The sequence below is a fragment of the Somniosus microcephalus genome, unplaced genomic scaffold (assembly GCF_052327205.1).
Source record: "Somniosus microcephalus isolate GS21.2 unplaced genomic scaffold, FLI_Smic_1.0 unresolved_chr4, whole genome shotgun sequence".
NCBI lineage: Eukaryota > Metazoa > Chordata > Chondrichthyes > Squaliformes > Somniosidae > Somniosus > Somniosus microcephalus.
This window is the reverse complement of record NW_028225182.1, coordinates 16,554,068-16,624,474: the sequence shown is the minus strand read 5'-3', so window position 1 is coordinate 16,624,474 and position 70,407 is coordinate 16,554,068. Positions and strand designations below refer to the sequence as shown.

Below are 70,407 nucleotides of genomic sequence, written 5' to 3'. Positions count from 1 at the left end.
TCTTTTGTTCTTAGTTGTTATTTCCTCACACAGGAGAGCAATCTCGCCCCTGGACAAGAAGAAGGAGCAAGTTCCAACAAAATGATTCCGCAAACGTGATAACTGCTACACTGTGGAACCGTCTCCACTTTCAGTACCAGGTCAGATGGAAATGTTAAAATTTTTTGAGGATGTAACTGGTAGAATAGATAAGGGAGAACCAGTGGATGTGGTGTATTTGGACGTTCAGAAGGCTTTCGATGAGGTCCCACATAAGAGATTGACGTGCAAAGTTAAAGCTCATGCGATCGGGTGTAAGGTACTGACTTGGATAGAGAACTGGTTGGCAGACAGGAAGCAAAGAGTATGTCGAAACGGGTCTTTTTCCAAGTGGCAGGCAGTTACTAGTGCGGTAGGGCAGGGATAAGTGCTAGGACCCCAGCTACTCACAATATATATTAATGATCTAGAAGGTTGAACTAGATGAAATAACTCTAAGTTTGCAGACGACACAAAGCTGGATGGGCATGTGTGCTGTGAGGAGGATGCAGAGAAACTCCAGTATGATATGGACAGGTTAGGTGATTTAGCAGAAGCATTGCAGATGCAGTATAATGTGGATAAATGTGAGGTTATCAACTTTGGTGGCAAAAACAGGAAGACAGCTTATTATCAGAATGTCAATAGATTGGGAAAAGGGGAACTGCAATGAGACCTGGGTGTCCGTGTGCACCAATCGCTGAAGGTAAGCATGCAGGTGCAGCAGGTGGTTAAGAATGCAAATGTTGGCCTTTATAGTGAGAGGATTCGAGTACAGGAGCAAGGATGTCTTGCTGCAGTTGTACAAGGCCTTGGTGAGACCATACCTTGAGTATTGTGTGCAGCTTTGGTCATGTTGTCTGAGGAAGGATGTTCTTGCCATGGAGGGAGTGCAGCGAAGATGCACCAGACTGATACATGGGATGGCAGGAATGACGTATGAAGACAGATTGAGATGATTAGGCTTATATTCGCTAGAGTTTAGAAGAATGAGAGGGGAGCTCATTGAAACTTACAAAATTCTAACAGGACTAGACACACTAGATGCAGGAAGAATGATCCCGATGGTGCGGGAATCCAGAACCAGCGGTCACAGTCTAAGGATAAGGGGTAAGCCACTTAGGGCTGAGGAGAGGAGGAATTACTTCACCCAGAGAGTGGTGAACCTGTTGAATTCTGTACCACAGACGGCAGTTGAGGCCAATTCATTAAAAATATTCAAGAAGGAGTTAGATATATTTCTTAAGGCTAAAGAAATAAAGGGATATGGGGAGAAAGCAGGGACAGGGTACTGAATGTGGATGATCAGCCATGATCTCATTAAATGGCGGAGCAGGCTCGAGGGGCCGAATGGCCTATTCCTGCTCCTATCTTTTATGTTTCTATGTGAATGGAGCAGGTGAACTGCTGAATCCCACTTTTGAGGGATGTCCCAAAGTGCTTGGCAGTGGTGTGAAAATAAATGAGTTCCGCTTGGTAATTAAAAGTGAAGACTGTCAGAAGTGGGATTAGAACCCACGCCTCCAGAGGAGACTGCGACCTGAACGCAGCGCCTTAGACCGCTCGGCCATCCTGACTTGTTCCATTAATTTCTGCATCTCATCTCTTCCGCATGAAGAACGTTTCCGTCCGGGTGCTTGTTCAATGCTGTTGAAGGCTCAGTGACCGGGATATCATCTCCCCCGGGGTTTTCCTCAGCTTGTGCTCGGTGTATGGGGAGGTTTGTCCCGGGTCCCTGGTATTTTGCAGCTCCAGGGATGGGCAGTAACAATCTGAGCTCTGGAGCTGGGGAGAAGCGAATAATTAATGGATTTGTTTACTGGCCTGAAATGCGGTTTAGATCTGCTGGTATTAACCGAGGCCGGGGCTGCGAGATATTTCAGTTAGTTCACGTTTAATCAGAGGAATATCCGCAGTCAGGAGCTGAAAAGGACAAAGAGCTGAAAAAACACCAGAAAAAGGATAGGAAATATCAGCAATTGTGATCAACTCTTTAACGTGTGTTCTGGTAGTTTAGTGGTTTAATTGTTTAAACAATATTCATTAACCGAAAGCATTGTTTTGCAGAATGAAAGAAATGCTCACAGTAAGGGACAGTCGAAAGTTGAGTAATTTAACTTTAATAATTTGTGAAAGTTTATTCATTGACGTAGATTTATACCCAATCAGAATTTACACACTGTCTATTTTAGGAGTCTGCTTTAAATTGTTCGTTGCTTCTGACACAAGAAACCTGTTAAATTTATTTCACAGAAAAATAACATTTCCGCCCAGGCTCTAACCGGGGATTTTTCGCTTGTGCAGCGAACGTGATAACCGCTGCACTATGGAGATCTCTGCTTAATTGCGCATCGAGAAAGCACTATTCAGACAGAAGGGACACTACAGAATCGCTTTTACTGCAATGATTTCCTTTGACTGGCATTTCTCTGACCGAACTGCACAAGTCAAAAATGTCCCTTTCAAACTCATTAAACTGCCGAATTTCCTTCCCTTTAAATCTGATGCCTCTAGTTTTGCCCACTCAACCAATGTCCCTTTGCAATTTTCTGCTCCCTTCCGCACTACTTAATCTGCCACTAACTTAGTGTCGTTCAACTTGGTAATATATGCCTATCGAAGACTTTGGGATTACCTTTTATGTTAGCTGCCATTCTATTCTCAGACCCTCTCTTTGCCCCTCTTATTTCCCTTTTCACTTCTCATCTGAACTCTCTATAGTCAGATATATTAGGATAGTTGAAGCCCCCATTATCACTAATCTATACTTCATAGTCATAGAGTCATAACGGCACAGAAGGAGGCCATTCGGCCCATCGATTCTGTTCCAGGTCCCTGTGGAGCAATCCATTCAGTCCCATTCCCCCGCTCTATCCCCATAGCCCTGCAAGTTTATTTCCCTCAAGTTTCTATCCAGTCTCCACTTGAAAACATTGAGTGTCTCTGCTTCTACGACTTCCGTCGGCAGCGAGTCCCAAGTCCTCACCACTCGCTGCATAAAAACGTTTTCCTCACATCCCTCCTGTATCTCTTGCCCAAAACCTTAAATCTGTGTCCACCAGTCCTTGTACCATGAACTAGTGGGAACAGCCTTTTCCCGTCTGGTGTATCCAAACCCGTCATAATCTTGTACACGTCTATCAAATCACCCCTCAACCTCCTTTGTCTTAAAATCATCCTGTCCAGCGCCTTGGGACGTTTTACTACGTTGAAGGTGCTATATAAATAGAGGTTGTTGTTGTTGTTGTTGTGGTAATGAAAACAAATCCAGCTTCTCCAACCTGTCCTTTTAGCTAAGATGCCCCATCCCCAGAACCATTCTGGTAAATCTCCTCTGCACCCTCGCAAGGGCCTTCACATCCTTCCTAAAGTGTGGTGACCAGAACTGGACGCAATTCTCCAGTCGTGGCCTAACCAGCACTTTATAAAGGTTCAGCATAACTTCTCTACTTTTGTACACAATACCTCTATTTATGAAGCCCAAGATCCCATATGCTTTGCTAACCATTCTCTCAATATTTCCTGCCACCTTCAGGGACCTATGTACATTAACTCACAGGTCCCTCTGTCCCTGCACACTCATTAAAACTATGCCATTAAGTATATATTGCCTCACCCTGTTCCTTCTACTAAAATTCATCACTTCACACTTCTCTGTATTAAATTCCATCTGCCATTTGTCTGCCCCATTCTGCAAGACTTTCTATGTCCTGCTGTATTTGACTGGTATCATCCTGACTGTTTGCCACACCCCAAAGTTTGTTGTCATCGGCAAATTTAGAAATTCTACTCTGTATTCCAATATCCAGGTCAATTACATATATATCATAAAAAGCAGTGGCCCCAGCACTGACCCTTGGGGAACACCACTGTCTACCATCCTCCAGTCTGAAAAAACACACATTTACCACAACTCGCTGTTTTCTATCCTTAAGCCAATTCCTTCTGCAAGCTGCCACTGACCCACCTATTCCATGAGCCTCAATTTGGTTATCCAGCCTTCTACGTGATACCTTATCAAACGCCTTCCTAAAATCCATGCAGACAACATCCATTGCATTCTCTTGATCAATGTTCCCTGTTACTTCATCAAAAAATTCAATTATATTAGTCAAACACGATCTGCCTTTTACAAATCCATGTTGGCTCTCCTTAATTAGCTTAAACCTCTCCAACTGGCCGTTGATATTTTCCTTGATTATTGTTTCTAGAACTTTACCCACCATTGATGTTAAACTGACCAGCCTGTAGTTACTGGAATTATCCTTACAGCCTTTCTTGAATAGTTCTTACATCTCTCTGTAATTTCTCTGCAAATTTGCTTCTCCATATTTTCTCACTAGTTGGTGGCCTATAGAATACATCTAGTAGTGTAACGGCCCCTCTATTATATCTTAACTCTAGCCATATAAATTCAGTCCTTGTCCCCCCAGGACATCCTCTCTCCCCAGCACTGTAACATTCTGCTTAACCAATAATGTCGCACCACCTCCTGTCATTCCTTCCCTATCCTTCCTGAACACCATCTATCCAAGATTATTTAATACCCAATCCTACCCTTTTTTGAGCCAGGTTTCAGTTATTTTCACAACATCCTATTCCCATGTGACTATTTGCGCCTTCAGCTCACCAACCTTGTTTACTATGCTTCGTGCATTCACATACATGCACTGTAACCCTATCTTAGAACATCCTGTGTTCTCTCTAAGTCTGACCCCACCTAATACCTTACTATTTTTTACTTTAGCGTTACCCCTCTCTCCAAATCTGGTGTACACCATTTTCTTCTTTCTATTGGTACATCCTGGTGCCCATATCCCTGCCAACTTAATTTAAATCCTCCCCAACAACACTAGCAAACCTCCCCATGATGATATTTCTACCGGCTCTGTTGATTTGCAACCCGTCCGGCCTGTACCGGACCCACCTCCTCCAGAACTGGCCACAATGCCCCAGGAATCTCATCCCTCTTTCTACCACGACCTCTGGCTGTTCTCCTCCACCTCAGAATATTCTGCAGCCGCTCAGTGACATCCTTGACCCTGGCACCAAGGAGGCAACATTACCATCCTGGAGTCATGTCTGTTCTCCTCGTCTGTCTAACGATCACCCATTCCCTCTCTGCCTGTACACTCCTTAGCTGCGGGGTGACCACCTCCTGAAACGTGCTGTCCACGTAGCTCTCAGCCTCGCGGATGCACTGCAGTGACGCCAGCTGCTGATCAAGCTCCGAAACCGCGAGCTCCTCCAGCTGACGACACGACCTGCACAAGTGGTTGTCCAGGACATGGGATACATCCTGGATTTCCCACATGGCACAGGATGCACATTCCGTGGGACTGAGCTGCCCTGCCTTTATTTATTCGACTATTAACTAACTTTACAGAGTATTAAGACTAAGATGTACCTAATTAAAGTTATTAATGCAATATATTATTAACAGTTACTAATTTAACGTAGAATTAAATTTTTGCTAACAGTCGCTTGTGTGAAATCTTCTCAAATGCCTGCTAGAAATCATCATATTAAATCTAGAAAATCCCTCCATAGTGTCCTATGTACATCAACTCCCAGATCCCTCTGTCCCTGCAAACTCGTTAAGACTGTGCCATTAATGTATATTGCCTCTCCCTGTTCCTTCTGCCAAAATGCATCACCTCACACTTCTCTGTATTAAATTCCATCTGCCCATTCTGCTAGACTTTCTATTTCCTGTTGCCGTCGATTGGTATCAACCTCAATGTTTGCCACACCCCCAAGTTTGGTTTGATATTTAAGGGGGAACTGATAGGGTAGGTAGAGAGAAACTATTTCCCCCAGTTGGGGAGTCTAGGGTTAGGGAACATAGCTTACAAATTAGATCCAGGCCTTTCAGGAGTGTAGTTAGGAAACATTTCTACACACAAAGGGTGGTAGAAGTTTGGAACTCTCTTCCACAAACAGCAACTGATGCTGGGTCCATTGTTAATATTAAATCTGCGATTGATCGATAATTGTTAACCAAAGGTAATATGGGGTATGTGTAGTGTCCGTGTGTAGATAAAGACATTGAAGACAGGAGTTGGTTCATAGGTATTTACTAAGCAAGTCTGGGGTGGGGGGGTTCTAAAGGATATACACAATACACAGGCTTGTATAGCCCAAGTGGCAATTACCGGCAATACGCACACCTGGGGCTCTTAAAGGCACATACACCACAATTGCTCTTAAAGGCACATACACCACAATTCCTCCCCTTCTAGCTAACTAGTACGTCATATTTTAAGTAATTATTAATTACATGTTATATGCAAAATAATATACGTTGCTCTATTAATTAATTATAGGTTAGTCTCTCAGGAGGCTTCCTGACTCTGTCCGGATAATGCCTCGGGGGTGTAGTAGTTTCTGGTGGTGTAGTAGGTTCTTCTGGCAAGGCTGATTCGCCTTGAAGGCCAGTGTCGGGTTCATCGGGTTCCAGTATCACCGGATCGGAGGTAGATATGGGTATCCCTATTTCATCGTTAGATGTATAGCGTGGTGGGGTAGGTTGTCCCTTTTCGGATGACTTGATGATTTGGTCAGCATGGCGCCTTATTATGCTTTCTCCGATGTCCATGGTATACATCAGTGGTCCTAGTCGTGTGCAGATAGTTCCAGGCTGCCATTTATCGGTATGGTAGTCCCGGGCCAAAACCGGTTGGCCTATCTGGAAGGCCCGAGTTGGCCTTTCATTCATGCCCTGAAACTGCCGGTTCTCCACGTCCCTTCGGATGTTGGGCTTGACCAAATCCAGCCGGCATCTTAGGTTTCTATTGTAGAACATCATGGCGGGAGTTTGGTTTGTAACCATATGTGTTGCATTCCTATATGCAAATAAGAAGTTATCCACCTTGTGCTGAAGTTTTATGTCTTCATTACCCATGGCCTTTATGGCCTTCTTAATGGTCTGGACAAACCTTTCAGCCAATCCATTGGTGGCGGGATGGTATGGGGCGGACGTGTAGTGCTTTACCCCATTGTTCTTTAAGAACTTTCTGAATTCTTCGGACACAAATTGCGGTCCCTTATCAGAACATATCTGTTCCGGCAGCCCATTCCTGGCAAATATGGTCCTTAATACTGTGATGGTTTTTTCCGTGGTGGTGGAGGACATCTTTATTACCTCCGGCCACTTGGAGTGTGCATCAACTGCGATTAAGAACATTGAGTCCATAAATGGACCAGCAAAGTCGATGTGCACCCTTTGCCAGGGAGATGAGGGCCACTCCCATGGATGTAGAGGGGCCTGTGGTGGAGCATTTTGGACCTTCTGGCATCCGAGGCAGCTCTTGGTCATGTCTTCGATGTCTCCATCGATACCTGGCCACCATACAGACGCCCTAGCTAGGTTCTTCATTTTCACTCCATCCAGATGCCCCTCGTGAAGCTCCTTTAGCACTTTATCCTGGAGTTTGGGTGGAATCACCACCCTGGATCCACACATCAAGGTTCCTCGGCACACTGACAGCTGTTCTCTTCTTTGCGAGAATGCTGGCAACAGTGGTTCGCCATGTGCTGGCCATCCCTTCATTGTTAAATCGTAGACCCGTGAGAGAGTAGGGTCATTTCTTGTCTCCCTTTCAATGGCAGAATTTGTCACCGGTAGACATTCCACTATGGTAGAGTGGAATATCTCTGCTGGGTCTACTGTAGGTGCCTCTTCTATCGTTGGCAATGGCAGGCGCGATAAACCGTCAGCATTCCCATGCTGTTTCGACCCTTTGTATTCAATGTTGTATTGGTGTGCCCCTAGAAAAAGGGACCACCTCTGTAGTCTTTGTGCCGTCATAATGGGGACACCTTTCTTAGGATTGAATATGGAGATGAGGGGTTGATGGTCAGTCAGCAAGGTAAATTTTTGTCCGTGTAGGTAATGGTTGAATTTCTTCACTCCCCATACCAGGCTGAGTGCTTCCCTGTCTATCTGGGAATAGTTACGCTCAGCTGAGTTCAATGAGCGTGACGCAAAAGCTATCGGCCGTTCCGAGCCATCAGGGAAGCTATGGGGCAATACCGCTCCTATGCCGTAAGGGGATGCATCGCACGCCAGTCTGATTGGTAGTGATGGGTTGTAATGAGCCAAAACTTTCTCGGATGTGATTAAGTCTTTACATTTATGGAAGGCACGTTTACAGTCTTCGTTCCATTTCCAAATCACTCCTGTGTGTAGAAGATCATTAAGACGGTGTAGAATAGTTGATAAGTTCGGTAAAAATTTATGATAGTAATTTGTTAATCCCAGGAATGACCTCAATTGTGAAACATTTTCAGGTGCTGGGGCTTTTATAACTGCTTCAATTTTTTCAGGTGACTTATGCAACCCTTCCTTATTAATTATGTGGCCACAATATGATATCTGATTTTAGAAAAATTCGCACTTGGGGCGATTTGCTCGTAGGCCCCGTTCTTTCAGCCTAGTGAGCACCTGCTCCAAATTGGCAAGGTGCTCGTTGTCGTTTTCTCCTGTTATAAGGATGTCATCTAGGTAGCACTGAGTCCCCGGAATCCCTTGCAGGATTTGCTCCATAGCTCTTTGCCAGATAGCTGGAGCTGATGCTACTCCAAAAACCAGTCGATTGTACTGGTACAGGCCTTTGTGTGTGTTTATTGTGAGATACTTTTTAGAGGTCTCCTCAACCTCCATCTGTAGATATGCCTGTGCCAAGTCAATTTTTGTGAAACGTTTTCCTCCGGATAGTGAGGCGAAAATATCTTCTATCCTCGGAAGAGGATACTGTACCGTGTGAAGGACCGGGTTTACAGTCACCTTAAAGTCTCCACAGATGCGAATTATTATCTGTTCCTCAGAGTTATTTTTCAATGTTTTTTTCATGACTGGAACGATGGGTGTTGCCCATTCGCTCCAATCTATTTTGGATAATACGCCTGCCTTTTCCAAATTCTCCAGCTCTGCCTCGACTGCTGGACGTATTGCGTATGGCACCGGTCTTGCCTTAAAACATTTTGGAATTGCTGCATCTTCCACTTTTATTGAGGCGGTGATGCCTTTCAAGGTTCCTAGTTTCTCTTGAAACACTTCTTTGGAGTTGGCCAAGATGTCTTTTAATCGTTCAGGTATGATGTCATCATTGTTTTTTTCCTTACTGGTCACCGTCAGTGCCTGAATGGAGTGCCAGTCTAAACGTATCTTCCTTATCCATTCACGTCCCAACAACGGTGGACCACCATCTTGTAGAATGTATAAATACAACTTTTGTATTTCTTTGCCGTTGTATACCACAGGCACCTTTATTTTTCCTTTGGGGTATACTTTCTGCCCCGTATATGTTTTTAAGATAATGGATGTGTCTTTTAGAGGTATATGTGAAAATCGCCTCTCGTAATCTCATCGATTTATTACGGTTAGAGCTGATCCTGTATCTAGCTCCATTTTAACTGGGGACCCTGCTATTATGAGGGTAACCCAAATGGTCTGGTAATCTTCATTGGCAATTACATTATGTAATTTGAGAGAGCTTAGTCTCTTGTTCCCGGAGTGGCTATCGCTCTTCTGGTCTTTGGAGCTAATGTCCGTCATCATTTGTACCTTTCTGTGCTTTTCCTTATTGATTCTTTTCCTGTTAGTGGATTTTTTATTTTCAGATCGGCATACACGTGGAATGTGTCCCATCTTTCCGCATCACCTGCATGCTTTTTCTTTGAACCAGCAATCCCTCTGGTCATGGTTGGATCTGTCGCAGCAATAACATCTCTTGAAACCCCGTGTCATTTCATGGGTGCCGAAGTCCTGTGGCCTTTGCTGTATATTTGCCGCTCCTATTGCACTGAAAGCCTTGTCCAGTGTTAGATCTTTTCCAGAAGATACCTTTTTTTTGTGTTTCTACACTTAGGGGATCGCAGATGAATTTGTCTTGCAGAGAATCTGCCAGTCCTGCCTCGAATTGGTAGTGTAGGGTATCAACAATCTCCTCAAAATTCTTGTCCATCGGTTTGGCTGGAGTGATTAAGTTGTGTAACAGCTTGTATGTTTCTGCGCCCATTAGATCCAGAAGCACTGAAGCTTTTTTTTCATCTTCTATTCCATTTGCGGTGCAAAACACCTCCACTCTTTCTAAATATGTTGTCCAATCCTCTATCTTGTTATCAAAAACATCAATATTGCCAAAGTTAGGCTCGGTTTCGTTATCAAAAGCATCAATATTGCCAGACTTAGGCATTTCAAAAAAAGATATGGCGCTTCCCGCGCTTTTTTTTTCTTCTCTGGAGCAACGATATTGCACTTCATGCGCTTTGCCGCCGCTGCTACCGATAACAACGCTGTTTTACTGTGGTTTCCGTTTATTCACTGTTGGAGACTCGTTCCCGACGGAGGTCTAAACGCTGACCTGCTTGCCGCGCCGGCCGTCTCCCGAGTGCATCGTCCCAGTCCGTTATTGCTTGCCTCCGATTTCGCTGCCTGTCTCAGCTGTAGAGCCCACCGCTGGAGCCCCAGCCTGATGCCCAGGAAGGATTTGCGCAGTACCTGCCACCAGCTTGGCCAGCTGGTGAAACCACAGTTTCTCTTACTTCCTTGAGTCTTCTCAACGCTGGAGGAATCGATGTCCTTGAGGTGCTGCCGAATTGCAGGTAAGTCCGTTTCCACTTCGTCGCCACTGTAGTGTCCGTGTGTAGAAAAAGACACTGAAGACAGGAGTTGGTTCATAGATATTTACTAAGCAAATCTGGGGGGGGTTCTAAAGGATATACACAATACACAGGCTTATATAGCCCAAGTGGCAATTACCGGCATTATGCACACCTGGGGCTCTTAAAGGTACATACATCACAATTGCTCTTAAAGGCACATACACCACAGTATGGGCAAAGGCAGACAGATGGAGTTAGATCACAGATCAGCCATAATCTCATTGAATGGCGGAACAGGCTCGAGAGGCTGAATAGCCTCCTCCTGTTCCTATGTTCCATGGGGATTGACAGGGTAGACACTGAGAGGTTGTTTCCCCTGGCTGGAGTGTCTAGAACTAGGCATAGTCTCAGGAAGCGGGGTCGGCCATTTAAGACTGAGATGAGGAGGAATTTCTTCACTCAGAGGGTGGTGAATCTTTGGAATTCTCTGCCCCAGAGGGCTGTGGATGCTGAGTCTTTGTGTATAGTCAAGGCTGAGATTGATATAATTTTTGGACTGTAGGGGAATCAAGGGACATGGTGATCGGGCGGGAAAGTGGAGTTGAGCTCGATGATCAGCCATGATCTCATTGAATGGTGGAGCAGGCTCGAGGGGCCGTATGGCTGACTCCTGCTCCTAATTCTTAGGTTATTCTGTTCTAAGGGGGCTTTCTGGTTGATGTTGGGTGTCAGCCTTGGCTCAGTTGTTCACGCGCTCGCGTGAGTCGTAGGTGCAAGCTCCACTTGACTGAAGCACAAATTCCTGTGAAATAGTCCTGAGGGAGCGCAGCACTGTCGGAGGTGTCGTCTTTCGGATGTGATGTTAAACCGAGGCTCTGTTTTCCCTCTCAGGTGGACGTAAAAGATCCCACAGTTGTATTTGGAAGTACACCGGGGTGTTCTCCTGGACAAATCTTTATCCTTCAACCAACACCTCCAAGTCTGCAGATGACACAAAGCTGGGTGGGTGTGTGTGCTGTGAGGAGGATACCGAGAAACTCCAGGATGATTTGGACAGGTTGGCTGATTGGGCAGATGCATGGCATATGCAGTATAATGTGAATAAATTTGAGGTTATCCACTTTGCTGGCAAAAACAGGAAGGCAGATTATTATTTAAAAATCAATAGATTGGGAGAAGGGTAAGTGCAACGAGACCTGAGTGTCCTTGTGCACCAGTCGCTGAAGGTAAGCATGCAGGTGCAGCAGGCGGTTAAGAAAGCAAATGGTATGTTGGCCTTCGTATCGAGAGGGTTTGAGTACAGGAACAAGGATGTCTTGCTGCAGTTGTACAGGGCCTTGGTGAGACCACACCTTGAGTTTTGTGTGCAGTTTTGGTCGCCTTATCTGAGGGAGGATGTTCTTGCCATGGAGGGAGTGCAGCGAAGGTTCACCAGACTGATACCTGGGATGGCAGGAATGACGTATGAGTTCAATTGGACTTATACTCGCTGGAGTTCAGAAGAATGAGAGGTGATCTCATTGAAACTTATAAAATTCTAACAGAACTAGACAGACTAGATGCAGGAAGGCTGTTCCCGATGGCGGGGCAGTCCAGACCCAGGGGCCACAGTCTAACGATAAGGGGTAAGCCATTTAGGACTGAGATGAGGAGGAATTTCTTCACCCAGAGAATGGTGAACCTATGGAATTCTCTACCACAGAAGGCAGTTGAGGCCAATTCATTAAATATATTCAAGAAGGAGTTAGCTATATTTCTTAAGGCTAAAGGGATCAAGGGATATGGGGAGAGGGCAGGGACAGGGTACTGTGTTTGGATGATCAGCCATGATCTCATTGAATGGCAGAGTAGGCTCGAGGGGGCGAATGGCCTACTCCTGCTCCTATCTTCTATGTTTCTATGTTTATTTTTCCCTGTGTACACAGAGGTCATTGACAGGCTGGTGGAATGGGCGAGCACATGGCAGACGAAATTCAATGGGTTTGAATGTAAGAGTGAGGAAAGTGTCGCTGCGATTGTAGAGGGGCTTGCTGAGACCACACCTGGAGTACTGTGCAGAGTTTTGGTCTCCTTTCCTAAGGCAGGATATACTTGCCTTAGAGGGAGTGCAATGAAGGTTCAGCAGACTGATTCCTGGGGTGAGAGGGCTGTCCTATGTGGAGAGATTGAGTAGATTGGGCATTTGCGCTCTGGGGTTTGGAAGAATGAGAGGTGATCTCATTGAAACGTATAAAATTCTTAAGGGGCTTGGCAGGGTAGATGCTGAGAAGCTGTTTCCCCTGGCTGGAGAGTCTAGAAGGAGGGGGCGACTGAGATGAGGAGATATTTCTTCACTGAGGGTGGTGAATCTTTGGAATTCTCTACCCCAGAGGGCTGTGAATGCTGAATCGTTGAGTATATTCAAGGCTGAGATCGATAGCTTTTTAGACTCTAGGGGAATCAAGGGATATGGGGATCAGGTGGGAAAGTGGATTTGAGGTCGAAGATCAGCCATGATCTTATTAAATGGCGGAGCTGGCTTGAGTGACCATATGGCTGACTCCTGCTACTATTTCTCATGTTCTTGAGAGCCGAAAATAATGGGCGGGGTCAGTGGGAAGGTAACGATACAGGGGATGCAATGGGAATGAGGGGTGGGAGGCGTGAGTGTTTGGGGATGGGTCGGGAGGGAATTCCGGCAAAGTCCCACCCACAAATTGCTGCCAGAAGACATTGGCGGCTGTTTATTGTGCACCACAACGCAATGCAAACCAGCAGCTCCCATGTGAAAGGAAAAAAGAAAAGGGTAGGGTGAAAAAAGCACAAAAAGAGAAGTGAACATAGGAACTGAGGATTGAAGAGAAGAGAAATAGGGAGAAAGAAGCAAAGGAGGAGACAGAGATAAATAGCACACACAGCGAAGAGGAACCTTGCCATGTGCAGTACCTTAGGATACTGACTATGTTTATATCTTTCAATAGCATTCTATTATTATCAGTTAATCTCCATTAGTGCCACACACGGGGCACTGTGACTAGGGGGGAAAAATTCAGTATCGCCCCGTTTGGGGCGCCATTATCGGCCATGCGCAGAATTTAGTGCCTGGCGCACTAATTATCACCTCCGACGGCAAACTTGGCTTTTATTGCCCCTGGAGGTGATTGGAGCGCTAAATCAGGTGCTTCACACCAGTCTTAAGGCAAAAAGTCCGAGGAGTGATGCGATACCTCAGAGCGCTGGTGAAGCAAGGAAGTGCAAACCAAAATAAACCTACAAAATGCTGCTCTGTACCCAAAGCTCCTTCACACAGCATTGAATCTCTCCAGAAGTCTCTCTCGCTCTCTCTCTCAGAATGCGTGGTGAAAAAATTTCACCAACAAAAAAAGGCAGGAAGCTCCCCCAGTCCCTTTCTGACTGCATAACGCTCTCCTCAAACTGTTGTTGCTAGCGGCAGGCGGTAAGGCAGGGGGCGCCACTAAATATCTGTTCTGGGGCGCTACCGGGGTATTGTGCACTTGACTGACGTCATGATCTGCCAGCCCAAGAGATTGTGGCGGTAGTGTTTAGCGCCGCCGCAAAAGTCTAGTTAATTTCGCGATCGGCGCAAGCATCGCCGTGCCCATTCACTAGTTGCTTTACGCCCATTTAGTGCCCTCTTAAGGCACTAACGGGAGGCGCAAACAACTGAATTTTCCCCCTAGGTGTGGTATTAAGGCGAAACACTCTATATCAATGAGTTAGATGAAGGGAGCGAGTGTAATGTGCCCAAGTTTGCTGACGATACAAAGATAGGTGGGACAGTAAGCTGTGAGGAGGACACACAGAACCTGCAAAGGGATATAGACAGATTAAGTGATTGTGCAATAAGTTGGCAGATGGAGTATACTGTGGGGAAATGTAAGGTTATTCACTTTGGTAGGAAGAATCAGAAAACAGAATATTATTTTAAATGGCGAGGAACTGTTAAATGTTGGTGCTCAGAGGGCTTTGTCTGCCTTGTACACAAAACACAGAGAGGTAACATTGTAGGGGTTCGCAAAATCCCCTCAGCCCCCAAAGATCGGGAAATATTAACCCACATCGTGGACGAAGACTTTGCGTGATTTAAATTGTCTCTGGGTTGGACATTGTTTTAAAACATACCCAGAACCGCAAGAAGGCTGCGTTAAGCTAGGCAGCACTTGGACAACACCGGATTCAAAGAACTTTGTAAAGAAATCGCACACCTTAAGACAGTACAATTTTATTAAAAAAAAGGTACTCTTGAGTTTGGTAAATTGCCCAGGGATAAAATGGCTGTCAAAATGCGTGGCCAAGGACAAAGGGCATGGAAGCAGCTTTCTGTGTCTGTGAAGCAACGGCAGTCAAATTCTGTCAATCAGAAGGGGAGTTTCCCCTCCCTGCAGAGACAATCGATGTTTGTTTACAGAAACTGCTACAAGGTTATTTGCACAAGGGATTAAACCAATTGACTGCGGTTTCAGTGACTACAAGATAATGGGTTTCTGTTTATATAGTAATACAACTCCATTCAAAACCCATCAGGTTGAATGGAGATGGTTCGAAGGCTCAGCACAGACATTTGAAAAGAAACACTTAAACTGAGGAAGGGAACAGTTTAAAATGAATGGGTTTGAACCACCCATTTCTGGAAAATGGGGACAGTTGGATCCCTTTTGTTTTAGCCCAGAAACCTCCGGATCTGGGCCAGCACATTTCGGCACCAAAACTGGTGTATAAGTGATAGCTTCTCAGAGGCATCTCTCTCTCTCTCTGGCTTGCCTCCGTGTGCCCTCTACAGCATGGGAGTCTGTCTGAAGAAGTAAGAACACCAGCAGTTTACTTTTAAAACACTGGGGTGTTTCTTTACTTCAGGACAGTGAAGATCTCGTGGGACATGGAGCTGGCACTGCAGTGGTGAGCATATATTTTTCTGGCCTTCCACAAGGCAACTTATGATAGGAGTAAAGTGGGGATTTCGTTAGAATTGTATTTTAGTCGATTTCCCTCGTTGTGTCCGTTTTTTACCTCCCCTATTTAAGCAATTTTACCGTGATTACAAGATCGTGTGGTGTAGTTTCTTAGTTTTAATAAAGTTTGACTTTCTTGCATCCACACAATTTGTCCATTTTAATATATCATTAATTATAAGTTCCTCCAGCCAGAACTGGAAGGAGGGGTTTAGTGATTTGAAACCGCTGTGCAGTGCAAAAAGTGCAGTGGCAAAAACGCTGCCTGACCAGGTAAATTACCGTAAACCAGGTAAAGGAAGGTAAATTACCGTAAACATGTAAAGAATGCCCCCTTCAAATTTGCGACCGTGGCAGGACTGGAGGCAGTTGTTGATATGATAAGTGGTCTGGATCTGGAGAAAGCACCAGCTGTTGCTTTTCTTGCTTTTAGTCTGCGGGTAGCCCTGCAGAAGTTAGCGGCAGTGTGTAAGCTCACCGTTTATGGTATAGGTGGCTGGGTTAAGAAGGGTGAGATGAGGGTGCGGGAGGAGGTTAAAGAGGCCAAGAATAGGGAGTCAGAGTTTGAAAAATGCCAGGCGGAGGTAGAATGCCTCATAAGAGAGGTGAATAAGGCCAGAGATAGTGGGATGAGGGTGCGGGAAGAAAATGCACGCCTTACACTAGAGGTCATGAAATGCCGGGCAGAGATAGAGCGCCTTGTGCAGGAAGCCACAGTGGCTAGGGACAGTGAGATGAAGCTACAGGAGGAAAACGCACACCTCACCCAAGAAACTAGTGATGGCAAAAGCCACGCGAGGCACAAGATAGAGTTCCTAAAGTGCCAAATTACAGAAGCAAGGAGGAACGAGATGAGACTGCGGGAAGAGAATACCCACCTCACCTCAGAAGTAACAGAGCAGGAGGAAAAGGTTAAGGAGGTAAAGGCAGCTTATAAGCTGGCCTGCGACCAAAGGTTTAGTGGAGCAGATCATACCCCATGCAACAGAAAGATAGAGAGTTTGGGTATGGAGTTATTAAGGACTGAAGGGATGGAATGTCTCATAAGTCCGAAGGGAAGTCCACCGGACAGTACCAGCAGCCCAAATAAAACCGCCCCACAGGCAGCACCCAGAACAGAGCTTGCTAGGGAATTAGAGATCCCAAGACAGCAGCCCACGGCACTGAGTTTTGAGGAGCTCTGGCAGCAAGAAGGGGTGGACAATGGGGTGGTAGGAGAACGCCAGCAGGTCCCGCTAGGCAGGCGGGGATCAGGACCAGTGTACCCCCTCCCACAACGGAGGTACGGGCCGCCCGTGAACGATAAAGACCCAGGGACTGCTCAGCATACCTATCTGGTGCCCTATGATACCCCACAGCTCAGAGGCCTGGTGAAACATATTCCCCTGCTCTCCGAAAAGAGAGACCCCTCAGTGCACTTGCAAGGGATAGAACAGGCAGCCTGTGTTAATGGCTGTGATGACGAAGAGAAAGCCAAAATGTTGCTTTTCCCTGTAGATACTAAGCTCTATCAGACGCTTTCAGATGAGGCTAAGAGAGGGCAGAAGGGTTTTGAGGACCTAAAGGAGGAAATACTGGAAGCCATGGGTGCGAACGACAGCAGTCCGTTCGGTCGCAAAGGAAAAACACCGCAGAAGGAAGAGGAGACCCCACAGACATTTGCAGACAGGCGGTAGCCAGTCTGCAACAGCGCATGTCCAGGGGGACAAAATAGGGCACGCCTGAACCCGCAGCAGCGGACCCAATGGCTTTGTTGCCTGGTGTCCAATTGTCTGCCCCAGATAAAAGCAAAGGCTGATACTTGGTTTGACCACCGAGACCCCCTAGCAACCGAAGAGACTGTAATCCGGCAGCTCACAGTAGCATATAGGAACAGTAGGAATAGTGGGAGCCCTAGCAAAAGGGTAAGGTCCACAAGGTTAAACCTGGGACTCAATTCAAGAAAGAGCGTCGCCAGGAGGGGAGCCGACCCTCCAAGAACAAGGTCACTTGTTACAGGAGCGGGGAGGATGGCCACTGGCGCAGGGATTGTAAAAAGCCTGGAGAGACGATAAAGCCAGCACCCCCGCAGCCCCAACTCAGAAGGCAGAGACAGAAACTCCTCCTGATACAGTCGAGTCCATCATGGAGTCGATAAAATCGTTCCTCAGGGCCAATCACGGAAAGGTAGCAGCCATCAGTGGTGCTGCAAACCCCTTGCCCACCTTTGCCTCCCCACAATGACTGGAGCACGCGCAGCCTGTCCGTCTGTGTAATCTCCGGTAAGATGAATGGAAGAGACCGCTCGTACAGATGGAGACAGAGAAGGTTACAAGGACTTATCTATTGGATACGGGGGCATCATGCATCGTGATCCATATGGATAATCCCACCACCACACCTCTGTTTGATGGGGTTCCATACATGCTATCGGAATTTACCAGTCAGTAGCAGGCGGGGTTATACTCCAGATCCCTCTCCGTCCGTCTGGGCACGCTCCAAACTAAGTGGACGTGCATCCTGGCAAAGTGGAATAAGGAGGAAGGAAACGGGATCCAAGGAGCCGACTTCCTGGTGGGCCACGGGATCCTCGTGGGTCTCCACAACCATTGCCTTTGGGGGGCTAGCACAGACAGGGAAGAAGGTGTAGTGGTCATCCCGGCCAAGGAGGGTAAGGGGACCTTGTGTACTGTGAAGCCCAAAGAAGGCTCATGGTAAATGATGTCCCGGAGGCACTGCAGGCAGTCGTGCAGGCAAACCTCACAGCCTTTGCCACCCATAAACACGTCTACGGAAGGATCACAGGGTTTGAGTTTAAAATAGATGGGGAACCCATGACCCGACCACAGAAGCAGTACAATTTCCCCAAGGAGGCAGAACCCGACATGGAGGCAGCCATCACCTCCTTAGTTAAACAGGGAGTGTTGAGGCCCATAGCCACTCATGTTAATTCTCCACTTTGGCCGGTTAGGAAACCGGACAATTCATGGAGAGCCATGGTGGACTATCGGGTGCTTAACAGCAATATCCCCATGTGTGCCCCCACAGTAGAAGCAGTGGCTAATATTATTAGCAATATTCCAGCATCCGCGAACACATTCACGCTGCTGGAAATTTCGAATGGGTTCCGGTCCATCCCTTTAAAATGGGAGGAGCAATATAAGTTTGCCTTCACCTTTAAGGGAGAGCAGTATACCTGGACCTGTCTGCCACAGGGTTTCTACAACAGCCCCGGCATCTTCCACCAATGCATGAAGGATAGTTTAAAGGAATTCAGTCAAACCACACAATTACTGCAGTATGTGGATGATCTGCTCTTATTTACCGACTCGGTCGGGGAGCATGGCCCACTGCTGGCTGAGCTGCTGCAGAGAAAGTGGTTTAAAGTCAACCCCAAGAAGGCGCAGATGGGTCAGCAAGAAGTTTAATTCCTGGGTCTGACTGTCCGCACAGGAGAGAGGTCGATAGATAAGGCAAGGAGGGAAGCGGTCCAGGAGTTACCGATTCCCAAATCAGTAAGAGGGCTGAGGTCGTTCCTGGGATTGACGGGGTACTGCAGGGAATTTATAGAGGACTATGCAGCCACAGCGGCCCCTCTGCTCCGTCTCCTACACAAGGGAGTGGAGTGGTCCTGGGTTGAGGGATGCCAGGCAGCATTTGTTAAGTTAATGGGAGACCTGCAGACCGCAGCAGCCCTAGGAGCGATAGATGGGAAAAGGGATTTTTTTCTGCAGGCAGCAGACAGCATGAGGAAGCAGCATTGGAATAACCGGCTGCTGCTGGAGCCTAGCAGGAGCCACCAGTGGGAGATAGGAGACCTAGTGATGGTAAGATACAATGCCCAGGTGGGAAGTTTAGAGCCACTCTACATGGGACTATACTATTATAGTTGATAGGGACAGCCCCATGGTCAATGCAGTAAAACTACCCCGGTGCACAAAGTAGTTCCACGCCAACCAATGTAAATTGTAACAAGTTCAAGTTCACAGGCTGTAAAGACAGGCACTGTGGCTTGTTCCAAGGGAAAAGTTGTCCGGCCCACCAACTGGGACACTTCCCCGCCCCAGTGGGACCTAAGTTTTGGCCTAAGTTTAAATTTGAACCAGTTATCTAGTTCAGAAACAGAGAAACAGCCGCCTGAGAGTAAAAATCTGCAGGGTGCTGCGAGTTCATTCCCAGAAGAGACTGCCCGCACATGTGTAGTCGCTGGTCTGGAGGCAGGAATTCCCCAGTCTTTTGAACAGGAGGTTCACGGGGAGAGGTTTCCCAACACCAGGTTCGCACAGGTGCAGTTCCCCAGCCTGTGACCCCAGCGGCTCCTCTTCAGTTTTCCCGCGCAGGTGCTGTCGCCTGATTGAATACAGAGATTTCACAGCCTCTGCCGGGGGACTCAGGGGAGGAGGTTCGTGCAGGCGCAGTTGCCTGTTTCAAGGGACAAACTTCCCAGCCCGCTTCTACAGTGGTTCCCCCTATGGTGTGGGACTCTAGGGAGGAAAGGATTGAAATTCCTCTTGTGGGGGACATATGGAAGGAGCCGGTACCAGGTTTTGGACCTGGAGAGGAAGATTTTCAGTCACCAGCAGCGGGTGGTGAGGAGATGCCGGCCCCCAGTACAGGAGTGGGTAGGGAAAAGGAGACAAACCCGGATTACTGGCAGGCTGCCAGGTATATTAAACAGTGCGGTCTGTTTGCATCAGGGGGAGAAAGTTCCTAGCCAGCTAGGGCTGTGACCCAGGCTCAGGGTCTGTCAGCCAAAGTTTCCCCGCAGAGACGACCCTCAGAAAGTCTCAGCGGGTCCACAAGCCTAATATAAGATGGTCACCAGGGTACCTGTCACAAAGAGCAATCTTCCGAGCCGGGAGGAAACAGATCACAGAGGTCCCCAACTAGCAGCCATAAGCTGCCAGGGACCAGAAGCAGGAGGCAGTCCAGCTTCACTGCAGGCAGCAGTAATCTGCGACAGTGACACCAGAGATTAGCCTGGCCGTCCGGAGACGGGCGGCATTTGTATTATAGCTTTGTGTTAAGTTACCAATGTTTATAGCTTGCTTTTAAGGTGTTTAAATTTTAAGTTTAGAATGTAACTAGTAGTTTAAAGTTTAAGCTTGTAAGTGTGCCAAATATTTGTATTTTGGTCCGAGGTCAAGGGACTCGACCATGTCTCCACCTAAGGCAGCAGGTCAGTGAGAGACTTGGCTGCATGTCCTTTTAAGTTCTTTTGCAGGAGAGTGGACAAAGGAGCAGACCTGTTCGCCCAGCCCGAGCTGGGCACCGAATGAAGATATGGTTATACAGAATGCTGGAGATCACCTCGCCATTGGACAAATCCAGAAGGAGGCCCCACAGTGACCTTCGGGAGAAACTGGACAGAGTCCGGAGGAACCTGCCTACTCAAGGGGGGCACGGTGGCATAGTGGTTAGCACTGTTGCCTCACAGCGCTAGGGACCCGAGTTCAAATCTGGCCTCGGGCGACTGTCTGTGTGGAGTTTGTACATTCTCCCTGTGTCTGCGTGGGTTTCCTCTGGGTGCTCCGATTTTCTCCCACAGTCCAAAGATGTGCAGGTTAGGTTGATCTGGCTGTGATAAATTGACCCTTTGTGTTAGGGGATTAAATGCATGGGGTTACGGGGATAGGGTGGGATATGTGTCGGTGCAGGCTCGATGGGCTGAAATGGCCTCTATCTGCGCTGTAGATTCTGTGTGTGACTCATCCTACGTGGTAGTGATGGCCCCAGCTAGGTGGGGCACAGCCGCAACCCAGCACTATCCTGACCGAATTTCACTTGCTGGAGACCTCGCCATTGAGGAGTCATGGTGGGGAAGCACAGGCGCCTTGTCAGATAGAGACGCGTTCCCCGGGGACTGGGTGGTGATGGCCCGGGAAAGATTGTAAAGGGGAGGGGGAGACTCAAGAGTCGCATGGGTGCATTCGGGGAAGGGAGGAACTCACCCGGGGCCCACAGGCAAAGTTGGAGTCTAACTGTGGCTGGGAAGGATGAGTGAGTGGCCGGATCTGGGATCCAAGATTTGAGTGTGGGGCCAGTGAGAGACGCCACACAGGCACCCATCATTTTCTGCAGCCAGTCAAGGGAAGATGGGAGGGGGAGGGATTGGGAGTTGCGATCCCATACTCCCCGGTCTCGGTCTGTGAAACATGAGGGGTACCCCGCCTCCACAAAGGGAGAAGGGAATGGCTTGGGGCTGGCGGAGCAGACTGTTCTTTAAAATCCATTCTCTATGTTTTAAAAGTTTAAGACCATTAAAAGGGGGGGTGGAAGGAACATTTACTGCCCGGGTGGGAGGAGCAATACTCACTCGAATTTCGTGGCCCTTCATTGGCACGTGATGGTCGGGGTTTATTTCAGCATTTTGTTTCAAATGTTTAATGGAGATTTTTGTATTTTGTTTTACAGTTCCAAGTGCTGCAGAGGCGTAGGACACTCTACGTGCTTGAAATCATTCTGATTACATTGTATAACCAAGATTGCAACATTTTGTAATATGTTATAATGTAACAAGTGATGCAGGGGTATGAGACCCTTCTTGTAACATTTTGTAATTGATGTATCTGTAGATGCCTACTGTACCACGGTTTTCTCGGATTTGAGGGGAATAGACAGGTTGGGGAATCAGTGATAGGTAGCTATAGGTAAATACAGGGGATGGTTGTTTGTCGGGTGTCAGAAATCTTTGCTCACTTCTTCAAGAGGATACTACAAGCAAGTTGGAAGTATCCAAGGTGCGAATGTAGGGGTTTGCAAAATCCCCTCAGCCCCCGAAAATCGGGAAATATTAACCCACATCGTGGACGAAGAGTTTGCGTGATTTAAATTGTCTCTGGGTTGGATTTTTTTTATAACATATCCAGAACCGCAAGAAGTCTGCGTTAAGCTAGGCAGCACTTGGACAACACCGGAATCAAAGAACTTTGTAAAAAAATCGCACACCTTAAGACAGCACATTTTTATTAAAAAAAGGTACTCTTGAGTTTGGTAAATTGCCCAGGGATAAAATGGCCGTCAGACTGCGTGGCCAAGGACAAAGGGCCTGGAAGCAGCTTTCTGTGTCTGTGAAGCAACGGCAGTCAAATTCTGTCAATCAGAAGGGGAGGTTCCCTCCCTGCAGAGACAATCGATGTTTGTTTACAGAAACTGCAAAAGGCTATTTGCACAAGGGATTAAACCAATTGACTGCGGTTGCAGTGACCACAAGATAATGGGTTTCTGTTTACATAGTAATACAACTCCATTCAAAACCCATCAGGGTGAATGGAGATGGTTCGAAGGCTCAGCACAGACATTTGAAAAGAAACACTTAAACTGAGGAAGGGAACAGTTTAAAATGAATGGGTTTGAAGCACCCATTTCTGGACAATGGGGACAGTTGGATCCCTTTTGCTTTAGCCCAGAAACTTCCGGATCTGGGCGGGAACATTTCGGCCCCAAAACTGGGGTGTAAGAGATAGCTTCTCAGAGGCATCTCTCTCTCTCTGGCTTGCCTCCATGTGCTCTCTACAGTGTGGCAGTCTGTCTGAAGAAGTAACACCAGCAGTTTGCTTTTAAAACACTGGGGTGTTTCTTTACTTCAGGACAGTGAAGATCTCGTGGGACACGCAGCTGGCACTGCAGTGGTGAGCATATATTTTTCTGGTCTTCCACAAGGCAACTTAGGATAGGCTTAGGGGTGGGAGTAAAGTGGGGATTTCATTAGAATTGTATTTTAGTCGATTTCCCTCGTTGTGTCCGTTTTTTTCCTCCCCTCTTTGAGCAATTTTAGCGTGATTACAAGATCGTGTGGTGTAGTTTCTTAGTTTTAATAAAGTTTGACTTTCTTGCATCCAGACCATTTGTCCGTTTTAATATATCATTAATTATAAGTTCCTCCCGTCAGAACTCGAAGGAGGGCTATAGCGATTCGAGACCGCTGTTTGGAGCTGGTCAAAGTGCAGTGGCAAAAAGGCTGTCTGACCAGGTAAAGTACCGTAAACCAGGTAAAGGAAGGTAAATTGCCATAAAGCAGGTAAAGAATGCCTGCCTACAATATGAAGGTACACCAAAAAATTAGGAAGGTGGATGCATTTTGGCCTTTATTGCAAGGGGTTTGGAATATAAAAGTGAGGAGTAAGTCTCTCATCCCTGCAATTGTCAATGCTTTTGGGCCCTGAGGGAATCAGGAAATATGGGGATCGGGTGGGAAAGTGTAGTTGAGGTCGAAGATCAGCCATGATCTAATTGAATGGCGGAGCAGGCTTGAGGGGCTGAAAGGCCTAATCCTGCTCCTGATTCTTATGTTTCTTACATGACAGGGTTAGGGAGTTGGGGTTAATTGGAGTAGGGCTTCCAGACTTCATTGGTTCTCCATTTTAAAGTCCCCACATTGTGGTTTGCAACAAAGCTTAGAGTAATATGCAAGGTAGCTACAGTGGGTTGAACCAGAGACGAGTGCACACTGAGAAGCTGGGCTGGTAAATCTGTGCTGCTGCAGCGGCACCAAGTGGTGACATAGAGAGTTGCCATTATTCTTATGGACAGAGCAATTTATTGCAGAAAAGTTGGCACAGAAGTGTGACAAAAAAGTGATAGGAAGTTTTGTAGAAAGGACTCTGTCTTTAAGGGGCCCACATTCTCCTTCGCCTCCCTCTTTATCATACTATACCAGTAAAAACTTTTCACAGGTTTATTCTTGCATTCCCTTTCTACAGTGCTTTTGCACCCCTTTGCTGTCCAAAGAGACTCGAGGTTCCATGTACATAGATCAATAAAATCTCATGAACAGGTATGGAAAATAATCAAAAAGGCAAATGGAATGCTGGCCTTAATATCTAGAAAGCTAGAATACAACGGGGCAGAAGTTATGCTGCAGCTATACAAAGCCCTGTTTAGGCCTCAGTTGGAGTATTGTATTCAGTTCTGGGCAGAGTTGTTAGATGGCTGTGATCCTAGGATGGATTAACTATTATATCCTGTAAGTTACGGTTGCCCCATGATCTCATGCCGTTATGCCCAGTGTTCTGTGTTTTGCTGGTCTTGAAACAACTATTAAGTAAATATTAAATTGATTTATATATACACACATATATATGACACAAATCCACTTTGAATTGACTTCTGACGAGAGGCAGGACTAATTACATTTGATTTCCTTTACATGTTGGGGAACGATAACCTGCTTGAATTAGTTCTCGTACCCGGGCACAATGTCCATAATATGCAAGAATGATTATATCCAAATACTCTCAATATCCCCGCGTGCATTTTATATATGTTCAAATGTATCAAATTACTGTATCACTCATTCCATATATGTATCGGTTCAATAAAATGTAACAAAAACATTTCATCTGCGCCAGTTCCTTATTACAAAACCTCCTGTCCCTATTTTGTCACACTTCTGTGCCAACTTTTCTGTAATAAATTGCTCTGTCAATAATAATAATGATAAAGGCAACTCTCTATGTCACCAGTTGGTGGCACTGCAGCCGTCCAGATTTACGTGCCCCAGCTTCTCATTGTCCACCATTCTCTGGTTCAACCCACTGTAGCTGCCTGGCATATTACTCTAAGCTTTGTTGTAAACCACAATGTGGGGACTTTAAAATGGGGACCCAATGATGTCTGGAAGCCCTACACCAATTATCCCCAACTCCGTAACTTGTTACATAAGTTACATAAGAATCAGGAGCTTCGTTTGACTGCACAGCAGATTGCTCAACATTTTCTTTGCAAGCTGCATTCGGCTGGCATACTTGTTGAAATTGAAAGCAGTGCTTCTTGAAACGTAGGCATTGCACTTCGTATTCTCGAAAAAAGTTAACAATTGCTTATCTTTCGTGCAGCAGTGCCTTGCAAAGATTATACACATTTTACCTGGCAGTGCTGCAATGCAAGCTGCCATGAGCAGTGTGAAAAAGAAGCTGAGATTTGTGAACCGATAGCCATCAAGGCAGCTGCGTGATTTGCACAGAACCGAGGCTTAGCAGAGGGGCAAGTGGGCAAGCTGAAGTTAAGGATGAGACCAGACCAAGACAAATTATAATGGTGGAGACGGTAATGTTGTTGATTTTAAGAAAAGATTCTAATGAATTCTTCAGCGACGGTTGCATGATGTAATGGTGTCCACTCTGGACTTTGAGTCCAGCGATCCAAGTTCAAATCTTGGTGGAACCTGAATTCTTGTTGTCCCAGCTGCTGGAAATTTGGGACATACAAGCTTGGCATCCGCATACCAACCACGGTTACGGGACCGTTTGCTGCCTGAATCAATGACGGTTGATTTATTGTTCTCGACATCAGATGATAGGCTCAACATCTCATTCCCAGTTCCAAATAAGAGGGGGAGAAAGATGTGTGTTATCCAGTGCTTCGTTTGACTGCACAGCAGAATGCTCAACATTTTCTTTGCAAGCTGCATTCGGCTGGCATACTTGCTGAAGTTGAAAGCAGTGCTTCTTGAAACGTAGGCATTGCACTTCGTATTCTTTGAAAAAAGTTAACAATTGCTTATCTTTCGTGCAGCTGTGCCTTGCAAAGATTATACTCATTTTACCTGGCAGGACTGCAATACAAGATGCCATGAGCAGTGTGAAAAAAACCCAGAGATTTGTGAACCGATAGCCATCAAGGCAGCTGTGTGATTTACTCAGGACCGAGGCTAAGCAGAGGGGCAAGTGGGCAAGCTGAAGTTAAGGATGAGACCTGGCCGAGACAAAGTATAATGGTGGAGATGGTAATGTTGTTGATTTTGAGAAAAGAATCTAAGGAACTGTTCAGCAAAGGTTCCATGGTGTAATGGTAAGCACTCTGGACTCTGACTCCAGCGATCCGAGGTCAAATCTCGGTGGAACCTGAATTCTTGTTGTCCCAGCTGCTGGAAATTTGGGACATGCAAGTTTGGCATCTTCATAACAACCACGGTTATGGGACCGTTTCCTGCCTGGATCAATGGCGGTTGATTTATTGTTCTCGACATCAGATGATAGGCTCAACCTCTTATTCCCAGTTCCAAATAAGAGGGGGAGAAAGATGTGCGTTGTCCAGTGCTTGGTTTGACTGCACAGCAGATTGCTCAACATTTTCTTTGCAAGCTGCATTCGGCTGGCATACTTGCTGAAATTGAAAGCAGTGCTTCTTGAAACGTAGGCATTGCACTTCGTATTCTTTGAAAAAAGTTAACAATTGCTTGTCTTTCGTGCAGCTGTGCCTTGCAAAGATTATACTCATTTTACCTGGCAGGACTGCAATACAAGATGCTATGAGCAGTGTGAAAAAGAAACAGAGATTTGTGAACCGATAGCCATCAAGGCAGCTGTGTGATTTGCTCAGAACCGAAGCTTAGCAGAGGGGCAAGTGGGCAAGCTGAAGTTAAGGATGAGACCTGGCCGAGACAAAGTATAATCGTGGCGATGGTAATGTTGTTGATTTTGAGAAAAGAATCTAAGAAACTGTTCAGCAAAGGTTCCATGGTGTAATGGTAAGCATTCTGGACTTTGAATCCAGCGATCCCAGTTCAAATCTCGGTGGAACCTGAATTCTTGTTGTCCCAGCTGCTGGAAATTTGGGACATACAAGCTTGGCATCTTCATAACAACCACGGTTACGGGACCGTTTGCTGCCTGGATCAATGACGGTTGATTTATTGTTCTCGACATCAGATGATCGGCTCAACCTCTTATTCCCAGTTCCAAATAAGACGGGGAGAAAGATGTGTGTTGTCCAGTGCTTCGTTTGACTGCAAAGCAGAATGCTCAACATTTCCTTTGCAAGCTGCATTCGGCTGGCATCCTTGCTGAAATTGAAAGCAGTGCTTCTTGAAACGTTGGAATTGCACTTCGTATTCTCGAAAAAAGTTAACAAATGCTTATCTTTCGTGCAGAATTGCCTTGCAAAGATTATACTCATTTTACGTGGCAGGACTGCAATGCAATCTGCCATGAGCAGTGTGAAAAAGAAGCTGAGATTTGTGAACCGATAGCCATCAAGGCAGCTGTGTGATTTGCTCAGAACCGAAGCTTAGCAGAGGGGCAAGTGGGCAAGCTGACGTTAAGGATGAGACCAGGCCGAGACAAAGTATAATGGTGGAGATGGTAATGTTGTTGATTTTGAGAAAAGAATCTAGGGACTGTTCAGCGAAGGTTCCATGGTGTAATGGTAAGCACTCTGGGCTCTGAATCCAGCGATCCGAGTTGAAATCGCGGTGGAACCTGAATTATTGTTGTCCCAGCTGCTGAAATTTGGGACATACAAGCTTGGTATCTGCATACCAACCAAGGTTACGGGACCGTTTGCTGCCTGGATCAATGACGGTTGATTTATTGTTCTCGACATCAGATGATAGGCTCAACCTCTCATTCCCAGTTCCAAATAAGAGGGGGAGAAAGATGTGTGTTGTCCAGTGCTTCGTTTGACTGCACAGCAGAATGCTCAACATTTTCTTTGCAAGCTGCATTCGGCTGGCATACTTGTTGAAATTGAAAGCAGTGCTTCTTGAAACGTCGGCATTGCACTTCGTATTCTCGAAAAAAGTGAACAATTGCTTATCTATCTTGCAGCAGTGCCTTGCAAAGGTTATTCACATTTTACCTGGCAGGACTGCAATACAAGATGCTATGAGCAGTGTGAAAAAGAAACAGAGATTTGTGAACCGATAGCCATCAAGGCAGCTGTGTGATTTACTCAGAACCAAGGCTTAGCAGAGGGGCAAGTGGGCAAGCTGAAGTTAAGGATGAGACCTGGCCGTGACAAAGTATAATGGTGGAGACGGTAATGTTGTTGATTTTAAGAAAAGATTCAAATAAATTTATCAGCAAAGGTTCCATGGTGTAATGGTGAACACTCTGGACTTTGAATCCAGCGATCCGAGTTCAAATCTTGGTGAAACCTGAATTCTTGTTGTCCCAGCTGCTGGAAATTTGGGACATACAAGCTTGGTATCTGCATATCAACCAAGGTTACGGGACCGTTTGCTGCCTGAATCAATGACGGTTGATTTATTGTTCTGGACATCAGATGAGAGGCTCAACCTCTCATTCCCAGTTCCAAATAAAAGGGGGAGAAAGATGTGTGTTGTCCAGTGCTTCGTTTGACTGCACAGCAGAATGCTCAACATTTTCTTTGCAAGCTGCATTCGGCTGGCATACTTGCTGAAATTGAAAGCAGTGCTTCTTGAAAAGTAGGCATTGCACTTCGTATTCTCGAAAAAAGTTAACAATTGCTTATCTTTCGTGCAGCTGTGCCTTGCAAAGATTATACTCATTTTACCTGGCAGGGCTGCAATGCAATCTGCCATGAGCAGTGTGAAAAAGAAGCTGAGATTTGTGAACCGATAGCCATCAAGGCAGCTGTGTGATTTGCTCAGAACCGAAGCTTAGCAGAGGGGCAAGTGGGCAAGCTGAAGTTAAGGATGAGACTCGGCCGAGACAAAGTATAATGGTGGAGATGGTAATGTTGTTGATTTTGAGAAAAGAATCTAAGGACTGTTTAGCGAGGGTTCCATGGTGTAATGGTAAGCACTCTGGGCTCTGAATCCAGCGATCCGAGTTCAAATCTCGGTGGAACCTGTATTATTGTTGTCCCAGCTGCTGGAAATTTGGGACAGACAAGCTTGGCATCTTCATAACAACCACGGTTGCGGGACCGTTTGCTGCCTGGACCAATGACGGTTCGTTTATTGTTCTCGACATCAGATGATAGGCTCAACCTCTCATGCCCAATTCCAAATAAGAGGGGGAGAAAGATGTGTGTTGTCCAGTGCTTCGTTTGACTGCACAGCAGAATGCTCAACATTTTCTTTGCAAGCTGCATTCGGCTGGCATACTTGTTGAAATTGAAAGCAGTGCTTCTTGAAACGTAGACATTGCACTTCGTATTCTCGAAAAAAGTTAACAATTGCTTATCTATCGTGCAGCAGTGCCTTGCAAAGATTATTCACATTTTACCTGGCAGGACTGCAATACAAGATGCTATGAGCAGTGTGAAAAAGAAACAGAGATTTGTGAACCGATAGCCATCAAGGCAGCTGTGTGATTTACTCAGAACCGAGGCTTAGCAGAGGGGCAAGTGGGTAAGCTGAAGTTAAGGATGAGACCTGGCCGAGACAAAGTATAATGGTGGAGACGGTAATGTTGTTGATTTAAAGAAAAGATTCAAATAAATTTATCAACAAAGGTTCCATGGTTTAATGGTGAGCACTCTGGACTTTGAATCCAACGATCCGAATTCAAATCTCGGTGGAACCTGAATTCTTGTTGTCCCAGCTGCTGGAAATTTGGGACATACAAGCTTGGCATCTTCATAACAACCACGTTTACGGGACCGTTTGCTGCCTGGAGCAATGACGGTTGGTTTATTGTTCTCGACATCAGATGATAGGCTCAACCTCTCATTCCCAGTTCCAAATAAGAGGGGGAAAAAGATGTGTGTTGTCCAGTGCTTCGTTTGACTGCACAGCAGAATGCTCAACATTTTCTTTGCAAGCTGCATTCGGCTGGCATACTTGCTGAAATTGAAAGCAGTGCTTCTTTAAATGTAGGCATTGCACTTCGTATTCTCGAAAAAAGTTAACAATTGCTTATCTTTCGTGCAGCAGTGCCTTGCAAAGATTATTCACATTTTACCTGGCAGGACTGCAATACAAGATGCTATGAGCAGTGTGAAAAAGAAACAGAGATTTGTGAACCGATAGCCATCAAGGCAGCTGTGTGATTTACTCAGAGCCGAGGCTTAGCAGAGGGGCAAGTGGGCAAGCTGAAGTTAAGGATGAGACCTGGCCGAGACAAAGTATAATGGTGGAGATGGTAATGTTGTTGATTTTAAGAAAAGATTCAAATAAATGTATCAACAAAGGTTCCATGGTGTAATGGTGAGCACTCTGGACTTTGAATCCAGCGATCCGAGTTCAAATTTCGGTGGAATCTGAATTCTTGTTGTCCCAACTGCTGGAAATTTGGGATATTCAAGCTTGGCATCTTCATAACAACCACGGTTGCGGGACCGTTTGCTGCCTGGACCAATGACGGTTGGTTTATTGTTCTCGACATCAGATGATAGGCTCAACCTTTCATTCCCAGTTCCAAATAAGATGGGGAGAAAGATGTGTGTTGTCCAGTGCTTCGTTTGACTGCACAGCAGAATGCTCAACATTTTCTTTGCAAGCTGCATTCGGCTGGCATACTTGTTGAAATTGAAAGCAGTGCTTCTTGAAACGTAGACATTGCACTTCGTATTCTCGAAAAAAGTTAACAATTGCTTATCTATCGTGCAGCAGTGCCTTGCAAAGATTATTCACATTTTACCTGGCAGGACTGCAATACAAGATGCTATGAGCAGTGTGAAAAAGAAACAGAGATTTGTGAACCGATAGCCATCAAGGCAGCTGTGTGATTTACTCAGAACCGAGGCTTAGCAGAGGGGCAAGTGGGTAAGCTGAAGTTAAGGATGAGACCTGGCCGAGACAAAGTATAATGGTGGAGACGGTAATGTTGTTGATTTAAAGAAAAGATTCAAATAAATTTATCAACAAAGGTTCCATGGTTTAATGGTGAGCACTCTGGACTTTGAATCCAACGATCCGAATTCAAATCTCGGTGGAACCTGAATTCTTGTTGTCCCAGCTGCTGGAAATTTGGGACATACAAGCTTGGCATCTTCATTACAACCACGTTTACGGGACCGTTTGCTGCCTGGAGCAATGACGGTTGGTTTATTGTTCTCGACATCAGATGATAGGCTCAACCTCTCATTCCCAGTTCCAAATAGGAGGGGGAAAAAGATGTGTGTTGTCCAGTGCTTCGTTTGACTGCACAGCAGAATGCTCAACATTTTCTTTGCAAGCTGCATTCGGCTGGCATACTTGCTGAAATTGAAAGCAGTGCTTCTTTAAACGTAGGCATTGCACTTCGTATTCTCGAAAAAAGTTAACAATTGCTTATCTTTCGTGCAGCAGTGCCTTGCAAAGATTATTCACATTTTACCTGGCAGGACTGCAATACAAGATGCTATGAGCAGTGTGAAAAAGAAACAGAGATTTGTGAACCGATAGCCATCAAGGCAGCTGTGTGATTTACTCAGAACCAAGGCTTAGCAGAGGGGCAAGTGGGCAAGCTGAAGTTAAGGATGAGACCTGGCCGTGACAAAGTATAATGGTGGAGACGGTAATGTTGTTGATTTTAAGAAAAGATTCAAATAAATTTATCAGCAAAGGTTCCATGGTGTAATGGTGAACACTCTGGACTTTGAATCCAGCGATCCGAGTTCAAATCTTGGTGAAACCTGAATTCTTGTTGTCCCAGCTGCTGGAAATTTGGGACATACAAGCTTGGTATCTGCATATCAACCAAGGTTACGGGACCGTTTGCTGCCTGAATCAATGACGGTTGATTTATTGTTCTGGACATCAGATGAGAGGCTCAACCTCTCATTCCCAGTTCCAAATAAAAGGGGGAGAAAGATGTGTGTTGTCCAGTGCTTCGTTTGACTGCACAGCAGAATGCTCAACATTTTCTTTGCAAGCTGCATTCGGCTGGCATACTTGCTGAAATTGAAAGCAGTGCTTCTTGAAACGTAGGCATTGCACTTCGTATTCTCGAAAAAAGTTAACAATTGCTTATCTTTCGTGCAGCTGTGCCTTGCAAAGATTATACTCATTTTACCTGGCAGGGCTGCAATGCAATCTGCCATGAGCAGTGTGAAAAAGAAGCTGAGATTTGTGAACCGATAGCCATCAAGGCAGCTGTGTGATTTGCTCAGAACCGAAGCTTAGCAGAGGGGCAAGTGGGCAAGCTGAAGTTAAGGATGAGACTCGGCCGAGACAAAGTATAATGGTGGAGATGGTAATGTTGTTGATTTTGAGAAAAGAATCTAAGGACTGTTTAGCGAGGGTTCCATGGTGTAATGGTAAGCACTCTGGGCTCTGAATCCAGCGATCCGAGTTCAAATCTCGGTGGAACCTGTATTATTGTTGTCCCAGCTGCTGGAAATTTGGGACAGACAAGCTTGGCATCTTCATAACAACCACGGTTGCGGGACCGTTTGCTGCCTGGACCAATGACGGTTCGTTTATTGTTCTCGACATCAGATGATAGGCTCAACCTCTCATGCCCAATTCCAAATAAGAGGGGGAGAAAGATGTGTGTTGTCCAGTGCTTCGTTTGACTGCACAGCAGAATGCTCAACATTTTCTTTGCAAGCTGCATTCGGCTGGCATACTTGTTGAAATTGAAAGCAGTGCTTCTTGAAACGTAGACATTGCACTTCGTATTCTCGAAAAAAGTTAACAATTGCTTATCTATCGTGCAGCAGTGCCTTGCAAAGATTATTCACATTTTACCTGGCAGGACTGCAATACAAGATGCTATGAGCAGTGTGAAAAAGAAACAGAGATTTGTGAACCGATAGCCATCAAGGCAGCTGTGTGATTTACTCAGAGCCGAGGCTTAGCAGAGGGGCAAGTGGGCAAGCTGAAGTTAAGGATGAGACCTGGCCGAGACAAAGTATAATGGTGGAGATGGTAATGTTGTTGATTTTAAGAAAAGATTCAAATAAATGTATCAACAAAGGTTCCATGGTGTAATGGTGAGCACTCTGGACTTTGAATCCAGCGATCCGAGTTCAAATTTCGGTGGAATCTGAATTCTTGTTGTCCCAACTGCTGGAAATTTGGGACATTCAAGCTTGGCATCTTCATAACAACCACGGTTGCGGGACCGTTTGCTGCCTGGACCAATGACGGTTGGTTTATTGTTCTCGACATCAGATGATAGGCTCAACCTTTCATTCCCAGTTCCAAATAAGATGGGGAGAAAGATGTGTGTTGTCCAGTGCTTCGTTTGACTGCACAGCAGAATGCTCAACATTTTCTTTGCAAGCTGCTTTCGGCTGGCATACTTGCTGAAATTGAAAGCAGTGCTTCTTTAAACGTAGGCATTGCACTTCGTATTCTCGAAAAAAGTTAACAATTGCTTATCTTTCGTGCAGCTGTGCCTTGCAAAGATTACACTCATTTTACCTGACAGGACGGCAATGCAATCTGCCATGAGCAGTGTGAAAAAGAAGCGGAGATTTGTGAACCGATAGCCATCAAGGCAGCTGTGTGATTTGCTCAGAACCGAAGCTGAGCAGAGGGGCAAGTGGGCAAGCTGAAGTTAAGGATGAGACTCGGCCGAGACAAAGTATAATGGTGGAGATGGTAATGTTGTTGATTTTGAGAAAAGAATCTAAGGACTGTTTAGCGAGGGTTCCATGGTGTAATGGTAAGCACTCTGGACTCTGAATCCAGCCATCCGAGTTCAAATCTCGGTGGAACCTGAATTATTGTAGTCCCAGCTGCTGGAAATTTGGGACAGACAAGCTTGGCATCTTCATAACAACCACGGTTGCGGGACCGTTTGCTGCCTGGACCAATGACGGTTCGTTTATTGTTCTCGACATCAGATGATAGGCTCAACCTCTCATGCCCAGTTCCAAATAAGAGGGGGAGAAAGATGTGTGTTGTCCAGTGCTTCGTTTGACTGCACAGCAGAATGCTCAACATTTTCTTTGCAAGCTGCATTCGGCTGGCATACTTGTTGAAATTGAAAGCAGTGCTTCTTGAAACGTAGACATTGCACTTCGTATTCTCGAAAAAAGTTAACAATTGCTTATCTATCGTGCAGCAGTGCCTTGCAAAGATTATTCACATTTTACCTGGCAGGACTGCAATACAAGATGCTATGAGCAGTGTGAAAAAGAAACAGAGATTTGTGAACCGATAGCCATCAAGGCAGCTGTGTGATTTACTCAGAACCGAGGCTTAGCAGAGGGGCAAGTGGGTAAGCTGAAGTTAAGGATGAGACCTGGCCGAGACAAAGTATAATGGTGGAGACGGTAATGTTGCTGATTTAAAGAAAAGATTCAAATAAATTTATCAACAAAGGTTCCATGGTTTAATGGTGAGCACTCTGGACTTTGAATCCAACGGTCCGAATTCAAATCTCGGTGGAACCTGAATTCTTGTTGTCCCAGCTGCTGGAAATTTGGGACATACAAGCTTGGCATCTTCATAACAACCACGTTTACGGGACCGTTTGCTGCCTGGAGCAATGACGGTTGGTTTATTGTTCTCGACATCAGATGATAGGCTCAACCTCTCATTCCCAGTTCCAAATAAGAGGGGGAAAAAGATGTGTGTTGTCCAGTGCTTCGTTTGACTGCACAGCAGAATGCTCAACATTTTCTTTGCAAGCTGCATTCGGCTGGCATACTTGCTGAAATTGAAAGCAGTGCTTCTTTAAACGTAGGCATTGCACTTCGTATTCTCGAAAAAAGTTAACAATTGCTTATCTTTCGTGCAGCTGTGCCTTGCAAAGATTACACTCATTTTACCTGGCAGGACTGCAATGCAATCTGCCATGAGCAGTGTGAAAAAGAAGCTGAGATTTGTGAACCGATTGCCATCAAGGCAGCTGTGTGATTTGCTCAGAACCGAAGCTTAGCAGAGGGGCAAGTGGGCAAGCTGACGTTAAGGATGAGACCAGGCCGAGACAAAGTATAATGGTGGAGATGGTAATGTTGTTGATTTTGAGAAAAGAATCTAAGGACCGTTCAGTGAAGGTTACGTGGTGTAATGGTAAGCACTCTGGGCTCTGAATCCAGCGATCCGAGTTCAAATCTCGGTGGAACCTGCATTCTTGTTGTCCCAGCTGCTGGAAATTTGGGACATACAAGATTGGCATCTGCATACCAACCACGGTTGCAGGACCGTTTGCTGCCTGAATCGATGACGGTTGATTTATTGTTCTGGACATCAGATGATAGGCTCAACCTCTCATTCCCAGTTCCAAATAAGCCGGGGAGAAAGATGTGTATTGTCCAGTGCTTCATTTCACTGCACAGCAGATTGCTCAACATTTTCTTTGCAAGCTGCATACGGCTGGCATATTGTTGAAATTGAAAGCAGTGCTTCTTGAAATGTAGACATTGCACTTCGTATTCTCGAAAAAAGTTAACAATTGCTTATCTATCGTGCAGCAGTGCCTTGCAAAGATTATTCACATTTTACCTGGCAGGACTGCAATACAAGATGCTATGAGCAGTGTGAAAAAGAAACAGAGATTTGTGAACCGATAGCCATCAAGGCAGCTGTGTGATTTACTCAGAGCCGAGGCTTAGCAGAGGGGCAAGTGGGCAAGCTGAAGTTAAGGATGAGACCTGGCCGAGACAAAGTATAATGGTGGAGATGGTAATGTTGTTGATTTTAAGAAAAGATTCAAATAAATGTATCAACAAAGGTTCCATGGTGTAATGGTGAGCACTCTGGACTTTGAATCCAGCGATCCGAGTTCAAATTTCGGTGGAATCTGAATTCTTGTTGTCCCAACTGCTGGAAATTTGGGACATTCAAGCTTGGCATCTTCATAACAACCACGGTTGCGGGACCGTTTGCTGCCTGGACCAATGACGGTTGGTTTATTGTTCTCGACATCAGATGATAGGCTCAACCTTTCATTCCCAGTTCCAAATAAGATGGGGAGAAAGATGTGTGTTGTCCAGTGCTTCGTTTGACTGCACAGCAGAATGCTCAACATTTTCTTTGCAAGCTGCATTCGGCTGGCATACTTGCTGAAATTGAAAGCAGTGCTTCTTTAAACGTAGGCATTGCACTTCGTATTCTCGAAAAAAGTTAACAATTGCTTATCTTTCGTGCAGCTGTGCCTTGCAAAGATTACACTCATTTTACCTGGCAGGACTGCAATGCAATCTGCCATGAGCAGTGTGAAAAAGAAGCTGAGATTTGTGAACCGATAGCCATCAAGGCAGCTGTGTGATTTGCTCAGAACCGAAGCTTAGCAGAGGGGCAAGTGGGCAAGCTGACGTTAAGGATGAGACCAGGCCGAGACAAAGTATAATGGTGGAGATGGTAATGTTGTTGATTTTGAGAAAAGAATCTAAAGACCGTTCAGCGAAGGTTACGTGGTGTAATGGTAAGCACTCTGGGCTCTGAATCCAGCAATCCGAGTTCAAATCTCGGTGGAACCTGAATTCTTGTTGTCCCAGCTGCTGGAAATTTGGGACATGCAAGCTTGGCATCTTCATAACAACCATGGTTTTGGGACCGTTTGCTGCCTGGATCAATGACGGTTGATTTATTGTTCTCGACAGCAGATGATAGGCTCAATCTCTTATTCCCAGTTCCAAATAAGAGGGGGAGAAAGATGTGTGTTGTCCAGTGCTTCGTTTGACTGCACAGCAGAATGCTCAACATTTTCTTTGCAAGCTGCATTCGGCTGGCATACTTGCTTAAATTGAAAGCAGTGCTTCTTGAAACGTAGGCATTGCACTTCGTATTCTCGAAAAAAGTTAACAATTGCTTATCTTTCGTGCAGCTGTGCCTTGCAAAGATTATACTCATTTTACCTGGCAGGACTGCAATGCAATCTGCCATGAGCAGTGTGAAAAAGAAGCTGAGATTTGTGAACCGATAGCCATCAAGGCAGCTGTGTGATTTGCTCAGAACCGAAGCTTAGCAGAGGGGCAAGTGGGCAAGCTGATGTTAAGGATGAGACCTGGCCGAGACAAAGTATAATGGTGGAGACGGTAATGTTGTTGATTTTGAGAAAAGAATCTAAGGAACTGTTCAGCAAAGGTTCCATGGTGTAATGGTAAACACTCTGGGCTTTGAATCTAGCGACCCCACTTCAAATCTCGGTGGAACCTGAATTATTGTTGTCCCAGCTGCTGGAAATTTGGGACATACAAGATTGGCATCTGCATACCAACCACGGTTACGGGACCGTTTGCTGCCTGAATCAATGACGGTTGATTTATTGTTCTGGACATCAGATGATAGGCTCAACCTCTCATTCCCAGTTCCAAATAAGCCGGGGAGAAAGATGTGTATTGTCCAGTGCTTCATTTCACTGCACAGCAGATTGCTCAACATTTTCTTTGCAAGCTGCATACGGCTGGCATATTGTTGAAATTGAAAGCAGTGCTTCTTGAAATGTAGACATTGCACTTCGTATTCTCGAAAAAAGTTAACAATTGCTTATCTATCGTGCAGCAGTGCCTTGCAAAGATTATTCACATTTTACCTGGCAGGACTGCAATACAAGATGCTATGAGCAGTGTGAAAAAGAAACAGAGATTTGTGAACCGATAGCCATCAAGACAGCTGTGTGATTTACTCAGAGCCGAGGCTCAGCAGAGGGGCAAGTGGGCAAGCTGAAGTTAAGGATGAGACCTGGCCGAGACAAAGTATAATGGTGGAGATGGTAATGTTGTTGATTTTAAGAAAAGATTCAAATAAATGTATCAGCAAAGGTTCCATGGTGTAATGGTGAGCACTCTGGACTTTGAATCCAGCGATCCGAGTTCAAATCTCCGTGGAACCTGAATTCTTGTTGTCCCAACTGCTGGAAATTTGGGACATACAAGCTTGGCATCTTCATAACAACCACGGTTGCGGGACTGTTTGCTGCCTGGACCAATAACGGTTCGCTTATTGTTCTGGACATCAGATGATAGGCTCAACCTCTCATTCCCAGTTCCAAATAAGAGGGGGAGAAAGATGTGTGTTGTCCAGCGCTTCGTTTGACTGCACAGCAGAAAGCTCAACATTTTCTTTGCAAGCTGCATTCGGCTGGCATACTTGCTTAAATTGAAAGCAGTGCTTCTTGAAACGTAGGCATTGCACTTCGTATTCACGAAAAAAGTTAACAATTGCTTATCTTTCGTGCAGCTGTGCCTTGCAAAGATTATACTCATTTTACCTGGCAGGACTGCAATGCAATCTGCCATGAGCAGTGTGAAAAAGAAGCTTAGATTTGTGAACCGATAGCCATCAAGGCAGCTGTGTGATTTGCACAGAACCGAAGCTGAGCAGAGGGGCAAGTGGGCAAGCTGAAGTTAAGGATGAGACCTGGCCGAGACAAAGTATAATGGTGGAGACGATAATGTTGTTGATTTTGAGAAAAAAATCAAAGGAACTGTTCAGCAAAGGTTCCATGGTGTAATGGTAAGCACTGTGGACTCTGAATCCAGCGATCCAAGTTCAAATCTCGGTGGAACCTGAATTATTGTTGTCCCAGCTGCTGGAAATTTGGGACATACAAGATTGGCATCTGTATACCAACCACGGTTGCAGGGCCGTTTGCTGCTTGAATCAATGACGGTTGATTTATTGTTCTCGACATCAGATGATAGGCTCAATCTCTTATTCCCAGTTCCAAATAAGAGGGGGAGAAAGATGTGTGTTGTCCAGTGCTTCGTTTGACTGCACAGCAGAATGTGCAACATTTTCTTTGCAAGCTGCATTCGGCTGGCATACTGGCTGAAATTGAAAGCAGTGCTTCTTGAAACGTAGGCATTGCACTTCGTATTCTCGAAAAAAGTTAACAATTGTTTATCTTTCGTGCAGCAGTGCCTTGCAAAGATTATACTCATTTTACCTGGCAGGACTGCAATGCAATCTGCCATGAGCAGTGTGAAAAAGAAGCTGAGATTTGTGAACCGATAGCCATCAAGGCAGCTGTGTGATTTGCTCAGAACCGAAGCTTAGCAGAGGGGCAAGTGGGCAAGCTAACGTTAAGGATGAGACCAGGCCGAGACAAAGTATAATGGTGGAGATCGTAATGTTGTTGATTTTGAGAAAAGAATCTAGGGACTGTTCAGCGAAGGTTCCATGGTGTAATGGTGAGCACTCTGGGCTCTGAATCCAGCGATCCGAGTTCAAATCTCGGTGGAACCTGAATTATTGTTGTCCCAGCTGCTGAAATTTGGGACATACAAGCTTGGTATCTGCATACCAACCAAGGTTACGGGACCGTTTGCTGCCTGAATCAATGACGGTTGATTTATTGTTCTCGACATCAGATGATAGGCTCAATCTCTTATTCCCAGTTCCAAATAAGAGGGGGAGAAAGATGTGTGTTGTCCAGTGCTTCGTTTGACTGCACAGCAGAATGTGCAACATTTTCTTTGCAAGCTGCATTCGGCTGGCATACTGGCTGAAATTGAAAGCAGTGCTTCTTGAAACGTAGACATTGCACTTCGTATTCTCGAAAAAAGTTAACAATTGCTTATCTATCGTGCAGCAGTGCCTTGCAAAGATTATTCACATTTTACCTGGCAGGACTGCAATACAAGATGCTATGAGCAGTGTGAAAAAGAAACAGAGATTTGTGAACCGATAGCCATCAAGGCAGCTGTGTGATTTACTCAGAACCGAGGCTTAGCAGAGGGGCAAGTGGGCAAGCTGAAGTTAAGGATGAGAGCAGACCGAGACAAAGTATAATGGTGGCGACGGTAATGTTGTTGATTTTAAGAAAAGATTCTAATGAATTCTTCGGCGATGGTTGCATGGTGTAATGGTGACCACTCTGGACTTTGAGTCCAGCGATCCGAGTTCAAATCTTGGTGGAACCTGAATTCTTGTTGTCCCAGCTGCTGGAAATTTGGAACATGCAAGCTTGGCATCTGCATACCAACCACGGTTACGGGACCGTTTGCTGCCTGAATCAATGACGGTTGATTTATTGTTTTCGACATCAGATGACAGGCTGAACCTCTCATTCCCAGTTCCAAATAAGCGGGGGAGAAAGATGTGTGTTGTCCATTGCTTCATTTCACTGCACAGCAGATTGCTCAACATTTTCTTTGCAAGCTGCATTCGGCTGGCATACTTGTTGAGATTGAAAGCAGTTCTTCTTGAAACGTAGACATTGCACTTCGTATTCTCGAAAAAAGTTAACAATTGCTTATCTGTCGTGCAGCAGTGCCTTGCAAAGATTATAAACATTTTACCTGGCAGGACTGCAATACAAGCTGCTATGAGCAGTGTGAAAAAGAAACGGAGATTTGTGAACCGATAGCCATCAAGGCAGCTGTGTGATTTACTCAGAACCGAGGCTTAGCAGAGGGGCAAGTGGGCAAGCTGAAGTTAAGGATGAGACCTGGCCGAGACAAAGTATAATGGTGGGGACGGTAATGTTGTTGATTTTAGGAAAGATTCAAATAAGTTTATCAGCAAAGGTTCCATGGTGTAATGGTGAGCACTCTGGACTTTGAATCCAGCGATCCGAGTTCAAATCTCGGTGGAACCTGAATTCTTGTTGTCCCAGCTGCTGAAATTTGGGACATTCAAGCTTGGTATCTGCATACCAACCACGGTTGCAGGGCCGTTTGCTGCTTGAATCAATGACGGTTGATTTATTGTTCTGGACATCAGATGATAGCCTCAACCTCTCATTCCCAGTTCCAAATAAGAGGAGGAGAAAGATGTGTGTTGTCCAGTGCTTCGTTTGACTGCATAGCAGAATGCTCAACATTTCCTTTCCAAGCTGCATTCGGCTGGCATACTTGCTGAAATTGAAAGCAGTGCTTCTTGAAACGTAGGCATTGCACTTCATATTCTCGAAAAAAGTTAACAATTGCTCATCTTTCGTGCAGCAGTGCCTTGTAAAGATTATACTCATTATACCTGGCAGGACTGCAATGCAATCTGCCATGAGCAGTGTGAAAAAGAAGCTGAGATTTGTGAACCGATAGCCATCAAGGCAGCTGTGTGATTTGCTCAGAACCGAAGCTTAGCAGAGGGGCAAGTGGGCAAGCTGACGTTAAGGATGAGACCAGGCCGAGACAAAGTATAATGGTGGAGATGGTAATGTTGTTGATTTTGAGAAAATAATCTAGGGACTGTTCAGCGAAGGTTCCATGGTGTAATGGTAAGCACTCTGGGCTCTGAATCTAGCGATCCGACTTCAAATCTCGGTGGAACCTGAATTCTTGTTGCCCCAGCTGCTGAAATTTGGGACATACAAGCTTGGTATCTGCATACCAACCACGGTTACGGGACCGTTTGCTGCCTGAATCAAAGACGGTTGATTTATTGTTCTGGACATCAGATGATAGGCTCAACCTCTCATTCCCAGTTCCAAATAAGCAGGGGAGAAAGATGTGTATTGTCCAGTGCTTCATTTCACTGCACAGCAGATTGCTCAACATTTTCTTTGCAAGCTGCATTCGGCTGGCATACTTGTTGAAATTGAAAGCAGTGCTTCTTGAAACGTTAACATTGCACTTCGTATTCTCGAAAAAAGTTAACAATTGCTTAACTGTCGTGCAGCAGTGCCTTGCAAAGATTATTCACGTTTTACCTGGCAGGACTGCAATACAAGATGCTATGAGCAGTGTGAAAAAGAAACAGAGATTTGTGAACCGATAGCCATCAAGGCAGCTGTGTGATTTACTCAGAACCGAGGCTTAGCAGAGGGGCAAGTGGGCAAGCTGAAGTTAAGGATGAGACCTGGCCGAGACAAAGTATAATGGTGGAGACGGTAATGTTGTTGATTTTAAGAAAAGATTCAAATAAATTTATCAGCAAAGGTTCCATGGTGTAATGGTGAGCACTCTGGACTGAGTCCAGCGATCCGAATTCAAATCTTGGTGGAACCTGAATTCTTGTTGTCCCAGCTGCTGGAAATTTAGGACATACAAGCTTGGCATCTGCATACCAACCACGGTTCCGGGACCGTTTGCTGCCTGAATCGATGACGGTTGATTTATTGTTCTCGACATCAGATGATAGGCTGAACCTCTCATTCCCTGTTCCAAATGAGCGGAGCAGAAAGATATGTGTTGTTCAGTGCTTCATTTGATTCCACAGCAGATTGCTCAACATTTTCTTTGCAAGCTGCATTCGGCTGGCATACTTGTTGTAATTGAAAGCAGAGCTTCTTGAAACGTAGGCATTGCACTTCGTATTCTCGAAAATGTTAACAATTGCATTTCTTTAGTGCAGCAGTGCCTTGCAAGGTTGAAACACATTTTATCAGGCAGGACTGTAATACAAGCTGCTCTGAGCAGTGTGAGAAAGAAGCAGCGTTTTGAGGACCAAGATCCATCAAGGCGGCTGTGTGATTTGCTCAGAACCGAGGCTTAGCAGAGGGGCAATTGGGCAAGCTGAAGTTAAGGATGAGACCAGGCCGAGACAAAGTTGAATGGTGGAGACGTTAATGTTGTTGATTTTGAGAAAAGAGCTAATGAAATCTTCAGCAACGGTTCCATGGTGTAATGGTTAGCACTCTGGACTCTGAATCCAGCAATCAGAGTTCAAATCTCTGTGGAACCTGAATTCTTGTTGTCCCAGTTGCTGGAAATTTCGGACATACAGGGTGAAGGCATCTGCGTACCAACCACGGTTGCTGGACCGTTTGCTGCCTGAATCAATGACGGTTGATTTATTGTTCTCCGTTGTGTATGTACCTTTAAGGGAATAACTGGTCTTAGACTGCAGTACTGGCAGTGACCACCCCTGTATAAAAGGCCCTAGCAGGCTTCTGTAGTTTCAGTTTCAAGCTGCCTCTTGTTCAGTAAAGTACCTGTTAAACTGTTCTCCCGAAGTGCGTGTATTATTGAGGTGCAGACTTTACAGTGGCGACGAGTAAGTTCGAACTCACCTGCAGTGTGGCATCATCTCACGGGCAACCGCCCAAAGAATCCATCGGTGTTTGGAGAATTGCGGGAGAGACTGTGGTTCCAGCAAATCGTGCTGGAAGCAGGTAGCGCGCTGACCCTTCCGGACTGTGGTGCGCTCAAGCTCGATTGAGAGGCTCTACAAATCGGGCAATTCAAACAGCCCCAAAACGCACTGTTCCCTGACCGGGAATCGAACCCAGGCCGCGGTGATGAGAGCGCCGAATCCTAACCAGTAGACCACCAGGGAAGCTGCAGCAAGCCGCCTGCCAGCAAGCACAGCAATGCAGTTTTTCCTGCCTGCTCCTTTGCAATTCAGATCCTTTCGCGACAGGCAAACTGTTCGGACAAAATGACATTTTTTAGACGAGCACACAAAAGACGTGTTCGCGAAAGCACGGCACCAAGTGCGGGTAGGCATCCACTTGAAATCGATTTCCTCCTGTGTTTTTCTCTGGATGTTGTCTCTCTCGGTGCTGGACGAACAATTCATTGATGCATTTCTCCTGAACTGAAGCCTTTTGCCCATCTCGCGGGGTCAGAGCCACTCTGTCTGTCTCTTACCTGCTTGTGACCATTATCGGGAACAGGCCGCCTGTTCAACTTTCATCAGCAAACCCAGAAAGACAAATAAACAGAAAGATGTGTCTCTCAGCCCCGGTGGCAAAGGTGCAGTGGATGTTAATCCAAATAAATCCCCCGTGAGATTCTGTCTGCATTGGCTTCCTTCTAAAGTTTGTATTTTATATTTTCGGAAAGACCATAAAATTAGGCTGATGGCCCGTACGGGGATCGGACCCGCGCCCTTGGCGTTATTCACCCCCCCGTGCTCAGTGCTCAGCAGAGTCGGCAGCACGAAGTTGGCAAACAGCCTGCAGTCCTCCGAATGGGCCTGTGTTGCGAGCCCATCCCGATCCCCGCACCCATTCTCGGGGAAAGGAATTTCTCGGCCTATCTCCTATTGATAAACTCACGGTCTGCTCGAGCACAGAGCTCTCAGCCTTTACTCACTGATCTTCACAAGAGTTGATTGTGTTTTGTAAATCTCTCACTCGCTCTCCTCGCGGTCAAACACAAAGTTTACCTGCTGTGTTTTCCAGCAGCCAGTAAGTTGATTTGAAAAGGCCATTGTGACAGGGTTTGGGCTCTGAATCCAGTCACAGATCGGGTTGTGATGCCTTGTGGCTCAAGCGGTCACCTGACCTGCCAGCTGATGACCTCACTGCTGATGATGACTGATGTGCCTCAATAATCCCGAGACTCGATGTTAGCGAAACAAAACAAGGCTTTTATTAACTTAGAAGATAACACGCAGTGGAGAGAGGTATCTTCCCTGGAGGTCGGCAGTACTGGCTGTGAGGCCAGACTGAGCTGGCTTACATAGAGGCCAGGTATGGGAGGAGCCCTACACACAACACATTCCATACATTCCAATACACAATACAATGGTGAGGAGAAACCTGAAACCAACCACAGTCACAGGCAATACAATGGTAAGCGGGAACCTGAAACCAACCACAGTCACAGGCAGTGATGAATGGAATATTTAATCACATTCACCCCTTCTATAGATTTAGTCTGTTCGGGGGTTTGGTAGTCCTCTGCGACCGACGTGGCTGTTGTGGTGTCGCGGGTGTCGGCTGGGTGTCCCCGGTGGCCTCCTGGGTCTCTGCCGGGGGTACCGCCAGGGTTGTTGAAGGGGTAGTTGGTGGGGGTGCCGTTGGTCGATGTTCTTCTGGGGGTGATGAAAGAGTAGTGGGTGGGTAAGAGTTGCTGTGGTCGTTGTTGCTGCTATTGCCGTGGTTGTTGTCGTTACCGGCTGGGGCGACATCTTTTATTGACACGGTGTCCTCCCTTCCGTCGGCGTGACGGACATACGCGTATTGGGGGTTGGTGTGGATTAGGTGCACTGGCTCCACGAGAGGGTCCGTCTTATGGCCCCTCACATGCCTTCGCACGAATACCGGACCCGGGGTGGAGAGCCATGACGGCATGGATACGCCTGAGGTGGATTTCTGGGGGAAGCTAAACATTCGTTCATGAGGTGTGGCATTAGTGGCAGTACACAATAGCGACCGTATCGAATGGAGCACATCTGAGAGGACTTCCTGCCAGCGGGAGATAGGGAGGCCCTTGGTCCTTAGAGCTAGAGTGACTGCTTTCCATACTGTCCCGTTCTCTCGCTCCACTTGACCGTTACCCCGGGGGTTGTAGCTGGTGGTACGGCTCGTGGCGATACCCCTGGACAGCATGTACTGGCGTAGCTCTTCACTCATGAAGGACACCCCCCTATCCGTGTGGATGTAGCTCGGCATACCGAACAGGCAGAACAGGCTGTTGAGGCATTTAATGACCGTGGCGCTGGTCATGTCTGGGCAGGGGAAGGCGAATGGGAACCGGGAGTATTCGTCCACAATGTTCAGGAAGTAAACATTGCGGTCGACGGACGGGAGGGGGCCCTTGAAATCCAAGCTGAGCCGCTCAAAGGGCCATGTAGCTTTGATTAAGTGGGCTCTATCAGGGTGGTAGAACCGAGGCTTGCACTCGGCGCAAGTGCGGCAGTTCCTGGTCAGAGGCCGAACTTCCTCAATCGAGTAGGGTAAGTTGCGGGACTTTATGAAGTGGAACAGCCGCGTGACCCCTGGGTGGCAGAGGTCGTTGTGGAGGGTCTGTAGCCGAATCCCGGTGGCGCTGGCACACATCCCTCATGAGAGGGCATCTGGGGATTCGTTAAGGGCCCCTGGCCGGTAAATGATGTCATACTCGAAGGTGGAGAGCTCGATCCGCCACCTAAGAATCTTATCATTTTTGATCTTCCCCCTCTGTTTGTTATTGAACATAAACGCTACCGACCGCTGGTCGGTAAGTAGGGTGAAGCATTTGCCGGCTAGGTAGTGGCGCCAGTGGCGCACTGCCTCCACGATGGCTTGGGCCTCCTTTTCCACGGAGGAGTGTCTGATCTCGGGCCCTTGGAGGGTCCTCGAGAAGAAAGCTACGGGCCGCCCCGCCTGGTTGAGGGTGGCCGCCAAGGCAAAGTCAGACGCATCACTTTCCACTTGAAATGGAGTGTTCTCGTCCACTGCCTGTAGCGTGGCACGTTCAATATCCTGCTTAATGCTTTTGAAGGCGGCGTGGGCCTCAGCAGAGAGCGGAAAAGAGGATGCTTTCATGAGGGGGCGGGCTTTGTCGGAGTAGTTGGGGACCCATTGGGAATAATAAGAAAATAACCCCAGGCACCTTTTCAGGGCTTTGGGAGTGTTGGGCAGGGGCAGCTCCCGTAGGGGGCGCAATCGGTCGGGGTCTGGTCCGATTTCCCCATTCTCCACCACGCTGCCTAGTATGCAGAGGCGCATGGTGTTGAAAACGCACTTGTCCTCGTTGTAGGTGAGGTTGAGTTTTTGTGCGGTATTCAGGAACCTCTCGAGGTTCGAGTCGTGATCCTGCTGGTTGTGACCGCAGATGGTGACGTTGTCGAGGTAGGGGAAGGTTGCCTGCAAGTGGTGGTCATCGACCATGCGATCCATCTCCCTCTGGTAGACCGAGACCCCATTCGTCACCCCAAAGGGGACTCTGAGGAATTGGTAGAGGCGTCCATTCGCCTCGAAGGCGGTGTACGGGCGGTCCTCTGGTCTGATAGGGAGCTGGTGGTACGCTGACTTGAGGTCGATGGTGGAGAACGCCCGGTATTGGGCGATTTGGTTCACCATTTCTGATATGCGGGGTAGCGGGTAGGCGTCTAGTTGGGTGTACCTGTTGATCGTTTGGCTATAGTCGATCACCATCCATTTCTTCTCGCTACCCCTTACCACCACCACTTGGGCGCGCCACGGGCTATTGCTGCATTCAATAATGCGCTCTTTCAGGAGCCTGTCTACCTCGGTTGCGATAAACCGCCTGTCCTCCCAGCTGTACCTCCTGCTTTTGGTCGCTATTGGCCGGCAGTTAGGGGTGAGGTTCGCGAATAGCGAAGGCGGCTTTACCTTCAGGGTAGCCAGGCCGCACACTGTGAGGGGCGGCTGGGACCCACCGTACTTGAGCGTGATGCTTTGGTGGTTGCACTGGAAATCCAGGCCCAAGATCACGCTCGCGCATAGATTCTTCATGATTAATACTTTAAAATTATCGTATACAGTCCCGTTAACGGACAATTGTACCATGCAGTAACCCAGAATGGTCGATGTCTGGGTTTTATCAGCCATAGAGATGGTACCCCGAGTAGGGACCACCTTTAGGGAGAGTTGTCGTGCCAGTTCCGGGTGGATAAAACTCTCCGTGCTTCCACTGTCAATTAAACATTTAACCCCGCACCCGTTTACCTCGATGTCCACCATTGATTTGGATAGCGGGTGGGGCCTGGTCTGGTCCACTGTGACCGATGCCACTGTAGGGCCCTGATCGAGACAAGATGGCGTCCGCGCTGTCTGCTCACAAGATGGCGACCCCACGAGGTCGGGCAAGATGGCGTCCAAGATGGCCGCTCCCACGGCGCACACGCGGCGGTGGCGGGTTTTGGTTTTCCAGCGGGGTTCCCTCTGCACACCTTCCCAAAGTGCCCCTTCTTACCGCACTTAAAGCAGGTGGTGCCTTTCGCCGGGCACAGGTTTCTGGTGTGCTTTGGCTGCCCGCAGAAGTAGCAGTTGGGTCCCCGACGCGTCGCGGCTGTCGTAGAGCTTCTGGGGGGGAGAGCGGGGCCCCGACGGTGTCGGGCTGCCGGGCGGGGAAGATGCCTTCCAAGATGGCGGCGCCCTTGGTGCACACGTGGCGGCGTGGACGGCACGGGCTGAAGAGTAGGCGTCCGAGTTTCTCTGGGCCACATCCAGTGATCGCGCGGTGTCCGCAGCCTGTTTCAGGTCCAATCCCGTTTTTTCCAGCAGTCTTTGCCGGATGTAAGTGGAGCTGAGGCCTGTGATAAAGGCATCGCGAACAAGCTCGTCGGTGTACACTGCGGCTTTTACATCTCGGCACTTGCAGTCTTTGCCAAGCATTTTCAGGGTGCCTAGGAACTCCTCCACCGATTCCCCAGGTCGCTGTGCGCAAGTGGCGAGCAGATGCCTAGCATACACCTCATTCGTAGGCTGCTGGTAATGCGCCTTTAAGATGTCGCAGGCGGCCAGGTACGTGTCGGCGTCTTGGATGAGGGGGTAAACCTGGTGGCTTACCCAATTCCGCAGAATTCCGAGTTTCATACTCGCAGCGTCCGTAGCGTCTTTGACGGCTGCGGAATTGTCCAGGAAGAATTCCATACACATAAAACAGTGTCCGAAGCGTGCTGATGCGTCCGGAGCATGCTGATCCAAATCCAAACGTTCGGGTTTCAGGAGTTGATCCATTGTGTTGAAAAATAAGTTAATAAAATTGATGTGCCTCAATCATCCCGAGACTCGATGTTAGCGAAACAAAACAAGGCTTTTATTAACTTAGAAGATAACACGCAGTGGAGAGAGGTATCTTCCCTGGAGGTCTGCAGTACTGGCTGTGAGGCCAGACTGAGCTGGCTTACATAGAGGCCAGGTATGGGCGGAGCCCTACACACAACACATTCAATGCATTCCAATACACAATACAATGGTGAGGAGAAACCTGAAACCAACCAGTCACAGGCAATACAATGGTAAGGGGGAACCTGAAACCAACCACAGTCACAGGCAGTGATGAATGGAATATTTCATCACAATGACCTCATAATTAACCCCATCGTACAGCTGTGGGTTGATGTTTAAATTGATGTAAAAATATATCCCTGAAAGCCAATCAAATCTAATCGACATAAACTAGTTGATGTTATGAATTTGTGCTCCCAGTGGGAATTCCTGCAGAGTCTGCTGGTGTTCCTCTCCCCAATTACCCACAGGAAGCTTTGTGTTCAGAGTCTGTACTCATTACATCGACATTACTCAGTATTATTACACGGCCACATCTAAAACTGGACACATTAATAGGGAGACAACAGTGTGAATCGTAGGGTGGGAGAGGGGGGGAGCGAGGGAGAGAGAGAAAGAGAGGGAGGGGGAGGGAGAGAAAGAGAGGGAGTGGGGAGGGAGAGAGAGGGGGAGGGAGAGAGAGCGGGGAGGGAGTGAGAGAGAGGATGAGCGAGAGAACGGAGGTAGAGAGAGAACGGGTTCGGGAGAGGGGGCGGGAGAGAGAGGGGGCGGGAGAGAGAGGGGGCGGGAGAGAGAGGGGGCGGGAGAGAGAGGGGAGGGAGAGAGAGGGGAGGGAGAGAGAGAGGGCGAAGAGAGAGAGAGGGGGTGAGATGGTGATAAACGTGGTGGTAAACGCTTCAGCCGTGTTTTTGCACTCACGTGCTGGGCTCCGCCATCATTGAGGATGGGGATATTCATGGTGCCTCCTCCTCCCGTTAGTTGTTTAATTGTCCACCACCATTCACGACTGAATGTGGCAGGACTGCAGAGCTTTGGTCTGATCCATTGATTGTGGGATCACTTCACCCTGTCTATAGCATGCTGTTTCCGCTTTTTAGCACTTCATTTTTGGTATGCCTGCTGCTACTCCTGGCATGGTTTTCTGCACTCCTTATTGAACCAGGCCAGGCCTTGGTGGTACAGATTGTGGTTGAATACTATTCTGCTGTTGCTGATGGCCCACAGCGCCGCATGGATGCCCAGTTTGGAGCTGCTAGATCTGCTCTGAATCTGTCCCAATTAGCACGGTGGTAGTGCCACACAACATGATGGAGGGTGTTCTTGGTGTGAAGACGTGACGTCGTCTCCTCAGTGACTGTGCGGTGGTCGCTGCTGCCAATGCTGTCATGGAAAGATCCATCTGCGACAGGTAGATTGGTGAGGACGAGGTCAAGTAGGTTTTTCCCTCATTTTGGTTCTCTCAACTCCTGCCGGAGGCCCAGACTGGCAGATATGTCTTTCCGGACTCAGCCAGCTCGGTCAGTAGTGGTGCTACCGAACCACTCATGGTGATGGACATTGAAGTCCCCCACCCAGAGTACATTCTGTGCCCTTGTTACTCTCAGTGCTTCTTCCAAGTGGTGTTCAACATGGAGGAGCACTGATTCATCAGCTGAGGGTGGGAGGGAGGTGGTAATCAGCAGGAGGTTTCCTTGCCCATGCTTGACCTGAAGCAACGAGACTTTTATGGGGTCCGGAGTCAATGTTGAGGACTCCCAGGGCCACTCCCTCCCGACTGTATACCACAGTGCCGCCACCCCTGGTGGGTCTGTCCTGCCGGTGGGACAGGACATACCCAGGGATAGTGATGGAGGAGTTTGGGGCATTGGCTGAAAGGTAAGATTCTGTGACTATGACTATGTCAGGCTGTTGCTTGACTAGTCTGTGTCACAGCTCTCCCAATTCTGGCACAATTGCCCAGATGTTGGTGAGGAGGACTTTGCAGGGTCGACGGGGCTGGGTGTGCCGTTGCCGTGTTCTTAGCTGGTGCCGAGTTTGATGCCGGGTCGTCCATCCGGATGGAGCAAGTTTAAAACACACGAGAGAAAGACACACACTGAAAGAGACAGACTTTTATCACAGCAGAGGGGAGTGTGAAGCAGGAATTTCGACTGCTCGTGTGGAGAAGAGACAAACGTTGTCTTTGTAATAAAGGTTGGAAGCGATCAAACATCCAAGGCTTCCCGAACAAATGAGAACCACTGTATCATCAGGATACACACAGGGAGGGAGTGATGGTTTATGATTCCCACACGGGTCCCAATATGAAAAATATAAGAATACAGCAATCTGAAGCTCAGAGTAATAAAAAAAGGGGAACTCTTCAAATCGACTCTTTGAGGAGCAAAGCCGGTATCTCTGGGGTGTGTGAGTTTTATTGGTACCGATATCTCATATACACTGCATGGAAGGGGTTATACTTCAGTATCTGATTGATTATAACTTTATTGAACGAAGTCAAAGGTTTTTTCACTGTTTCCCTTCACCTCGAACTTGTATTGGAGATAAAGGATGTTTGACAATATCCTGTAATACATCCACACGGGAGATAGGAATATATGACTATCTCCTACAGCCAAGGACAAAGTGACTGAGCACAGAGAGAAATGTGAGTTGATTAGAGAGAGGCAATATGGATGTGTAGAGGGCAGGTCATGTCTAACGAACCTCATTGAATTTTGAGGAATTAGCTGAAGTAGTAGACAGAGGAATGTCTGTGGATATGTTGTATATGGACTTCCAGAATGGATTCAATGAGGTTCCGTATAAGAGACTGTTAGCTAAAATTAAAGGTCATGGAATTGAAGGCAAATTATTGGGCTCGTTAGGAGATTGGTCAGGCGGTGGGAGACAGAGAGTAGGGACAGTGGGAATGTACTCGAATTGGAAGGAAGTGACTTGTGGTGTCCACAAGAATCTGTGCTGGGGGTCAACTATTCACTATATTTATTAATGACAGGGATAACATAATAGAGAGCCATATATCCAGGTTTGCCGATGACACAAAGATAGGTGGCACAGTAAGTAGTGCAGAGGGGAGCATAAAATTACAAAGAGACATTGATAGATTAACTGAGTGGGCAAAACTGAGGCAGCTGGATTTCAACACAGTTAAATGTGAGGTCATCCATTCTGGACCAAAGAAAGACAGATGTGAGTATTGTTTAAATGGTGGAAAGCTGGGAGCAGTGAAGGTCCAAAGTCATTTAGGGGTTTGTGTAAAGAGATCACTAAAATATAGTGATCAGGTACAAAAAATAATCAGCAAAGCCAATGGAATGTGAGCCTTTGCCTAGAAATTGGGTTGTGGCGCCAAAGTGGCGCAAAAGTCGCCTGAGCGCAGGATTTAGCTCAGCGATCGTAGTAATACCGATCGCCAGAAATTCAGTTTCAGTGCCCCTCGAGGGACACGGGGCGAGACTCGAGGCGCTCCGCGTCCCTCTTAGGGCGCTGAAACTGATTGTCGCAGTGCAACGTGCCGCAGCGCCACACACTGCGGCATGGCACGCTGCGGTACTGCAGGCCTTCCTCCCACTGTTAAGGGGGAGGTGCCTGCAACAGCGCGAACACCAATCGCGAGTGCCGGCAAATGAGCCCGGCACCAAGGAGAAGTGCCGGGCTCTCAGGAAACAGCCGGCAATGCCGCGGGGGGTGGGGTTAGGAGGCCGGGGACGGAGGTGCTGACAGGCGGCCGCCCCGCACCTCCACCTTAACTTGCGCCACTGCCGGCACAGTAATGCCCCGTGAACCGGGTGCGGGTAGCTGATGCGCTATCAATTACTCATAAAAGACTGAGAGTTAGAAGAGTAACCAAAGGCTTTTATTAACAACAGAATGGAGGTCTGCCTCGAGTGGTCGATCGGTCCAGGATACAAGGGCTGGGGAGCAGTCACCTTTATACTAGGACCTGTGGGAGGAGTCAGCCGAGGCATGTCCAGGCATGTACACAGTGGAAGACAAACAGGACAAACAGGAATACAAACAGTGGTTTACCACAGTAGCCAACCGCGCAACTGCGCCATTCGCTACCAAATATCGCGAACGGGGCACTGCGCACTTCGATGACGTCATCGGTGGCGGCGCAGCGCAACAGGCTAACGCCACCACTAGCGCCCCTCCTGAATATCGCGGGAGGTGCAGCCAGTGGCGCTACAGCCACTGCCTGCCTCTTTAGGTGCTAACAGGTGGCGCTACTCACCCAATTTATATCGAGAGGGCCAGAATACAAGGGGGATTGCTAGAGCTTTACAAAGCCCTGGTTAGATCTCATCTGGAGCACTGTGTACAGTTCTGGGCACCGCACCTGGTAAAGGATATCCTGGACTTGGAGCATGTTAACTGGGACCAAGGGTTAAAGTATGAGGCGAGATTACATAAACCTGGCTTCTGTTCCTGGAATATAGAAGGTTAAGGGGTGAGTTGATTGAGGTTTCCAGGATTTTGAAAGGAATTGATAGGATAGATAGAGAAAAACTATTTCCACTGGTGGAGGAGTCTCGAACAACGGGTAATAACCTTAAAATCAGAGCCAGGCCATTCAGGAGAGAATTTAGGAAACACTTCTTCACACAAAGGGTGGTAGAAGTGTGGAACCCTCTCCCACAAAAAGCAGTAGAAGTCAGCGCAAATAATAATTTCATATCTGAGTTCGATAGATTTATCATCGCCAAGAGTATTAAGGGATCTGGAGCTAAGTCGGGTGGATGGAGTTAGGACACAGATCAGCCTCGATCTCATTGAATGAAGGAACAGGCTCGATGAGCTGAAGGGCCTCTTCCTGTTTCTATGTCCTGTGCTTCTCATATTCCACATCAGGGCAATAGGGATATATGACAATATCCTACAATACCTCAATAAAGGCAATAGGGATATATGACAATATCCTACAATACCTCAATAACGGTAATAGGGATATATGACAATATCCTCCAAGACCTCAATATGGGCAATAGGGATATATGACAATATCCTCCAATACCTCAATAACGGCAATAGGGATATATGACAATATCCTCCAAGACCTCAATAAGGGCAATAGGGATATATGACAATATCCTACAATACATCAATAAGGGCAATAGGGATATATGACAATATCCTACAATACCTCAATAATGGCAATAGGGATATATGACAATATCCTCCAAGACCTCAATAAGGGCAGTAGGGATATATGACACTATACTCCAATACCTCAATAAGGGCAATAGTGATATATGACAATATCCTACAATATCTCAATAAGGGCAATAGGAATATATGACAATATCCTCCAATACCTCAATAAGAGCAAGAGGGATATATGACAATATCCTCCAATTCCTCAATAAGAGCAATAGGGATATATGACAATATCCTACAATACTTCAATAAGGGCAATAGGGATATATGACAATATCCTACAATATCTCAGTAAGGGCAATAGGAATATATGACAATATCCTCCAATATCTCAAAAAGGGCAATAGAGATTTATATGACAATATCCTACAGTACCTCAATAAGGGCAATAGGGATATGTGACATTGTCCTACAAAGCTTCGACATGAGGGTAATACAACAACAACTTGTATTTATATAGCGTCTTTAACGTACTAAAAATGGTAAGAAGTCCCAGGATGATTCACAGGAGCATTTCAGACAAAATTTGACAACGAGGCACATTAGGGCAGGTGGCCAAAATGTTGTTCAAAGGTTTAAAGGAGGAAAGAGAGGTAGAAAGGATTAGAGTGGAAATTCAGAGCTTAGGGCCTAGGCAGCTGAAGGCACGGCCACTAATGGAGGAGTGATTAAAATCAGGGATGCTCAAGAGGCCGGAATTAGAGGAGCACAGATACCTCGGAGGGAGTTTTGTGGGGCTGCAAGAGATTACAAAGATAGGGAGAGACGAGGCCCTGGAGCGATTTGAAAACAAGGATGAGAATTTTAAATTGAGCCATTGCCTAACCGGGAGGCAATGTTGGTCAGCGAGCACAGGCGTGATGGGTGAACGGGACTTGGTGCGAGTTGGACACGGACAGCAGAGTTTTGGATGACCTGCAGTTTACGGAATGGAGAAGGTGGGACGCTGGCCAGGAGAGCGTTGGAATCGTCAATTGTAGCGGTAATAAAGGCAATGGATGTTTGAGGTATATCCCATATCATACAATACCTCCACAGAACAGGGAAAGACGTAAGAAAACTACTGGGCACTTGGTCTAAGCATTAAACAAAGCTTTAATCAAATGTTTTACAAGATGGAGGTCCAGTTGTGTCCTTCATTAGTTCCTGTTAAGTATGTCCTGCGCAAGTTGGGCCCGTGCCCGAGTTTTCATACTCTCCCTGGACAGCGCCAACCGCAGGCCGCTCAGTTGATTCATGTCAACAATATCTATGATACCCCCACATGCGGCCACTAAGCATGTATGACAATATCCTGCAATGTACCCACAGTAGAAAAACATGTGGAAACAGAAAACGTAATATAGAATAGTGAGGACAGATTTCAAAAGGGAAGGTCATGCATGACCAACCTTATTCAATTCTGTGAAGTAGTAACAAAGAGAAGACAAGGATAATACAGTAGATGTAATAGATTAGGATTTTCCAAAGGCCTTCGATAAGGTACCGCATCGTAGACTCATGACTATGGTCAGAGCATGTGGAGTCAGGGGACCAGTAGCAGAATGGATAGCAAGCTGGATGTAGAATGGAAAACAGAGAGTCAGGGTTAAGGGGAGCTACCCTGACTGGAAAATGTTGGGAAGTGGTGTTCCACAAGGATCGGTGCTGGGAGCACTGTTCACAATTTACACAAACGGTTTGGACTTGAGAATCGGAAATACAATTTCAAAATTTGCAGATGACACCAAATTGGGGGAGTACAGTTAATACTGGGAAAGACTGTGACAAAATACAAGAGAACATCAATAAACTTGCAGAATGGGCGTGTAATTGGCAAATGAATTTCTACAGAGATGAGAGATTTTACATTTTCATAGGAAGAATAAGGAGGCCACAGACTGCTTGGAAATTAATAGTCCAACTGGGGCAGATGATCAAAGTGATCTGGGGGACAGATACTCAAATCACTAAAAGTAGCGACCCAGGTTAATAAGGCCAAAAAAAGCAAACCAACCCCTTGAGTTTGTTTCGAAAGGGATCGAATTGAAAAGCAGACAAGGTTTGTTAAACTTGTATTGAACCTTGGTTAGACCACATTTAACTTTAATTTCACAGTTCTGGTCTCCATATTATAAAAAGGATGGAGAGACACTGAAGAAGATGCAAAAAAGATTTACAAGGTTGATACCAAAACTAAGAGGTTATAATTTTCAGGAAAGGCAGAACAGGCCTGTAGAAAAGAGAGGGCTGAGGGGTGAGCTCAGAGTTCTATAAGATTATGAAAGGGTTTGATAGGGTAGACGTGGAGAGATTCTTCCACTTGTGGGGGGAGACCAGAACTAGGCTCCATAAATACAAGCTGGCCATTAATAAATCCCACCGGGAATTCAGGAGAAACTTCTTTGCCCAGAGAGTGGTTAGAATGTGGAACTCGCTCCCACAAGGAGTAGTTGAGGCGAACAGCACAGGCCCATTTGAGGGGCAGCTTGATCAGCAGCTGAGGGTGAAAGGAATAGAAGGAGATGCTGAAAGGTGAGGTGAAGAGGGCTGGGAGGAGGCTTGTGTCAATCACAAACACCGCCATAGACCAGTTGGGCCCAATGGCCAGTTTCTGTGCTGTAAATTCAATGTAATTCAGGGCAAAAGTGCGATAGGAATATATGACACTCGCTATAATAACAAAAAGTACTTTGAAGTACTTTTGAAGTGGAGTTGCTGTTGTAATGTGGGAAACGCAGCCACCAATTAGTGCACAGCAAGCTCCCACAAACAGCAATGTGATAATGACGAGATAATCTGTTCCTGTTATGTTGGTTGAGGGATAAATATTGGCCAGGACCGCTGGTCATCCTCGAAACAGTGCCATGGGATCATTTACATCCACCTGAGAGAGTAGACGGGATCTCGGTTTAACGTCTCATCTGAAAGACTGCACCTCCGACAGTGCAGAGCTCCCTCAGCACTGCACTGGAGTGTCAGCATAGCTTTATGTGCTCAAGTCTTTGGAATGGGACTTGAACTCACAACCTTCTGAGAGAGAGTGGGTCTGAGAGAGACTGTGAGAGAGAGTGAGTCTGAGAGAGACTGTGAGAGAGAGTGAGTCTGAGAGAGACAGTGTGTGAGAGAGTGAGTCTAAAAGAGACAGTGTGTGAGAGAGTGACTCTGAGAGACGGTGTGTGAGAGAGTGAGTCTGAGAGACGGTGTGTGAGAGAGTGAGACTCAGAGGCAGTGATGAAGTCCAACTCCACCTTCAGTTTGCCGGTGCAGTTTTCGGTCGCCTGAGGAAGAGCATGTTTGAAGACCAGGGCGTCGAACCCGGCACCAAGCTCATGGTCTACAGAGCAGTCGTGATTCCCGCCCTCCTGTATGCTTCAGAGATATGGATCATGTCCAACAGGCAACTCAAAGCCCTGGAGAGGTACCTCCAACGCTGCCTCCGCAAGATCCTGCAAATCCATTGGCAGGATAGGCGCATGAATGTATGTGCTCTCGCTCAGGCAACATCCCCAGTATTGAAGCTTTGACCACGCTCGATCAGCTCCGATGGATGGGCCACATCGTCCGCATGCTCGATACGAGACTCCCAAAACAAGCGCTCTACTCGGCGCTCCGACACGGCATGAGAGCCCCAGGTGGGCAGAGGAAACGCTTCAAGGGCACCCTAAAAACCTCCTTGAAAAAGTGCAACATCCCCACCGACACCTGGGAATCCCTGGCCCAAAACCACACAAAGTGGAGGAGAAGCATCCGGGAAGGCGCCAAACACCTCGAGTCTCTTCGACGGGAGAAAGCGGAAGCCAAGAGCAAACAGTGGAAGGAGTGCACGTCAACCCAGGCACCACACCCACCCACCCCTTCAAGCACTGTCTGCCCCACCTGTGACAGAGACTGTAGGTCCTGCATTGGACTCATCAGTCACTTGAGAACTAATTATCAGTAATGAAGCAAGTCATCCTCTGTTCCAAGGGACTGCCTAAGAAGAAGTGAGAGTCTGACAGAGACCGTGTGTGAGAGAGAGACCCAGAGGCTGTGTGTGAGGGAGTAAGTCTGACAGAGACAGTGCATGAGAGAGAGAGTCTGAGAGAGAGAGAGTCTGAGAGAGAGAGAGAGTCTGAGAGAGACCGTGTGTGAGAGAGTGAGTCTAAAAGAGACAGTGTGTGAGAGAGTGAGTCTGAGAGAGACTGTGTGTGAGAGAGAGAGTCTGAGAGAGACTGTGTGTGAGAGAGAGTCAGAGAGAGACAGTGTGAGAGAGAGTGAGTCTGAGAGAGACAGTGTGTGAGAGGGAGAGTCTGAGAGAGACAGTGTGAGAGAGAGAGAGTCTGAGAGAGACAGTGTGAGAGAGTGAGTCTGAGAGAGACAGTGTGAGAGAGAGAGAGTCTGACAGAGACAGTGCATGAGAGAGAGAGTCTGAGAGAGACTGTGTGTGAGAGAGAGTCAGACAGTGTGTGAGAGTCAGTCAGAGAGACAGTGTGTGAGAGAGTGAGTCTGAGAGAGAGTGTGTGAGAGAGTGAGTCTGAGAGAGACCGTTAGAGACCAGCTATTCACAATATATATATAAATGAGCTAGACAAGGGAACTAGATGTAATATCTCCAAGTTTGCAGAGGACACAAAGCTGGGTGGGCATGTGTGCTGTGAGGAGGATGCTGAGAATCTCCAGTATGATTTGGACAGGTTGGGTGATTGGGCAGAAGCATGGCAGATGCAGTACAATGTGGAAAAAAGTGAGGTTATCCACTTTGGTGGCAAAAACAGGAAGGCAGATTATCTGAATGGCAATAGATTGGGAGAAGGGGAAGTGCAACGAGACCTGGGTGTCCTTGTGCACCCGTCGCTGAAGGTAAGCATGCAGGTGCAGCATGCGGTTAAGAAGGTAAATGGTATGTTGGCATACGTAGTGAGATGATTCGAGTACAGGAACAAAGATGTCTTGCTGCAGTTGTACCGGGGCTTGGTGAGACCTCACCTTGAGTATTGTGTGCAGTTTTGGTCGCCTTATCTGAGGAAGGATGTTCTTGCCATGGAGGGAGTGCAGTGAAGATTCACCAGACTGTTACCTGGGATGGCAGGAATGACGTATGAGGAGAGATTGGATCGATTGGGCTTATACTCGCTGCAGTTTAGAAGAACGAGAGGGGATCTCATTGAAACATATAAAATTCTAACAGGACTGGACAGACTAGATGCAGGAAGGATGTTCCCGATGGCCAAGGAGTAAAGAACCAGGGGTCACAGTCTATGGATAAGGGGTAAGCCATTTAGGACTGAGATAAGGAGGAATTTCTTCACCCAGAAAGTGGTGAACCTGTGGAATTCTCTACCACAGAAGGCAGTGGAGGCCAATTCATTAAATATAATCAAGAAGGAGTTGGATATATTTCTTAAGGCTAAAGGGATCAAGGGATATGGGGAGAAAGCAGGGACAGGGTACTGAATTTGGATGATCAGCCATGATCTCATTGAATGGCGGAGCAGGCTCGAGGGGCTGAATGTTCTACTCCTGCTCCTATCTTCTGTGTTTCTATGTGTGTGAGAGAGAGAGTCTGAGTGAGACAGTGTGAGAGATTGAGTCTGAGAGAAGCAGTGTGAGAGAAAGTCTGAGAGAGACAGTGTGTGAGAGAGTGAGTCTGAGAGACAGTGTGTGAGAGAGTGAGTCTGAGAGAGACAGTGTGTGAGAGAGTGAGCCTGAGAGAGAGTGAGAGAGAGACAGTGTATCAGAGAGTGAGTCAGAGAGACAGTGTGAGTGAGTCTGAGAGAGACAGTGTGTGAGAGAGTGAGTCTGAGAGAGACAGTGTGTGTGAGAGTGAGTCTGAGAGAGACAGTGTGTGAGAGAGTGAGCCTGAGAGAGACAGTGTGTGAGAGAGTGAGTCTGAGAGAGACAGTGTGTGAGAGAGTGAGTCTGAGAGAGACAGTGTGTGTGAGAGTGAGTCTGAGAGAGACAGTGTGTGAGAGAGTGAGCCTGAGAGAGACAGTGTGTGAGAGAGTGAGTCTGAGAGAGATAGTGTGTGAGAGAGTGAGTCAGAGAGGCAGTGTGTGAGAGAGTGAGTCTGAGAGAGCCAGTGTGTGAGAGAGAGAGAGATGGTCAGAGAGACAGTGTATCAGAGAGAGAGTCAGAGAGACAGTGTATCAGAGAGTGAGTCAGAGAGACAGTGGGTGAGAGAGTGAGTCTGAGAGAGACAGTGGCCCCGATTTTCAGCTTGTGTGGGAAATGGTCGGATTTCCCCGAATGTGGGGTTTCTGACACACATAATAAAGTGTCAGCCCGCCCCATGCAATTTTCCCTCAATTGTCCAATTAATTCCAAGCATGTGGGAAGCCTTGCTAATTGTCTAAATCGAGTCAGAAATCCCCACAGTATGATGTCATCATTCGTGGTGCTTTCAAGGTCCATGGCAAGCACTGCATCCTCTGAAGGCTTCCAAATGAACCATACAGGATGGCAGAGGAGCCTGCAGCAGCTGTGGCCAGTGCCAGACCCCGAGCTGCGTTAAAATTCGAGGAGGCTTCACTGCAGGCATTATTGGATGGGGTTAGGGCCCACAGGGAGGTCCTCTTCCCTAGGTCAGGGAGGAAGAGGCCTCCCACTGAGACCAATGCTGCATGGATGCAGGTGTCAGCAGATGCCAACTCGCTGGGAGTCACCAGAGGAACCTTGGCATTACATCTGTAACTCCTTCCTTGACTCCCCCACAGTACCATCCAGAGCCCCCGTCCTCACTGTGGAGGAGGAAGAGGCTGTGCAGCCAGATTCCTCAGAGGAAGCTCCAACCTCTGAGGGTGCAGCGTCAGCAGAAGTAAGCGCACCCAGCACCAGCGCAGACACTCACACCTCGGGGGGACCTTTGGGACATAGAGTAGTGTTGTCACCTGGTGTTTCACAGCTGACAAGTGAGCCTCAGCAGATTCTGGAGACAGGGACAGCAGTGGAGAGTCCTCGTTGGAGGGCGCAGGGCTCTGCCAGCTCAGCTCAGCTGCGCTGCGCTGCATCTCGACCCTCTGCCTCTGGGTCCATCCGCAAGAGAAGAGTTGATGGATCGCCATGCACAGATGCAGGAGTCTCTGGCAGGTTTTGTCTCCAGGGTCGCTGCGAATGTGGAGCGAATGGAGGAGTCCATAGCGACCATGAGCAGAGCCTTTGTGGAGTCATTGGTGCATGAACGCAGCACCATGGAAAGGTTGGCAACCTCCATGGAGGAGATAACTCGCCAGCTTAGTGGTTAGCACTGTTGCCTCACAGCGCCAGGGACCCGGGTTCAAATCCGGCCTCGGGTGACTGTCTGTGTGGAGTTTCCACATTCTCCCCGTGTTTGCGTGGGTTTCCTCCGGATGCTCTGGTTTCCTCCCACAGTCCAAAGATGTGTGGGTTAGGTTGATTGGCCATGATAAAAATTGGCCCTTAGTGTTAGGGGGGATTAAATATGTGGGGTTATGGGGTTACGGGGATAGGGCTTGGGTGGGATGGCTGTCGGTGTAGGGACCGGGTGCTAGGGTTTGGATGATCAGCCATGATCTCGTTGAATGGCGGAGCAGGCTCGAAGGGCCGAATGGCCTACTCCTGCTCCTAGTTTCTATGTTTCGATGTTTCATACGGAAAACATGGTGAGTGCTCATAAGAGAATGACATCTCTTGAGGAGCGTTGGCCATCTGTTGAACAGAGAAACCAGATCTTCATGCAAGTCCTTCTGAGTAGGACTGCCAGTGCAGAAACGGGTCCCACTGGCCCCCTAAAGCGCAGCAAGGTGCTCTCAAGCCACTTCCAAGCACTGGCCCCTTCTGGATTGTGCAGCTTCAGGTGAGTGAGCAGCAGCCTGGTGCTCATCCTGCTGTTCCTGGTTCTGCTGCTGCCACCTCTGCTGTTGGAGATCCTCTAATGCCAGGAAGGGAAGGTGCCAAAGGCCTCCCATGCTTCTAGCAGATGCCTCGGTTGAGGAGGTCCTGAGTTAGGGTGGTGAGAGCGGCTTTCCAGGAGCTCACACTGGAGAAGTGTGTGAGGCTCCAACTTTCTGCAGCTGCTCCTAAGGCTTCAAATAGTTTCCCCAAGCCTTGATCAACAAGGTCCTGCAGCCTGCAAATGCTGCCTCTTTAAATATCTTCAGCCCTCAGCGACCTGCTGCTGCAAGCAAGCAAGCCAGCTGTTTTCACGCCAGCTCTCATCGGCGGGGTTCCCCGCAGGCGGGTTTCAGGTGGGGAAAGCCCCAAAGTCGCAACGGCACGGGAAAATCGTCCTTAACAAGGTGATCATTGGTGATTAGTGCTCCGACGAGCAGTCCCACCAGCAGCGGGCGGGACTGAAGCGGGGCGCGTGGAAATGGCGGTCCGAAATTCGGACGGGGCGGGGAATCAGACGGGGGAGGGGTCCCGACTCGCTTTTTCCGCGATTTTCGGACCACGGCCGCATGAAAAGCCGCCCGACAGCTGCCCGAAAATCGGGGCCAGTGTGTGCGAGAGTGAGTGTGAGAGAGACAGTGTGTGAGAGAGTGAGTCTGAGTGAGACAGTGAGTCTGATAGAGACAGGGTGTTAGAGCGTGAGTCTGAGATAGACAGTATATGAGGGAGTGAGTATGAGAGAGACAGTGTGTGAGAGAGTGAGTCTGAGAGAGTGAGTCAGAGAGACACAGCGGGTGAGAGAGTGAGTCAGATAGACAGTGTGTGTGTCACAGTGAGTCTGAGAGAGTGTGTGCGAGAGTCTGAGACACAGTATGTGAGAGAGTGAGTTTGAGAGAGGCAGTGTGTGAGAGAGTGTGTCTGAGAGAGACAGTGTGTGAGAGTGAGTCTGAGAGAGACAGTGTGAGAGAGTGAGTCTGAGAGAGATAGTATGTGTGTGAGAGTGAGTCTGAGAGAGACAGTGTGTGAGAGTGAGTCTGAGAGAGACAGTGTGTGAGAGTCTGGAGAGACAGAGTGTGAGAGAGAGAGTCTGAGAAAGAGAGAGTGTCTGAGAGAGACAAAGTCTGAGAGAGTGAGTCTGAGAGGTGCAATGCGTGAGAGAGACAGTGTGTGAGAGAGTAAGTCTGAGAGAGACGGTGTGAGAGAGAGAGTCTGAGAGAGACAGTGTGTGAGAGAGTGAGTCTGAGAGAGAGAGAGAGAGTCTGAGAGAGAGAGAGAGAGAGTCTGAGAGAGAGAGTCTGAGAGGGGCAACATGTGAGAGAGACAGTGTGTGAGAGAGACGGTGTGAGAGAGAGTCTGAGAGAGACAGTGTGTGAGAGTGAGACTGAGAGAGACAGTGTGTGAGAGAGTGAGTCGGAGACAGACAGCGTGTGAGAGAGTGAGTCTGAGAGAGACAGCGTGTGAGAGTGAGACTGAGAGAGACAGTGTGAGAGAGAGTGCGTCTGAGAGACAGGGGAATAATTACATATTTGGGAATAACCACTTTGATCTCCCTTCCCATCCACACAGGCATAACTGCGACAAACAGACAAATGCTAATGGAAAACAGCTCCTGCAGCTCTGTCGAAGCCTGGGTCTGTACATTGTCAATGGTAGGTTCATGGGAGACTACCTAGGAAGATCCACCTATTGCTCACCTCTTCGCTTCAGCACCGTAGACTATATGATTACAGATCTGGACCCATCCTCTTTCAAAGCATTCACAGTCAAACCACAAACAACACTGTCAGATCACAGTCAAATTACTGCATATCTTAAAAGGACAGAAACAACCAAAACAGAAACACAACCCAGTAAGCTGTACAACATTAAAAAATCCTACAGATGGGCCAAAAACAGCATGGAAAAATACCAGAAAGTAATTAGCAATCAATCAACTCAAGCTCTCTTGGACACCTTTCTGGAAAATACATACACACACAATAAAGAAGGCGTAAACCGGGCAGTGAATGACCTAAAAAATATTTTTGATAATTTGGCATCAATGTCAAACTTGAAAGTTCGCAAGAACAAACCCAAAACAAAAAACTACGAAAAATAGTTTGACTCCGATTGCCAGAACACGAGGAAAAAACTCAGAAAAATATCAAACCAAAAACACAGACAACCAGAAAACGAGGAATTACGCCTTACTTATTGGCAGGCACTAACACAATACAAAAACACACTCAGAACCAAGAAAGAGCAGTATATTAAGAATACACTCAGCTCCATTGAGGAATCCATTGATTCCAATTGTTTCTGGGACAACTGGAATACATTACACAAAAAACAACACGACGAATTGGCCATTCAAAATGGAGACACATGGGAAAACCATTTTGAAAAATTATACCAGAAAAACACACTAAGCCCAGAGCAATACCAAATATGCGAAAAACTGGAAAAGCTCGAATTTGCCATAAAAGATAACCAAAACCCGATAGACCCCATAATATCTGAAAAAGAGCTATTTGAAAAACTCAAGGACCTGCGACCAGGAAAAGCTTGCGGTGCAGACGGCATCCTAAGCGAGATGATTAAACACACGGACGATAAAATGAAATTGGCTATACTGAAACTCTTCAACTTGGTTCTGAGTGTCGGTTACTTCCCTGATATCTGGAACAAAGGACTCATAACGCCCACATACAAAAGTGGAGACAAAGTTGACCCAAATAACTATCGAGGCATCTGTGTAAACAGTAACCTGGGGAAGGTTTTCTGTAGTATCATAAACAAAAGACTTATAAACTTCCTTGAGGAGCACAATGTCTTGAGTAAAAGCCAAATTGGATTCCTACCAAACTATAGAACATCAGATCATATCTTCACCCTGCAGACCCTAATTGACAAACATGTTCATCAAAATGAAAGCAACATTTTTGCCTGCTTTATAGATTTCCAGAAGGCTTTCGATTCCATCTGGCACGACGGTCTATTCTTGAAACTTATTGAAAGTGGTGTAGGGGGAGAAACATATGATGTAATTAAATCAATGTATACAAACAATAAATGTGCAGTTAAAATTGGAGACAAACAAACAAAATACTTCCCACAGGGGCGTGGTGTGACGCAGGGCTCGCCCATCTCACCGACACTAATATTTACATAAATGAATTGGCAAAACTACTTGAACAATCTACAGCACCCGGCCTCACCCTACCTGAATCCAAGGTTAAATTCCTCCTCTTTGCAGATGACCTGGTTCTGCTTTCACCAACTAAGGAGGGTCTACAGCAGAACCTGGATCTGCTAGAGTCATTCTGTCAGACCTGGGCCCTGACAATAAACCCCGCAAAAACCAAAGTCCTTGTGTTCCAGCAAAGATCCAGACATCAGGGACCCAGAATAAATTTCACACTAGGAACAACTAAAATTGAACAAACCACTAACTACACATACTTGGGCTTAAAAATCAGCTTTATGGGAAATTTTCATCTGGCTGTGAATGAACTGAAAGAGAAAGCTAGAAGGGCTTTCTATGCCATAAAAAAATCAATCCAAATAGAAATCCCGATTAGCATTTGGCTCAAAATTATTAAATCAGTAATTGAACCAATTGCACTCTATGGCAGTGAGGTGTGGGGACCGCTAACACAACAAGAATTTGCAAAATGGGACAAACACCTAATTGAGATCCTACATGCAGAATTCTGTAAAAGTATCCTCCGGACTCAAAGGAAAACCGTAAACAATGCATGCAGGGCAGAACTAGGCCAATATCCATTAATAATTACTATCCAAAAAAGAGCCACCAAACAATGCATGCAGGGCAGAACTAGGCCAATATCCATTAATAATTACTATCCAAAAAAGAGCCACCAAATTTTGGAAACGCCTAAAAATGAGCAACTCCCACTGCTATCATTACGAAGCCCTGAAATGCCAAGAGAGGACCATAAAGAAGAATACCCTCAGTCAACTAGTCCTGGGACTCAGTGAAGTAACTACTAACACTACTAACAATAACCAGCCCCAGGAGAGTGACATCGTAGCACAGAGAATTCGACCCAACACAATTGTCATTAAGCAAAAGGAAAAATACCTGTCATTTTGGGCAGAAACAACAAAAACCCAAAAAACTCATTTGCTACTTGGCCCTAAACAGACAATACAACATGGCTGAACACCTGACCAGGGTAAAGGATAGCAAACTGAGAAAAACCTTGACAATGTACAGACTTATTGAACATAGCCTGGCCATCGAAAAAGGCAGACACAGACAGACCCGGCTGCCAAGAGAGGACAGGATATGCTCTCACTGCAGTCAGGGAGTGGTGGAGACAGAGATGCACTTCCTCACAGCTTGTGGAAAATATCAGGGCATCAGGGAGAATTTCTACCCAAAATTCACAAAAATATGCCCTGAATTCAGAAATTTGAATGACGACCAAAAACTCCCATACCTACTAGGGGAACAGAGAAATTGTGTTACCTTAGCGGCACACTATGTTACAGCTTGCCATAAACATAGGGACAACCATTAAATCTAAGAAAAGAGTATATACAAATTATATGAATGTATATTTATACACTCAGGGATATATCTGTTTATACACTGTATGGATAGATCTGCGTTTATGTGTTCAACCATCAATGTTTTTCGATGCTTTGGCAACATAAGATGTACCTTGTCATGCCAATAAAGCAATTTGAATTGAAGTGAATTGAGTCTGAGAGAGACAGTGTGTGAGAGTGAGTCTGAGAGAGACAGTGTGTGAGAGTGAGTCTGAGAGAGACAGTGTGTGAGAGAGTGAGTCGGAGAGAGACAGTGTGTGAGAGAGAGAGTCTGAGGGAGACAGTGTGTGAGTCTGAGAGAGACAGTGTTTATAGAGTGTGAGTCTGAGAGAGACAGTGTGTGAGAGAGTGAGTCTGAGAGACAGTTTGTGAGAGTGTCTGAGAGTCTGAGAGAGACATTGTGTGAGAGTCTGAGAGAGACAGTGTGTGAGAGAGTGAATCTGAGAGAGACAGTGTGAGAGAGAGAGTCTGAGAGAGACAGTGTGTGAGAGAGTGAATCTGAGAAAGACATTGTGTGAGAGGGTGAGTCGGAGAGGGACAGATGTGAGAGAGTGAGTCTGAGAGAGGCATTGTATGGGAGAGTGAGTCTGAGAGAGGCAATGTATGAGAGAGAGTCTGAGAGATACAGTGTGTGAGAGAGTGAGTCTGAGAGACAGTGTGTGAGAGAGTGAGTCTGAGAGAGACCGGGTGTGAGAGAGTGAGTCTGAGTGAGACAGTGTGTGAGAGAGCGAGTCTGAGAGAGAGTCTGAGAGAGACCGTGTGTGAGAGAGTGAGTCTGAGAGAGACATTGTGTGTGAGATTGAGTCTGAGAGAGACAGTGTGTGAGATTGAGTCTGAGAGAGACAGTGTGTGTGTGTGAGTCTGAGAGAGACAGTGTGTGTGAGAGTGAGTCTGAGAGAGAGTCTGAGAGAGACAGTGTGTGTGAGAGTGAGTCTGAGAGAGAGTCTGAGAGACAGTGTGTGAGAGAGAGAGTCTGAGAGAGACAGTGTGTGTGAGATTGAGTCTGAGAGAGACAGTGTGTGAGAGTGTGAGTCTGAGAGAGACAGTGTGCAAGAGAGAGTCTGAGAGACAGTGTGTGAGAGAGTGAGTCTGAGGGAGACAGTGTGTGAGAGAGAGAGTCGGAGAGAGACAGTGTGTGAGAGAGTGAGTCTGAGAGAGACATTGTGTGTGAGATTGAGTCTGAGAGAGACAGTGTGTGAGATTGAGTCTGAGAGAGACAGTGTGTGTGTGTGAGTCTGAGAGAGACAGTGTGTGTGAGAGTGAGTCTGAGAGAGAGTCTGAGAGAGACAGTGTGTGTGAGAGTGAGTCTGAGAGAGAGTCTGAGAGACAGTGTGTGAGAGAGAGAGTCTGAGAGAGACAGTGTGTGTGAGATTGAGTCTGAGAGAGACAGTGTGTGAGAGTGTGAGTCTGAGAGAGACAGTGTGCAAGAGAGAGTCTGAGAGACAGTGTGTGAGCGAGTGAGTCTGAGGGAGACAGTGTGTGAGAGAGAGAGTCGGAGAGAGACAGTGTGTGAGAGAGTGAGTCTGAGAGAGACAGTGTGTGAGAGAGTGAGTCTGAGAGAGGCAGGGTGTGAGAGTGAGAGTCTGAGAGAGACAGTGTGCAAGAGAGTGAGTCTGAGAGACAGTGTGTGACAGAGTGAGTCGGAGAGAGACAGTGTGTGAGAGAGTGAGTCTGAGAGACAGTGTGCGAGAGAGTGAGTCTGAGAGAGACAGTGTGTGAGTGAGAGTCTGAGAGACACAGTGTGTGAGAGAGTGAGTCTGAGAGAGACAGTGTGTGAGAGAGTGAGTCTGAGAGACAGTGTGTGAGAGAGTGAGTCTGAGAGACAGTGTGTGAGAGAGTGAGTCTGAGAGAGACAGAGTGAGAGAGAGTGAGTCTGAGAGCGGCATTGTATGAGAGAGTGAGTCTGAGAGACAGTGTGTGAGAGAGTGAGTCTGAGAGAGACAGTGTGTGAGAGAGTGAGTCTGAGAGACAGTGTGTGAGAGAGTGAGTCTGAGAGAGACCGTGTGTGAGAGAGAGTCTGAGAGGGACCGTGTGTGAGAGAGTGAGTTCAAACCGGTGGCAGTGAGTCAGGAGCAGCCCGACTAGAGCGGGCCTGTGTGGGAACACAGCATCGGCGGCAGTTCAAACCGGTGGCAGTGAGTCAGGAGCAGCCCGACTAGAGCGGGCCTGTGTGGGAACGCAGCATCAGCGGCAGTTCAAACCGGTGGCAGTGAGTCAGGAGCAGGGGAGAGAGGTAAAAAGTAATCAAAGTGTGACGTCACCAGGAAGCAGGTAAGTGATTGGTTGGTGAGTATTTGGTTGGTGAGTGTATCTCTTTTTTTTTAAAGTTTAACTCTGGTTTATAGTTTCTAAGGTCTCTCTGGTGTAGTAGCGACTGTTGGTAAAATAGATAAGGGAGAACCAGTGGATGTGCTGTATTTGGACTTTCAGAAGGCTTTCGATAAGGTCACACACAAGAGATTAGCGTGCAAATTTAAGGCACATGGGATTGGGGGCAAGGTATTGACTTGGATAGAGAACTGGTTGGCGGACAGAAAGCAAAGAGTTGGAATAAACGGGTCGTTTTCCGAGTGGCAGGCAGTGACTAGTGGGGTACCGCAAGGATCGGTCCTAGGACCCCAGTTGTTCACAATATATATTAATGATCTGGACAAGGGAATTGGATGTAATATCTCCAAATTTGCAGACGACACAAAGCTGGGCGGGAGGGTAAGCTGCGAGGAGGATGTCGGGAAACTCCAGTACGATTTGGACAGGTTGGGTGATTGGGCAGAAACATGGCAAATGCACTATAATGTGGATAAATGTGAGGTTATCCACTTTGGTGGCAAAAACAGGAAGGCAGATTATTATTTGAATGGCAATAGATTGGGAGAAGGGGAAGTGCAAAGAGACCTGGGGGTCCTTGTGCACCAGTCACTGAAGGTAAGCATGCAGGTGCAGCAGGCGGTTAAGAAGGCAAATGGTATGTTGGCCTTCGTAGCAAGAGGGTTCGAGTACAGGAACAAGGATGTCTTGCTACAGTTGTACAGGGCCTTGGTGAGACCGCACCTTGAGTATTGTGTGCAGTTTTGGTCACCTGACCTGAGGAAGGACATTCTTGCCATGGAGGGAGTGCAGCGAAGATTCACCAGGCTGATACCTGGGATGGCAGGAATGACGTATGAGGAGAGATTGTGTCGACTGGGCTTATACTCACTGGAGTTTAGAAGATTGAGAGGGGATCTCATCGAAACCTATAAAATTCTGTCAGGTCTGGACAGACTAGATGCAGGAAGGATGTTTCTGATGGCCGGGGAGTCCAGAACCAGGGGTCATAGTCTAAGGATAAGGGGTAAGCCATTTAGGACTGAAATGAGGAGGAATCTCTTCACCCAGAGAGTGGTGAACCTGTGGAATTCTCTGCCACACAGGGCGGTGGAGGCCAGTTCATTAAATATATTCAAGAAAGAGTTGGATATATTTCTTGAGGCTAAAGGGATCAAGGGATATGGGGAAAAGGCAGGGACAGGGTACTGAATTGGATGATCAGCCATGATCACATTGAATGGCGGAGCAGGCTCGAAGGGCCGAATGGCCTACTCCTGCTCCTATCTTCTACGTTTCTATGTAAACCAGTTAACTGTAGTGTAATTAGTGGGATTCATTGATTTAATTTAAATTCAATTAATTAAAGGGTAAGTCATGGCAGGACAGCCGGGCCCCGTGATCTGCTCCTCCTGCGATATGTGGGAACTCAGGGACACTTCCTGTGTCCCTGACAACTACATGTGCAGGAAGTGCATCCAGCTGCAGCTACTGACAGACCGCATTGCGGCGCTGGAGCTGCGATTGGACACATACTGGAGCGTTCACGATGCTCAGGACAATGTGAATAGCACATTTACGGAGTTGGACACACCGCTGGTAGAGGTTGGACAGGAAGAAAGGGAACGGGTGACCAACAGGCAGAGTACTAGGCGCAGGCAGGTAGTGCAGGGGTCCCCTGTGGCTATCCCCCTCTCCAACAGATACACCACTTTGAGTACTGTTGCGGGGGGGGGGATGGCTTATCAGAGGAAGGCAGCAGCAGCCAACTTCCTGGCACCAGGGGTGGCTCTGCTGCACAGAATGGGAGGAAAAAGAGGGGTAGAGCTATAGTAATAGGGGATTCTATTGTAAGGGGAATAGATAGGCATTTCTGCAGCCGCAAACGAGACTCCAGGATGGTGTGTTGCCTCCCTGGTGCAAGGGTCAAGGAGGTCTCCGAGCGACTCCAGAACATCTTGGAAGGGGAGGGTGAACAGCCAGTTGTCGTGGTGCATATAGGCACCAACGATATAGGTAAAAAGCGGGATGAGGTCCTAAAAGCGGAGTATAGGGAGTTAGGAGATAAATTAAAAAACAGGACCTCAAAGGTAGTAATCTCAGGATTGCTACCAGTGCCACATGCTAGTCAGAGTAGAAATAGAAGGATACTTCAGATGAATACGTGGCTGGAGGAATGGTGCCAGGGGGAGGGA

The 70,407-nt window shown here is 47.0% G+C and overlaps 14 non-coding genes across 14 annotated transcripts; 13 read left to right on the top strand and 1 right to left on the bottom strand.

Moving 5' to 3' along the window:
* Positions 1-1,512: 1,512 nt before the first annotated feature.
* trnal-cag (transfer RNA leucine (anticodon CAG)) lies at positions 1,513-1,595 on the bottom strand. The gene has a single exon. It is a non-coding gene; the product is annotated as a tRNA-Leu (tRNA).
* Positions 1,596-27,007: 25,412 nt separating this feature from the next.
* trnaq-uug (transfer RNA glutamine (anticodon UUG)) lies at positions 27,008-27,079 on the top strand. The gene has a single exon. It is a non-coding gene; the product is annotated as a tRNA-Gln (tRNA).
* A 1,282-nt stretch (positions 27,080-28,361) lies between these two features.
* trnaq-uug (transfer RNA glutamine (anticodon UUG)) lies at positions 28,362-28,433 on the top strand. Its single transcript has one exon. It is a non-coding gene; the product is annotated as a tRNA-Gln (tRNA).
* Positions 28,434-29,038: 605 nt separating this feature from the next.
* On the top strand, positions 29,039-29,110 carry trnaq-cug (transfer RNA glutamine (anticodon CUG)). The gene has a single exon. It is a non-coding gene; the product is annotated as a tRNA-Gln (tRNA).
* A 1,284-nt stretch (positions 29,111-30,394) lies between these two features.
* trnaq-uug (transfer RNA glutamine (anticodon UUG)) lies at positions 30,395-30,466 on the top strand. Its single transcript has one exon. It is a non-coding gene; the product is annotated as a tRNA-Gln (tRNA).
* Positions 30,467-31,750: 1,284 nt separating this feature from the next.
* trnaq-uug (transfer RNA glutamine (anticodon UUG)) lies at positions 31,751-31,822 on the top strand. The gene has a single exon. It is a non-coding gene; the product is annotated as a tRNA-Gln (tRNA).
* Positions 31,823-32,427: 605 nt separating this feature from the next.
* Positions 32,428-32,499, top strand: trnaq-cug (transfer RNA glutamine (anticodon CUG)). Its single transcript has one exon. It is a non-coding gene; the product is annotated as a tRNA-Gln (tRNA).
* A 606-nt stretch (positions 32,500-33,105) lies between these two features.
* trnaq-uug (transfer RNA glutamine (anticodon UUG)) lies at positions 33,106-33,177 on the top strand. The gene has a single exon. It is a non-coding gene; the product is annotated as a tRNA-Gln (tRNA).
* Positions 33,178-33,782: 605 nt separating this feature from the next.
* Positions 33,783-33,854, top strand: trnaq-cug (transfer RNA glutamine (anticodon CUG)). Its single transcript has one exon. It is a non-coding gene; the product is annotated as a tRNA-Gln (tRNA).
* A 1,960-nt stretch (positions 33,855-35,814) lies between these two features.
* trnaq-uug (transfer RNA glutamine (anticodon UUG)) lies at positions 35,815-35,886 on the top strand. The gene has a single exon. It is a non-coding gene; the product is annotated as a tRNA-Gln (tRNA).
* Positions 35,887-37,846: 1,960 nt separating this feature from the next.
* trnaq-uug (transfer RNA glutamine (anticodon UUG)) lies at positions 37,847-37,918 on the top strand. The gene has a single exon. It is a non-coding gene; the product is annotated as a tRNA-Gln (tRNA).
* A 1,283-nt stretch (positions 37,919-39,201) lies between these two features.
* Positions 39,202-39,273, top strand: trnaq-cug (transfer RNA glutamine (anticodon CUG)). The gene has a single exon. It is a non-coding gene; the product is annotated as a tRNA-Gln (tRNA).
* Positions 39,274-40,555: 1,282 nt separating this feature from the next.
* Positions 40,556-40,627, top strand: trnaq-uug (transfer RNA glutamine (anticodon UUG)). The gene has a single exon. It is a non-coding gene; the product is annotated as a tRNA-Gln (tRNA).
* Positions 40,628-42,582: 1,955 nt separating this feature from the next.
* trnaq-cug (transfer RNA glutamine (anticodon CUG)) lies at positions 42,583-42,654 on the top strand. The gene has a single exon. It is a non-coding gene; the product is annotated as a tRNA-Gln (tRNA).
* Positions 42,655-70,407: the final 27,753 nt, after the last annotated feature.